The 71,794-nt window shown below is 50.7% G+C and overlaps 2 protein-coding genes and 2 long non-coding RNA genes across 5 annotated transcripts; 1 reads left to right on the top strand and 3 right to left on the bottom strand.

Annotated features, from left to right (window-relative positions):
- The first annotated feature begins 24,050 nt into the window (after positions 1–24,050).
- Positions 24,051–26,790, top strand: LOC103638364 (uncharacterized). 2 transcript variants are annotated; one of them, XR_002264841.3, is made up of 3 exons: positions 24,053–24,426; positions 25,591–25,712; positions 25,877–26,790. It is a non-coding gene; the product is annotated as an uncharacterized lncRNA (long non-coding RNA). The 2 variants fall into 2 exon arrangements; XR_558726.4 differs by lacking the exon at positions 25,877–26,790 and having other exon boundaries at positions 24,051–24,426; positions 25,591–25,857.
- A 759-nt stretch (positions 26,791–27,549) lies between these two features.
- On the bottom strand, positions 27,550–29,713 carry LOC118473314 (uncharacterized). The gene is made up of 2 exons (XR_004852642.1): positions 28,133–29,713; positions 27,550–28,049 (listed from the first exon to the last, which is right to left on the bottom strand). It is a non-coding gene; the product is annotated as an uncharacterized lncRNA (long non-coding RNA).
- Positions 29,714–30,556: 843 nt separating this feature from the next.
- Positions 30,557–31,994, bottom strand: LOC103639942 (uncharacterized; the record flags this gene model as incomplete). Its single annotated transcript, XM_023301085.1, has 1 exon — positions 30,557–31,994. A coding segment is annotated over one exon (1,119 nt), but the record flags the coding sequence as incomplete, so codon positions are not given.
- A 543-nt stretch (positions 31,995–32,537) lies between these two features.
- Positions 32,538–54,753, bottom strand: LOC100382400 (uncharacterized). Its single transcript, NM_001175145.1, has 7 exons — positions 54,507–54,753; positions 34,001–34,545; positions 33,757–33,900; positions 33,398–33,636; positions 33,159–33,277; positions 32,986–33,072; positions 32,538–32,893 (listed from the first exon to the last, which is right to left on the bottom strand). Exons 1-7 carry the CDS (start codon positions 54,744–54,746, stop codon positions 32,837–32,839), a joined length of 1,431 nt encoding a protein of 476 aa, NP_001168616.1. The 5' UTR covers positions 54,747–54,753; the 3' UTR covers positions 32,538–32,836.
- Positions 54,754–71,794: the final 17,041 nt, after the last annotated feature.

The raw sequence follows: 71,794 nt of genomic DNA, 5'->3' as shown, positions 1-71,794 counted from the left end.
CCGCATGGAAGCAGAGAATAAATCAAGCAATTTGTTATCTATCCAATCTCCTCTCTCCAATTCTAGCAAGCCTACGGCAGGGAGCTCACCTTGCCGGAGAAGACGGACCGAGACTACAATCTCCATAGTCGTGGGCCAGCTACCCTAGGGGCCGATGCCCTTGACAATAGCACACATGTGTCAATCATCGTGCTCAAAGAAACAACCAAGGGAACAGATATCAAGCATTCATATACAACAGATATCAAGCAGTCTGTAAATGTGTCAAAGTTGGATAGTAAAAAATTCTAAGTTGAACAGCTAAATGCAGAATTTATCCGTTGTCAGTATGCCTCTTAATTGTAGAGGATTTCCACTAAGATGTATGCCCTATCACTCTGCATTTGTTTGCATCAGATATATGCATTTGACCATTAAGTAGTTCCAAATATGTGGAACATATATGGATAATACAAAATTACTTATGTCTAGCTGATTAATACCATGAAAGTATCAAATTTCGTATACAAAGAACTAACATTGAAGCCAAAAGGTTGGACTCAACTAAATCTGTTAGTTATATTTTATACATAAACAAAATCAAGCAATTCTCTAAACATTAGGTCGTCACTCGTCAGCTATAGGTCCACAAAGAAGTGCCAAACAGTCAACAAAAGTTCCATCAAAACACAGAAGTAGTATCGTACTGGAGTAATCAGACAAAAGACCTTGATAGCATTGATTAACTGCTAATAAGAATCTAGTAATCTCTATAGTTTTAAATTGGAATTGCAAACCATATTATGAAATACAAGATAATATAGCAATAATAAAATTACCAACACAATTACTGCCATGAACTTTGCCAAATTCTATTTCACTACCATCTCTAAGTTGGCTATCCACAACCTATCCTGCACTTGTCTGGAATAAATGTTCCCTTGTAGTTACAACTCGTAGAGCACAACATATGGATATCCACCTCCTCCACACCTCATAGATAATATATATGGGCAATGCATGACCATTGATAAGCAACCGAGATACCTCTGGGTATTGGGATGGTAGCAGCAGTAAGGTCCTCCAAAAGAATGCCACACTTTTTCCCCATAGTGTAACACCCCAAGTGTTTATCGTCTGCTCGACCATGAGTGCAGACTTTAACACGTGATAGCTGTGAATGTAAAGGTCACTAAATTTTAATCATCCACGTTTATCACGATTTTGAATTGTGTTTGTCTCCATCTGTCTAAATTGTCCTAATTTATTTTGCAAAATTCAGACTTTGGCAATCTTCCGAAACATTGAATCCAATATCGTTCGGGTTGAACTATCGACGTCTTGCCCAAATTCTCGTCCTTGAAATCGAATTGGTTCCTTAAACTTCGTTTGAAATTCTTCCACGTTTGCGTTGCACGTGTCTCTCTGTGGCCTGGCATGGTGCGTGGCAGGTGCTAACCGGTGTCTGGATAGCGCGCAGCCTCTTGCCCACGTGAACGATGCGTGACGTCGCTTCCGAAAGGATCGCAATTTCGATGCCACATCGATCTCACGTATTTATTTGGCGAAATGTCGAGTCTACGTCGTTCGGATAGCATGTGATCTTCGTCCGAACTCGACAGAATCAAATACAGATTTCGAACATAGAAGCTGATGTCGTAATTCGATCTGAGTGCCCTTCCTTCTGATTCAAACATGAGTGTTGTCGGGGACCATAATTAGGGGTACCCTCAAGACTCCTAATTCTCAGCTGGTAACCCCCATCAGCATAAAGCTGCTAAGGCCTGATGGGTGCGATTAAGTCAGGGATCGGTCCATTCGAGCGACTCGATCACGCCTCGCCCGAGCCTAGCCTCGGACAAGGGCAGCCGACCCCGGAGGATTTCCGTCTCGCCCGAGGCCCCCCTCCAACGGCGAACATATTTCCGGCTCGCCCGAGGCCCTGCCTTCGCTAAGAAGCAACCCTGACTAAATCGCCGCACCGACCGACCAAATCGCAGGAGCATTTAACGCAAAGGTGACCTGACACCTTTATCCTGACGCGCGCCCCCCGGCAGAGCCGAAGTGACCGCCGTCACTTTGTCGCTCCACTGACCGGCCTGACAGAAGGACAGCGCCGCCTGCGCCACTCCGACTGCAGTGCCACTTGACAGAGTGAGACTGACAGGCAGTCAGGCCCTGCCAAAGGCACCATAGGAAGCTCCGCTTCGCCCGACCCAGGGCTCGGACTCGGGCTAAGTCCCGGAAGACGGCGAACTCCGCTCCGCCCGACCCAGGGCTCGGACTCGGGCTAAGTCCCGGAAGACGGCGAACTCCGCTCCGCCCGACCCAGGGCTCGGACTCGGGCTAAGTCCCGGAAGACGGCGAACTCCGCTCCGCCCGACCCAGGGCTCGGACTCGGGCTCAGCCCCAGAAGACGACGAACTCCGCTTCGCCCGACCCCAGGGCTCGGACTCCGCCCCGGCCTCTGCCGACGACCTCCGCCTCGCCCGACCCAGGGGCTCGGACTCGGCCTCGGCCATGGAAGACAGACTCGACCTTGGCTTCGGAGGAGCCTCCACATCGCCCAACCTAGGGCGCAGGCCAGCCACGTCAATAGGAGGCGCCATCATCACCCTACCCCGAGCTGACTCGGGCCGCAGGGAACAAGACCGGTGTCCCATCTGGCTAGCTCCGCCAGATAGGCAATGATGGCGCCCCGCATACTCTGTGACGACGGCGGCTCTCAGCCCCCTTACGGAAGCAATAGGATGTCAGCAAGGACTCAACCGCTCCGACAGCTGTCCCTCCGCCAGGCTCCATCGCTCCTCCGACGGCCACGACATCACACCAGCTGGGTGCCAAAATCTCTCCGGCTGCCACATCGGCATGTACTTAGGGCGCTAGCTCTCCTCCGCTAGACACGTAGCACTCTGCTACACCCCCCATTGTACACGTGGATCCTCTCCTTACGCCTATAAAAGGAAGGACCAGGGCCCTCTTAGAGAGGGTTGGCCGCGCGGGGACGAGGACGAGACAGGCGCTCGCTTGGAAGCCGCTCGCTCCCTCACCTGCGTGGACGCTTGTAACCCCCTACTGCAAGCGCACCCGACCTAGGCGCGGGATGAACACGAAGGCCGCGGGATTCCCACCTCTCTCACGCCGGTCTCCGGCCGCCTCGCTCTCCCCCCTTCGCGCTCGCCCTCGCGCTCGACCCATCTGGGCTGGGGCACGCGGCGACACTCACTCGTCGGCCCAAGGGACCCCCCGGTCTCGAAACACCGACAGTTGGCGCGCCAGGTAGGGGCCTGCTGCGTGTTGACGAACAGCTTCCCGTCAAGCTCCAGATGGGCAGTCTCCAGCAACCTCTCCAACCCGGGACGGTGCTCCGTTTCGGGAGTCTTGAGTTCATGTCCTTCGACGGCAGCTACGACATGATACTCCTTCCACCGCCGCGCGACAACGACAATGGCGGCCGACAGCCCGCCCGCCGGCGGTGGAATCGACGACGTCTTCCCCGCGTGGTGGAAGAACAACCTCCGAGCTCGTCCCGCTTTCTTCCCCGCCGATGGAGGGGAAGGCAGGGCAGCCAAGGCCAAGCAGGAGACAGCGCCTCGTCGGCTGTCGAGCAAGTCGACGGCACCGGCACCCCAACGAGGGGCGCACCGGGTATCGACTTCGCGCCTGAGACGAAGACGAGCGCCGTCTCCCCACGACACGCCGATCCCGAGCAAGCGGACGACGCCAGCGCGCTCGCGGAGAGCTTGCTGGACGTCACCCTCGTACCTAAGACGACGGTGCAGTCAGTCCCCGACGTGACTTTGTCGCCGCTCGTCGACCAAGAGGTACCGACCGATTCCCATCCCACGTCATTCGGATTCAGCCTCAACCCGCCTAGCGACCTTGCTTTGGCGGGCGCTCTCGTAGAGGCGAGTCCAAACCCCCTGGGGTTTCGCATGCGGCCGCCTTGGGACCGGTTGACGGACGTCTCGACCTACGGGCCCTCTGGGTCCAAGGAAGACAACGAGCCCAGCATCTGTTGGGATTTCTCTGGACTTGGCAACCCCAGTGCCATGCGGGACTTCATGACCGCATGTGACTACTGCCTCTCCGACTGTTCCGACGGTAGCCACAGCCTCGACGACGAGGACTGCGGCCCAAGCCGCGAATGTTTCCACGTCGATCTAGGGGGGTCCCTCCGAAGGCAATATCTCGGCATGCCGGAGGACGGTGATCTCCCTAGGCCGGTGCCCCGTGTTGACATCCCGCGGGAGCTAGCTATGGTCCACGTTCAGGCGGGGGGCCATGACCCACAGCTCGAGCAAATCCGCGGGGTGCAGGGCAGGCTCGATGAGGGAACAGGGGCGCTTGAGCCGATCCACCGGGACGTCGGGCAGGCATGGGCGGGCCAACCCCCGGCCGGAGAAATACGTCACCTGCCCCAGGGCTTCCAGCACCGCGTCGCAGACGACGTCCGGTTCAGGCCGCCACCCGCACCTAGTGGGGTCGGCCAGAACCTGGCTGCAGCAGCGATGCTTCTCCGCGCGATGCCGGAGCCATCAACCACCGAGGGCCGGCGAATTCAGGGGGAGCTCAAGAATCTCCTGGAAGGCGCCGCGGTCCAACGGGCCGAGAGCTCTGCCTCCCGAAGGCAGGGATACCCCTTGGAACCTCATGCCGCGACTTCCCGATTCATGCGGGAAGCCTCGGTCTACACCGGGCGCACGCGCAACACCGCGCCTGTGGCCCCGGGCCGCCTCGGCAACGAGCACCATCATCGCGACCGTCAGGCCCACCTCGACGAGAGGGCGCGCCGAGGCTATCACCCCAGGCGTGGGGGATGCTACGACAGCGGGGAGGATCGGAGTCCCTCGCCCGAGCCACCCGGTCCGCAGGCCTTCAGCCGGGCCATCCGACGGGCACCGTTCCCGACCCGGTTCCGACCCCCGACTACTATCGCAAAGTACTCGGGGGAGACGAGACCGGAACTGTGGCTCGTGGACTACCGTCTGGCCTGCCAACTGGGTGGAACGGACGACGACAACCTCATCATCCGCAACCTCCCCCTGTTCCTCTCCGACACCGCTCGCGCCTGGTTGGAGCACCTGCCTCCGGGGCAGATCTCCAACTGGAACGACCTGGTCCAAGCTTTCGCCGGCAATTTCCAGGGCACGTACGTGCGCCCCGGGAATTCCTGGGACCTCCGAAGCTGCCGGCAGCAGCCGGGAGAGTCTCTCCGGGACTACATCCGGCGATTTTCGAAGCAGCGCACCGAGCTGCCCAACATCACCGACTCGGATGTCATCAGCGCGTTCCTCACCGGCACCACCTGCCGCGACCTGGTGAGCAAGTTGGGTCGCAAGACCCCCACCAGGGTGAGCGAGCTGATGGACATCGCCACCAAGTTCGCCTCCGGCCAGGAGACGGTCGAGGCCATCTTTCGAAAGGACAAGCAGCCCCAGGGCCGCCCATCGGAAGATGCTCCCGAGGCGTCAACTCAGCGCGGCGCCAAGAAGAAAGACAAGAAGAAGTCGCAAGCGAAACGCGACGCCGCCGACGCGGACCTTGTCGCCGCCGCCGAGTACAAGAACCCTCGGAAGCCCCCCGGAGGTGCCAACCTCTTCGACAAGATGCTCAAGGAGCCGTGCCCCTATCATCAGGGGCCCGTCAAGCACACCCTTGAGGAGTGCGTCATGCTTCGGCGCCACTTCCACAGGGTCGGGCCACCCGCGGAGGGTGGCAGGGCCCGCGACGACGACAAGAAGGAAGATCACCAAGCAGGAGAGTTCCCCGAGGTCCGCGACTGCTTCATGATCTACGGTGGGCAAGCGGCGAATGCCTCGGCTCGGCACCGCAAACAAGAGCGCCGGGAGGTCTGCTCGGTGAAGGTGGCGGCGCCAGTCTACCTAGACTGGTCCGACAAGCCCATCACCTTCGACCAAGCTGACCACCCCGACCGCGTGCCGAGCCCGGGGAAATACCCACTCGTCGTCGACCCCATCATCGGCGACGTCAGGCTCACCAAGGTCCTTATGGATGGAGGCAGCAGCCTCAACATCATCTACGCCGAGACCCTCAGGCTCCTGCGTGTTGACCTGTCCTCCGTCCGAGCAGGCGCTGCGCCCTTCCATGGGATCATTCCCGGGAAGTGCGTCCAGCCCCTCGGACGACTCGACCTTCCCGTCTGCTTTGGAACGCCCTCCAACTTCCGAAGGGAGACCCTGACGTTCGAGGTGGTCGGGTTCCAAGGAACCTACCACGCGGTACTGGGAAGGCCATGCTACGCGAAGTTCATGGCCGTCCCCAACTACACCTACCTGAAGCTCAAGATGCCGGGCCCCAACGGGGTCATCACCGTCGGCCCCACGTACAAACACGCGTTCGAATGCGACGTGGAGTGCGTGGAGTACGCCGAGGCCCTCGCCGAGTCCGAGGCCCTCATCGCCGACCTGGAAAGCCTCTCTAAGGAGGTGCCAGACGTGAAACGTCATGCCGGCAACTTCGAGCCAGTGGGGACGGTTAAGGCCGTCCCCCTCGACCCCAGCGGCGACGCCTCCCAGCAGATCCGGATCGGCTCCGGGCTCAATCTCAAATAGGAAGCAGTGCTCGTCAACTTTCTCCGCGCAAACGCCGACGTCCTCGCGTGGAGTCCCTCGGACATGCCCGGCATACCGGGGGATGTCGCCAAGCACTCGCTGAATATTCGGGCCGGAGCCCGATCCGTCAAGCAGCCTCTGCGCCGATTCGACGAGGAGAAGCGCAGAGCCATAGGCGAGGAGATCCACAAGCTGATGGCGGCGGAGTCCATCAAAGAGGCGAAAAGCGCCAAGCTCAATCCTGGTCTTGGGGTTTATCATCTCCAGGCGGGGCATCGAAGCCCACCCGGAGAGGGTCGCGACCAACGCACAGCACCCCGAGCCCTTGTTGGGGGCACCCGGGGGCTACACGCACCCCCGGGAAGGACCGCTTGTCATCACCAAAGTTCTGAAGCTCGGAACGTACAAGCTGGCCAACAGTCAAGGCGAGGTCTACGGCAACGCTTGGAACATCCAACAGTTACATCGCTTCTACCCTTAAGGTGTTTTCAAGTTGTTCGTATACCTCGCTCCCACGCAAGTCTTAGTCGTCAAGGAAGGGTCAGCCTCGCCTCGGCAGAGCCTGACCCTCCCTCGGGGGCTAAAAAGGGGGGAACCCCTCTGCGTCCCTCTGCGTCAAGATTGGGGAACCCCTCTGCGTCCAAAATTTTCAATCAAAAAGGCTTTTACGTTCCCCCGGCTATGTCAGAAGCAGGACCCCAAGGAGCGAACGTGGGTGCACGTAAGTGGCAAGGCCGACCGAGCCAAGATACTCCCATGCCTCCGGGTTAGGGACATCTCACTCGTCACCCGCCACGAAAAGTGACCCCTACTTGGGGAAGCCACCCTGCTACTGACAGGCGAAGCCGGACACGCAAAATAAAAGGAAGAGGAGTACGACTTCATGCAACGGAAATAAAGTGTTCAGGCCTCAGCGGTCGCAGAAAGACACATGCGCATCCAACAGAAACTGTTCCAACAGAGTTAGGCGTCGCCTTGGGAAGGAGCCGCGCCTTCAGCTCCGTCCTCGCCTTCGGCAAAGTCCATCTCGGCTTCCGGCGACGGCGCAGGTGGGAGGATCTCCGCCTCAAAGGTGGTCGCCAGCACTGCGCTCGGACCCGCGGCGACTGCATCGAGCTGCTGGACCTCTACCAGGGCAGCTTCATCTTCGTCGGGAAGACAATACCCCTCACTAACCCGCTCCAGGTCCACAACGTAGTGGGAAGCGAGCACGACGAAGGCCCGCCTGACGCCGTGGTGTAGCGCCTCGTGGAGTCTACCGCGCATATGATCACCCAAGTCTTGAAGGCGACTTTGAGGGGAGCTTCCTGAGGGGACGTCGCCAGAGCCAAGGATCCGATAAACGTCCGAGACGGCTTCGGACATGGCCGCGTGGTCGACCTCCCTCTGCTCGGCCGCCCCGGCAAGCGCCCCGGCAAGCGCCTCGGCAAGCGCCTTGGCGGACTCATCAAGGGCGGACTCGAGCTCTGCGAACAGCCAGAAGAAAGATCTCAAACACAAGCTGAGGAAACAAACAGGAACGAGAACCAAGGATGGCCAAGGCGTACCTCCGGCTCGGGCACGCTGCTCCGAGGCCGCGACCTGGGCTACAGCTAAGTCGGCTGCAAGGGTTTCGGCCCGGCTTTCGGCCTCGGTAGCCCGGCCCCGAGATTGGTCCCGCTCCTCGACGACCCGGTCGAACTCCGACCGCTGCCGTTGCGCTTCTGCGCGCGCCGCGGCCGCCTCCGCGCGCGCCGCTGCCGCCTCGGCTCTCAGGTCAGTGCAGAGCAACTGGAGGTCCGCTACCTCGGCACCCTGCTGAGAAAGGCACGCAGTAGCCCCGGCGAGCGAGGTCCTCAGGGATCGCAGCGAGCCCCAGACGTCGACCTCGCGGCAGATGAACGACGACTTGGCGGCGCTTCGATCCGTCAGATCCTGAGGGAAGGAAGCGGGGCGTCACGAAGAACGCCTCGGTCACAGAAGAGAAAAGGTATGCCTGAAACTGTTACCTGGAGGATTTTGGGGACGTCCCTGCAGAAAACCTCCAGCGACGACCGGAGCGACCCCACCGTTGCTTCAGCACACTCGCGGAGCTCATCCCAGGACTGGTCCTCCCGTTCATCGTCGAGAACGAAGACGGGGTCCGAGGCCTCACGGGTCCGGAACCGGAGCAACTGGCGCCGGCCCTCGGAGCTCTGCCGCACAGCGACGAGGCTGCCGCCCGGCGGGACGGATCGCGCCTCCACGCCCCCCTCTTCCGAGGCACCAAGCGCCGACGCATCAGCCGTCTCAACGTCGGCAGCAACCGGTCGCTCTCCGACTGGGACAGCGGCGACTTCGGTAGCGGCAGGCGCCGGCATGGCCGGCACGTCCGGTGGGCTCGGGACCACGTCAGCGTCAGCCGCCTCCCCTATCACAATGGCCGCCTCGGCAGAAGAGCCAGCCTCGGGAACCAGCTCCACGGCGACCGGTGCCGCCCGAGCCCCTTGCGGTGGAACGCCTTGCGAGAAGGTCGGCTGAACGGCAAGGCCCGGAGTGGCGCTGGCCGCACAGGCCGGCGTCGTCTTAAGGGCCTTCCGGGTGCCAGGTCGGTCAGGCCATGGCTTCGCTTGCTGAGGGAAAAAGAAAAATCACGGCCGGGACATATGAATGAAAAGCCAGGACAAAGACATTCCGAGATACTTACCCGCTCCGGGCCATGATCCACCGTGCCTGGGGGGAAGTCTCTTGGGTCTCGACCCCCGGAACCGCCGCCGAGGTCCGCTTCGCCGGCAACTTCGGCACCACCCTTGCTTTGAGTGCCCTGGACGCCCGGGGGGCGGATTGCCCAGGCACTGTCACGGTGACCGGAGGGTCGCCTCCCTGCGCTGCCGGCGCGAGCGGCGGCTCTCGGGGAGCAGACGCCCTGGCCTGGCCCCCCGGGGTCGCCTCAGCTCTTCCAGCTGGGGGGTCAGGTACCCTCTCGGGTTGCCCCCGCCCCTCAGGCTGGGACCCCGACGTCCCGACTCCGGGGACTGACGGCGTCAGCCCGCCCGGGGGCTGGCTTGACGGCTCCTGGCCAAACCCTAAGCAGGGGCTGAGGCCAAGGCGGGCGGCCATGTCGTCCTCCTCGTCATCATCTTCATCATCGTCGTCGTCGTCGGGCGTCTCCGGCGACGGCTCCCTCGGGAGCCCCTCCCTCTCCTGCCGGCGATGGAGCTTTTCCAAGGCGTCTCGAGCCCGCCTCCGCTCGCGGGCCCGGGCCTTCTCCGCGTCCTTCTTCTTCTTCTTCTCCTCCGCGGCGACCCGCCGCGCTGCTCGGTCCACCGCATCCTGCGAGACCCGTGGCAGGGAAGGCTTGTGCCACCCCACCTCCTGAAGAAGGGGGAAAACTCCAACCGTAAGAACCAGGAGCAACCCGATGCAAGAGGAAGGAAGAAGCGGACACTCACCAGAGTCACGCACCCTTGGTCTGGGCGCATCGAAAGCTTGGAGTAAGCGGTGGGGTCCGGCTTCCCCAACGCGACGGACACCCGCCCGTGGAGGGCGTCGAAGGGAAGAGGATCAGAGGACATCCGCGAGCCCTCCAAGTCAGCCTTCGGTGTCATCTCCCAAAGCGACAGTCGTCGCTCCACCAAGGGAAGCACCCTCCGACGGTGGATGGCGGCAATCACTTCCGCAGCGGTGAGTCCCCCCTTCCGCAACGCCTCCAAGGCCTAGAGAAGGGGTTCGAGGTTCTTCTGTCTTTCGTGCGGGGTCCCGTGGCGCCAAGCGTCGGTGGCAGTGGTGACTACTCGCTGGGAGAACGGCGGGAGCAACTCGCCGTCATTCCGGAGGTAGAACCACCGGCGCTGCCACCCCTTGTTCGAGGACGCGAGGATGGCAGGAATATACAGCGACGCCCGCGACTGCCTCAGCAGGAGGGTGCAGCCGCCGGCCCGCACCGCTGCGCGGACTTTCCTCTCCCCCGTCGGCGAGGCAAAAAGCTCCGCAAAAAAGAGATGGGTCCACAAATCCCAATGGGGGGCGATCCCCAAGTACCCCTCGCACACCGCTACGAAGATGGCGGCCTGCGAGATGGAGTTGGGGGTGAGGTTGTGCAACTCCACCCCATAGTGGTACAGGATCGTCCGCATAAAGCGGCCCGTCGGCACACCGAATCCCCGCTCGTGGAAGGAGACGAAGCTCACGACGTACCCCGGCGGTGGGGACGGAGCGGCTCCGCCCACGGGAGGAATCCATTCCGGTCGCTGCTCATCGGTGAGAGGGCGAAGCAAACCCTCGCCGACCAGATCCTCCAGATCACTCGCCGTCACCGTGGAAAAAGGCCATGGATCGCGCGGCGAGATGATGGTCACCCGGTCAGCCATCACCGAGCGGAAGGGATGGCGGCGCAAGGGGCAGGAAGGGCGGTTTTCTCTTCTCTGGCTAAGTCTCTCGGGTTGCAAAAACCTAAGAGGGAGGCAGGAAGCGGAGCAAAGAACCGTCACCAGACCCTCTCCCGGGTATATAAAGACCAAGGCGAGACCGGTTCCAACGTTCCACCCGGACCGGACGCGGGATTCAAAAACGCGAAGCGAAACAGCCGTTCCTCGAACGGCTCGCGCACGCGCAACGGCCGCCCCGCCAACCACTCGCCCCGTCGCATTAACTCCGCGGCGGGACAGGCGGCGCTTCTGGCAGGAGAAGCGGGCGACGCTTCGCCTTCGCCGTAATAACCGCGCCAAAAAAGGTACGCCGCGTCGTTCGATTTTGTATCCTTTTCCTTTTTTTCCTCTTTCTCTCTCTCTTGCAACAGGGACCGGGAAAGGGGGATACCCCGAAAAGGATCCTTCCCCGTGAAGGAACCAGGCTCCGAGCCTCCCTACTGATCAGAGGTTCGAAGGCTGGCCCCCCCGAAGGGTTCGACAGCCGCCTCAGATCGCGTGGGCCCTACACCCACTACTGGTCAGAGGTTCGAAGGCCGGCCCCCCGAAGGGTTCCACGGCCGCCTCAGGCTACTCGGGCTCCGCGCCCATTACTGATCAGGGGTTCGAAGGCTGGCCCCCGAAGGGTTCACAGTCGCCTCAGACGCCGAGCGAGGGATGACCATGGGTACGTTCGATACATAACCAAGGCTCGGGCTGCGCTCCCGAGGTACCCTAGGACATTTCCGAGACCAGTGGGAGCGATCTTGTAACGGAATCCCATCAAAGGGAGGCATCGAGCCCTCGGACCCCGTCGCCAGGGGACCGGGTCCGGCAGATCACCCGCAGGTACTTTTGGGCGTGCCTCTGGGCCCCTAGCCGACCCCTAACGAACGGGGCACAGACGTCCACTCGGATTACCCGCTTGCAGCTCACCGGAGACACCATGTTCGGCGCCCATCGAGGGCAACATGGCGCTTTCCCCCCTCCTCCTTGCGGAAAGGCGACGCAGGGGCGTATGTAAAAAAGCCGAGTCTGTCCCTGATCGCCCTCTCGCCCTGTGCAGAGGCTCGGGGGCTGCTCTCGCAAACCCGGCTCCAGCCGAACCGTTGACAGCGTCAACATACCAGCCCGAGAACTTGGGACCCGACCGTACACCCGGGCTACGGCCAGCTCGCATGAGGGAACAACCAGACCAGCCGAAGCATTGCGCGAGGCATTAAGACCTCGAAGGAGTGAAACCACTCCTCCGAGGCCTCGGGGGCTACACCCGGCGGGTGCGCTCGTGCGCACCCACCGGAACAAAATGCAACCGAGAAAGGCTGGTCCCCTTGCAAAAAAGTGCGACGAAAGCCTCCAAGCGAGTGCTAACACTCCCTTCGAGGCTCGGGGGCTACTGTCGGGGACCATAATTAGGGGTACCCTCAAGACTCCTAATTCTCAGCTGGTAACCCCCATCAGCATAAAGCTGCTAAGGCCTGATGGGTGCGATTAAGTCAGGGATCGGTCCATTCGAGCGACTCGATCACGCCTCGCCCGAGCCTAGCCTCGGACAAGGGCAGCCGACCCCGGAGGATTTCCGTCTCGCCCGAGGCCCCCCTCCGATGGTGAACATATTTCCGGCTCGCCCGAGGCCCTGCCTTCGCTAAGAAGCAACCCTGACTAAATTGCCGCACCGACCGACTGTAGGAAATGGGTGACGCCTAAGAGGGGGGTGAATTAGGACTTCTAAAACTTGTACTAAACTAGGCCACAATTAAATCCCTAGAGCAAAGCCTATGCAAATAATCAAGACTAGAATGTGCACACTAGGTTTTGTCTAAGTGTTGCTATCTCTACCGCAAAGGCTAAGTTTCAATCTACACTAAATAAGTATGACTACGAGATTGAAACTTAAATGCTTAATATAAATGCGGAATGTAAAGCGCTAAGTAGAGAAGCAAACTCTCGTGGATGACGCCGGTATTTTTACCGAGGTATCCGGAACCACGCAAGGTCCCGACTAATCCTCGTTGGTGCCCCTACGCAAAGGGAAGCCCACGCGAGGGCCAAGCACCACGGTCGAGTAACTCCGTAGAGAGCCGCGGGCCTTCTCCACGCGCAAGTGGTGCTCCGCTTCCGGCTCCTCTCGGACGCTTCCCGCCGTCTCCACTATCGAGCTTCCGGCCGAAAACGCCGCGGGCCTCGTTCCCTCCGGTACACGGTGGCGGCCGTGACACAATCGCGGTTGTCACGGTCTCGCAAGACTCTCGCCCCACTCGGTACAATTACAACGACTCACGCAAGAGCCGAGGGGTTGCGAGGTTTATCTAAACTCACTCAACTAACTAGGATTCACCTAGAGCAAGCGCTAAAGCGGTCTAACTAACCAAAGCACTTCGCAAAGCACCTACGCTAATCACCGAGTGATTCTATTAAGCACTTGGGTGTTTGAGCTCTTGGAAATGTGCAATATATGCCTTGGTATGTTGCTTGGGCTCTCACACATGAGAATGGCCGGTTGGGGTGGTATTTATAGCCTCCACACCCCCAACTAGCCGTTGGACAGAAAGCAGCAGCTTTCTGTCGTCGGGTGCACCGGACAGTCCGGTGCACCACCGGACACTGAACAGTAGATGTCCGGTGCACGCCACGTCAGCCGACCGTTGGCGCCTGTAGCAGTCGACCGTTGGATCCGACCGTTGCCTTTCTGCCCGTTGGCACACCGGACAGTCCGGTGCACACCGGACAGTCCGGTGCTACAGCCAGAGAGCGCCTTTCTGCGGCCTCTCTGCGCAGACTGTCCGGTGCTTCACCGGACAGTCCGGTGCACACCGGACACCGATGTCCGGTGCGCCACCTGGCGCTGGCTGACAGCCCTTTCTTGGATTTCTTTGCTGATTTCTTCGGGCTTCTTTGTTCTTGAGTCTTGGACTTCTATGCATCTTTTTATGTCTTCTTTTGAGGTGTTGCATCCTCATTGCCTTGGTCCAATTCTCTTCGCATCCTGTGAACTACAAACACAAACACTAGAAAACTTATTAGTTCACGGATTGTGTTGTTCATTAAACACCAAAACTCAATTAGCCAAAAGGCCCGGGGTCCATTTTCCTTACAATCTCCCCCTTTTTGGTGATTGATGACAACACAACCAAAGCAAGCAAATAATACAAGTATTTGAATGAAAATATGCAGTCTACTTGCTAGGATGCATGATTGTCCCCACAATGTGACATTATGGACTTAAACCTCCCCTTAACTCCATAATTCACTTACTTCCTATTTTTGGACCAAATAACCAAAACCACTTAAAAAGCCATTTGTAGATATAAAATTTTAAATTGGTGGTGTTTGGTGTTTGATATAGTTTTCATTGCTTTGGCCCCTAAACTTCTCCCCCTTTGGCATCAACCACCGAAAAGGAAGACATTAAAAGCATGTAGGAAGTAAATAAAAGCTTGCCCTCAACAAATGATATCGCTTAGAAGGATATTAAATTAAGCCATGAAAGATACCACTTGTAGACCATGAAAGATACCACGAGTAGGAATTCCTCAAAAGATTATTTCCCCTAAATGAGTATTCTCCTTTAGAAAGAGTTTTTCTCCCCCTTTAGAGATGAAGAAATACTCCCCCTCACAGAGATCCTCAACTTAGGAAAAAGCATGTGAAAATTAGAGGTGCAAGACATGATTTGAAAAGACTAACTTCCCTTATGCATAGGTAACAGAATATGAGTTAACCACTTATGCATTTTTAGCAACAAGGAAGTATATGATATGAAATATAGTCTAATCAAATATTGGAGAAGACATGTAAATGATACTGAATGTAGTCTCAAAAGATACCAATTGAAGATCAATGGCGAGCTTGAGAGACATGAGAGTTCTTGGAGATTTCGCAGTGGAAGATTGTTGTCTTTCTCCGGGGACCTTATTTTCCTTACAATGAGACTATCACATAAAATAGACTTGAAAAGGTGTTAGTCTCAAAGTGTTAGATTATAGAGTAACCTCCCCCTAAAGGTGTGCATACAAGTTTTGAATACTTGTAGGAGACATGCACTTTGATTTGATATCAAGAGGGGCAAATTATCCATAATCCTAACTTTGGCACATATAAGTTAAATGATACACTTTGTAGAAATCAAAATTCTCAATTGATGCATCATTTACTATGGAGTGATATAAAAGCTATGTGCCATGCTTAAATAAACATTTTAAGCCATGTAGGTTTGCTTAAATATATGAATTAAAAACAAGCAATCCTACCATATGATTTACCTAGTATGCATGATTTTGAACAAAAGCACATAACAAATGTAATACTAGGCAAGAAAGGTAAACTAGATAAAAGATAAATAGATACCAAAAAACAAAGAATACAATAAAACTAGTTACCTTAGTCATGGGTGGGAAATTTGGGTCCAAAGTTTTCACTAACCCACTTGGCAATAAACTTGATCCAATATGATGTATCCCATGATATACATCCCAATTTTGCCAAGTCTCCAAATTTCCCGCAGACCTTCGGTCCACTCACTTCCCTTTCGGGATCCAAACCTTCTTGGTGCTTTTCATAGTTGAAATTATCTCCTTTGGCACCCAGATGCGTTTGGCCCCCTTTCCTTTGTTGGCTTGCTTGTTAGCCTTGATTGCTATCACCTTTCCGTTCTTTTTCTTCTTGATCAAATATGGTGTAGCATCCTTTTTGTTCACCTTTTTGATGTAGGTGTTGGAGATTTTGCTTGATTGCTTTTGCTTGAGCTTTTGCCTTTGTTTATCCCCGGTCATCGCCTTGCATTGGAAAGACTTGTGGCCTTCCTTGTGGCACAACCTACAAATCACAGTTTCTCCCTTCATAGGCTTGTTCACTCCCGCAGTGGTGTTATCCTGTGGAGGTCGGATTTGTTTGGCTTTGCCTTTCTTATCATACAAGGCCTTGCCAAGGCGAGCCACTTCTTGCCTTAATTGTTCATTTTCCTTTGCAACCTCATCCAGACATGTTTCTACAACAATATTCTCAACAAGAACTTGGTTGCAGGGGTTAGAATCATCAATTAAATCAAAGCAGGAAGTAGAAGCATCCTTTTTAATAATTTCAGGAATTTCAACAAAAGATGCTCCTGGGGTGCTACCAATGTTTTCTAGCTTAGTAGTTAGCTCATTATTGTGTATGCTAAGAATTTCCATTTTCTCTAGCAAATTTTCAATAGTGTCTTGTGAGCTAGCTAACTTAGCCTTAAGTTTTTCATTCTTTTTAATAAGGCCATCATCAGTAACAATGGATGGAGCACTAGATTCCAATAGCTCAATTTTAGTTGATAGCTCACTATTTAAGTTTGCAAAAGTTTCAAATTTTTCTAGCAAACCTTTGTAATCATTTTGAGAGCTAATCAACTTATTTTTCAAAGTTTTAAGTTGAGCTTTTTGCTTAGTGCAAACATCCTGAAAAAAATTTACGGCTTCCGCAAGTTCTTCTAGAGAGGCTTTTCCCTCACCTTCATCATCACTACTACTTTCATTACTAGAGGATGGAATGCTTTTGTTACCTCTTGCCATAAGGCATTTGTGTGATGACCGTGATGATCGTGACGAGGACCGGTGGCTGCGCGTCCTTGGAGGTTCATCTTCACTTGAAGAATCATCCCAAGTTCTAACACTTGTGAGTGCCTTGCCTTTGCTCCTCTCCTTTTTGGGTTTGGCCATATTCGGACAGTTGTCCCTGAAGTGGCCCTTCTCCCCACATGCGAAGCATCCTCTCTTCCTTTGCTTTTTCCTGTCAATGTTAAAGAGAAGATCCTCGACCTGCAGGGGCACACCCATTAGATTAATTTTGCGGATCATCCTCATTACCTTTCCGACGCGTCGGATTGTTTCCTCGTCCTCGGAGGATGATGTGCATGGTTGATTATCTTCATCATCATCACTTTCTTCATCTTCTTCTTCTTCACTTGAGGAACTTGGAGTGGGAGCCTTCTTTTTGCCCTTCCTTTCATCACATGCAAAAGCATATGGCTTTGAGGAAGTTGGCTCCTCTCCCCGACTCATTTTTCGCGACATCTCAAAGGCCGCGATTTTCCCAATCACGATGGTCGGGGTCATGTTGCTCAAGTCCTCCATGTTATGAAGGATGGTGATGATGCTCCCATATCTTTGTTGTGGTAGGAGGGAGATAATCTTCCTCACAATGTCCGCATCACCTAGCTTATTTATGCCAATAGAGTTGAGCTCATTGATTATTAGATTCAAACGAGAATACATGTCTCTAACAAGCTCATCATCTTTCATAGCAAAAGAATTATACTCATTTAAGACTAGGCAATGTTTTTGCTCACGGACATTGGATGTGCCGTCATGGAGCTCATGCAATTTTAGCCAAATCTCATTAGCAGTTTTCAAGGTAAATACTTGGTTAAAAATATCCATGCTAAGAGATTCATACAAGCAATTTTTGGCTCTAGCATTTAAATGAATTTCTTTTTCCTCACTCGTGGTGGGTTTCTCGGGATTCTTGAGAGGTTTCATCCCGTCACGAGTGACTCTCCAAACACCTAGATCAACGGCCTCTAGGTAACAAGCCATTCTAGCACTATAATATGGGAAGTTAGTGCCGTCGAAGTGTGGTGGCCTATGGGTATCCATCCCTTCCTCTAAAAAGCGTCGGCTCTTTTTAGCGGTGAAGCTAAAGCGTTTCAAATGAGCCAAACCTGCCTTTGATACCACTTGTAGGAAATGGGTGACGCCTAAGAGGGGGGGTGAATTAGGACTTCTAAAACTTTTACTAAACTAGGCCACAATTAAATCCCTAGAGCAAAGCCTATGCAAATAATCAAGACTAGAATGTGCACACTAGGTTTTGTCTAAGTGTTGCTATCTCTACCGCAAAGGCTAAGTTTCAATCTACACTAAATAAGTATGACTACGAGATTGAAACTTAAATGCTTAATATAAATGCGGAATGTAAAGCGCTAAGTAGAGAAGCAAACTCTCGTGGATGACGCCGGTATTTTTACCGAGGTATCCGGAACCACGCAAGGTCCCGACTAATCCTCGTTGGTGCCCCTACGCAAAGGGAAGCCCACGCGAGGGCCAAGCACCACGGTCGAGTAACTCCGTAGAGAGCCGCGGGCCTTCTCCACGCGCAAGTGGTGCTCCGCTTCCGGCTCCTCTCGGACGCTTCCCGCCGTCTCCACTATCGAGCTTCCGGCCGAAAACGCCGCGGGCCTCGTTCCCTCCGGTACACGGTGGCGGCCGTGACACAATCGCGGTTGTCACGGTCTCGCAAGACTCTCGCCCCACTCGGTACAATTACAACGACTCACGCAAGAGCCGAGGGGTTGCGAGGTTTATCTAAACTCACTCAACTAACTAGGATTCACCTAGAGCAAGCGCTAAAGCGGTCTAACTAACCTAAGCACTTCGCAAAGCACCTACGCTAATCACCGAGTGATTCTATTAAGCACTTGGGTGTTTGAGCTCTTGGAAATGTGCAATATATGCCTTGGTATGTTGCTTGGGCTCTCACACATGAGAATGGCCGGTTGGGGTGGTATTTATAGCCTCCACACCCCCAACTAGCCGTTGGACAGAAAGCAGCAGCTTTCTGTCGTCGGGTGCACCGGACAGTCCGGTGCACCACCGGACACTGAACAGTAGATGTCCGGTGCACGCCACGTCAGCCGACCGTTGGCGCCTGTAGCAGTCGACCGTTGGATCCGACCGTTGCCTTTCTGCCCGTTGGCACACCGGACAGTCCGGTGCACACCGGACAGTCCGGTGCTACAGCCAGAGAGCGCCTTTCTGCGGCCTCTCTGCGCAGACTGTCCGGTGCTTCACCGGACAGTCCGGTGCACACCGGACACCGATGTCCGGTGCACACCGGACACCGATGTCCGGTGCGCCACCTGGCGCTGGCTGACAGCCCTTTCTTGGATTTCTTTGCTGATTTCTTCGGGCTTCTTTGTTCTTGAGTCTTGGACTTCTATGCATCTTTTTATGTCTTCTTTTGAGGTGTTGCATCCTCATTGCCTTGGTCCAATTCTCTTCGCATCCTGTGAACTACAAACACAAACACTAGAAAACTTATTAGTTCACGGATTGTGTTGTTCATTAAACACCAAAACTCAATTAGCCAAAAGGCCCGGGGTCCATTTTCCTTACACCGACCAAATCGTAGGAGCATTTAACGCAAAGGTGGCCTGACACCTTTATCCTGATGCGCGCCCCCCGGCAGAGCCGAAGTGACCGCCGTCACTTCGCCGCTCCACTGACCGGCCTGACAGAAGGACAGCGTCGCCTGCGCCACTCCGACTGCAGTGCCACTTGACAGAGTGAGACTGACAGGCAGTCAGGCCCTGCCAAAGGCACCATAGGAAGCTCCGCTTCGCCCGACCCAGGGCTCGGACTCGGGCTAAGTCCCGGAAGACGGCGAACTCCGCTCCGCCCGACCCAGGGCTCGGACTCGGGCTAAGTCCCGGAAGACAGCGAACTCCGCTCCGCCCGACCCAGGGCTCGGACTCGGGCTCAGCCCCAGAAGACGACGAACTCCGCTTCGCCCGACCCCAGGGCTCGGACTCGGCCCCGGCCTCTACCGACGACCTCCGCCTCGCCTGACCCAGGGGCTCGGACTCGGCCTCGGCCATGGAAGACAGACTCGACCTCGGCTTCGGAGGAGCCTCCACATCGCCCAACCTAGGGCGCAGGCCAGCCACGTCAACAGGAGGCGCCATCATCACCCTACCTCGAGCTGACTCGGGCCGCAGGGAACAAGACTGGTGTCCCATCTGGCTAGCTCCGCCAGATAGGCAATGATGGCGCCCCGCATACTCTGTGACGACGGCGGCTCTCAGCCCCCTTACGGAAGCAAGAGGACGTCAGCAAGGACTCAACCGCTCCGACAGTTGTCCCTCCGCCAGGCTCCATCGCTCCTCCGACGGCCACGACATCACACCAGCTGGGTGCCAAAATCTCTCCGGCTGCCACATCGGCATGTACTTAGGGCGCTAGCTCTCCTCCGCTAGACACGTAGCACTCTGCTACACCCCCATTGTACACCTGGATCCTCTCCTTACGCCTATAAAAGGAAGGACCAGGGCCCTCTTAGAGAGGGTTGGCCGCGCGGGGACAAGGACGAGACAGGCGCTCGCTTGGAAGCCGCTCGCTCCCTCACCCGCGTGGACGCTTGTAACCCCCTACTGCAAGCGCACCCGACCTGGGCGCGGGACGAACACGAAGGCCGCGGGATTTCCACCTCTCTCACGCCGGTCTCCGGCCGCCTCGCTCTCCCCCCTTCGCGCTCGCCCTCGCGCTCGACTCATCTGGGCTGGGGCACGCGGCGACACTCACTCGTCGGCCCAAGGGACCCCCGGTCTCGAAACGCCGACAAGTGTAGACAGTTGGTAAAATTTATTTGTTTCTAGGAGCGTCTAACAAATCGAGCACGGTTCCAGTATTGTCGTCAGTTTCAACTTGGTCTGAACTATTTTTTTATCTTCAAAATCCTAGTTTCTGAAACTGTATTTATATGTGTATTTGCATTTGTATTTTCGAGAATGAAATGAAATTAAGTGAGAAAATCTCATTTTTCTTTATTCTCCACCGCCCTAGCTCCTTTTTCCTTATCCCTTCGTACGTGCTCCCAGGAAAATCCTTCACGTCTCCTTTTCCAAACCAGCCGTCGACCTTGATTTCCTCTGCCCGCGGCATCCTCCTGCTCCCTGCTCCATTCCTTGCCCCCTCCTATGGCGCACTACTCCCCTGCAGCTCGCTAGCCGCGCCCTCCCTGCTCGCCGTTCCTATCCCCTAGCCGAGCCCAACTGTAAGCGCCGCTCTCTCTTCCTGCAGCGGGCCGATGCCCAGCTCCCAGCCACCGTATTGCCATCTACCTACGCGCTCCCTCTCTTGGTACACACACTCATCCATCTCTGTCACCTGAACTACTCCACTTAGCGGCTCCTAGAACCTAGAGGTCAGAGAAGAATGACACATATCATTAGTTGAGATGAGTAGCATGGTCCATAGCATTAACGCCTTCTGCATGCATCCTTAACAGAATGGAAAATACTATGTTAACAAATAACTCTAGAAATGTGAGTGAGGTACTGAGGTCCTAAAAACAAAACAAATTTAGTAGAACTAAATAAAAAAAGAGTTACTGCATCGGTGACCAGCTTCTCCTGGTTTCCACTCAACCTTCAGCAAACTGATGTCCTAAAAACAAAACAAATTTAGTAGAACTAAATAAAAAAAAGAGTTACTGCATCATCGGTGACCAGCTTCTCCTGGTTTTCACTCAACCTTCAGCAAACTATAGGACTCGACAAAGATCTGAACCCAAATGGTTCAGGTAAGGATGCACTGGATAAGACTGGCCTCTAAAATCAAGGTTATGTGGATAGTAAAAACGTAAAATCCCTTTTCATCCTTCATTTTTCTAGCAACATGTAATGAATGTGTATGAATTAGATGAATGAGACGTTAAAGATTGAATAAAGTATGGCGCTACCCCTTAGTATCTTACAACAAGTTTGAGTTCAACATCACATGTCTGCAACTTCAGGTTAAGATGAAGGTCACTAAAAAAGGGCCACAAAACAAAAAGGTGAGGAAAAAAGTGGAGATAAGTGACATCAAATGTACCTTGCTGTAAATTAGCGAGTGATCCAATGACATACAAGCTGATCTCGTCATAGACTGCTTTGCCTTCGTACAGGAAAGGACAGATGCAAGGCAGCGCGAGCAAGGGGCAGGTGGAGGCACGCGCGGAGAGAGAGAGAGAGAGAGAGAGAGAGAGAGAGAGAGAGAGAGAGAGAGAGAGAGAGAGGTGGAGGTGGAGCGAGAGTGGCCTTACCGCGGAGGAGGCACGAAGGTGTGGTCTTCGGCAGGGGCGTATGCGGCGGCCGGTGGCGGGGAGGAGGATCATGGTGGCCCCGGCCTGGCTGCGGCGTGGCGAGCACGTTCGCGGAGCTGCGCGGCCGCAGAGGAGGCAGAGGGGCGGCACACGTTTGTGAAGGCTGCGCGCATTCGAGGAGGGGCGCGTGGGAGCCGACGGAGGGGACGATGCGGCTGCCAGCAGAGCTGCGTCGGGGATGCAGGAGCTGCGCGATGTGGTGGCGGGAGGGAGGAGGCGAGGCTTATCATGCCACTGGCGGAGGTGGCGGCGGGATTGGAGATGGATTTTGCGGGATTGGAGAGGGATTTTGGGTCCGTGTCAGGCGCTCATAGCCACGCGTCGCGTATGCGATGGGCAGAAGCCCGGCGAAAGCGGAGAGCGCTTCAAACCAGGTCAGGTTTTAATATCTCTGATTTGGTTCTCTATGCGGCATATGTTTTGATAAAATAAATAGTTTAAACAAATGAATGTGAACAGTAATAATAAAAACAACAAACAATAAAAAATCTAGAAAAATATTTATGCATGGTGACTCTCCTAGGAAAGAACACAACAAAAGGCTGATGTTTAATCAAGTTTGAGGTTCAGATTATAATGAAAATAGCAGAACAGGCATGTGATGCACAAAGCTCATTCCACTAAATACACATGTAAAAGAAAAATCTTCATCTGAAGGACGATTTTTTTTCTACAGAAATTTTGGGTCAATTTTAGAATTTTATTCCTGCATTGCAACAAAAAATTGGATATAACCTTGTAAATATAATTTCACTACATTTCTAATAGGATTACAAATGTTGAGTATTATTTTTTCAAAAATAATTACATTCATCACTTGGAGTAAGATACTTATAAATATTGTGCTGCCACAAATGACTTTGGACAAGATATTAGCAATAAGTAGATGGCAATTTTTTTGTCTTGCAATAACGTACCAGTATCCGCTTAGCCAAAACGTTATGCTTCCCCTTTGATTGCAATGCATTTTTGCAACCTCAGAAAATGTTGCGTTTAGAATTGATCCCCAATCTACATCACTTGTTTCAGTTTGACTTTTGTTGTCATTGTATCCATTTTTTTATGCTTCCTCCCATAACTCTTTCCAATTAGATGTTACGACTGGTTGTCATAGTGAAGCTAAGATCATTCTCAAGTTATTCTCAAGTTATCTACATCACTTGTTTCAAACATAGGCTGACTAATAAACAAACATAGGCTGACTAATAAACAATTGAACCGGGTAAATGAACAACCTATCATCACACCAGTTATATTAGTTGAGTTAGCCCACCTTTGACGTATTCCACATTGCTAAAGGAACAACATGACGCCTCGAGAGGAGCCCAAGAACACAAGTGAACTGTTTTCCTAAAGAACAACACTGACGCCTTAAGAAAATAAGCGAACAAATACTGATTTCAAATTATTTCAGATATTGCTTTGCAGACTACATTCAGATACTGATTTGTAGACTACAAATATTGCCTTGCAGACTACAAATTATTTCTTAAAATACCACGAACGAATACTGCTTGATGAGGAGAGTTCGGTGTGGATCAGGTGGCTTCCAACATGAGCAGCGGGAAGGGGGCACGGTAAGATGCAGCAAGGCACCGCACAACAAGGCGGGGATCTAGAGCGGGATCTTACCTTGTCGAGGGGAAGGGGACTGACAGTGTGATCAAATTCTATCGCGGACTATCGGCTCCTTTGGGCGGACTGTCCGTAGGCCAGACCGTCTGACCCTCAGTGCCCGATCATCCAGCCATGCCCAGTGCAACAATTAGTGCTCAACAGTCCTAAAAGTGGTCCCCAACCCTATTTCTCTCTTCTTTCTCTCCCCCACCAAATTCTCTCCTCTCTCTGTCCCCTACAACCAACCAATTGCTCCTTGTGTACTGCTCAGGCATTAATTAGTGTAATATGCATAAATTTATCACTTGTATCCCCTTAAGTGCTAGCACGATAGAAACAAGAGTCAGTTCGAAACATACAACTTAAATTTTCTTTAAAAAATTAGAAACTAGTTCATTTCCATGGCATTAAAATGAACTAGCCGTCTAATTTTATATAAGATGATTGACATGTAATCCTAGAAAACAAACATGCCCTTACTATTATTCTAATCCTCATGGATATTTCCTATATACAAACGCCGACGCAAAGCTCGTCTCACAGGCCATCCACGTCGTCCCTATTCTTAATAGTCGTTAGATCGTCATCCAACGAACACAGTCGGATCAACTTTTCACTGTCTCCCAGCATCGCGACATTTCCAGGCTCTGCCACCACCTCTCCCAATGGGCGGCCACAGTTTCTTCCTCCGACAATTCGTCACGCCCATGCCGCCCTCCCCTCCGACCACCTAACTTCGCTCCGCCCATGGCCGTCGTCGCCCATGCCGGCCTCCCACGGCCTCGCCTCTTTCTCCCTTTCTCCTTCCACGGAAGCCCCATCTATTCATCATGCCTGTCATTGGCTCTGCCTTCGGTTGCTGTAGATTATGACCATGGGAACCCATGGTGTCGCCCTGACACTCCTCACAACGGTGCTTCTCGAGGCCACCATCCCAGTGTCAGCAGTGGATGGCCTTGCGTGGGTCGTGCAAGAAGCCACGAGTTCCTCATCAAGATCAGGTCAGGCCACCCTCCCATCTCCACCACTACCCGCACCTGTTGGCACAACGATTCCGTGTGCTTCTCCTTGCTTGCTATTTCTTGCTCGCTAATTTGTCCATCAGATATTCAGTTGTTTCATGTGCCAAAATAGATTGAGTACTATTGTGCTCACCAAATGCTCGATAAAATGTCTAGAGAAGTAGTATTTGCCACGCTTGCCTTCTTTACAACATATGTAACTTGCTAAAATAATATCATTTCAGAGGCCCTATAGATTCAAAATTATTGACTCAAAATTGGTCAAGTTTAATTAAAACATAATTAAATTATCATTATATGGTAGAGCAAGGGCGTGCTTGAAAGTCCAGTGCCAGGTCAGAAAAGAATATAAGTAGCATGCTTTGATTACATATATTGTCAGAGCGTTACAGTATATGTAACAAGTAGAAATAAAGATGTACACTGGTTATGTATATAGCTGACTTTCCTAAATGATATCATGGAGAATATTTGGAAAATAAGCATTTTTCTATATTCTATATAATACAATTTTCTACGCATATATACATGCATAGATGGTTGGGAGTTATCAGAAGTGCCGAACAAGCACTCCTTTCATTTTCATTTTTTTCTTTCTAAAAATCCTTAGTCTCAAACCATTTTTTGCATCTTAACAGTTTTCTTATTCTGAGAATCAATTGGAGCAGTTAATAAGTGATGTGACTTTGAATACAAGAAGGATGGAAAATCAATTGGAGCAGTTAATAATTCACAATTTTTGGGCAAAGGCCTTCCTTGCGACTATAGAATTCCCTGAATCAAAATTTGGAATTAATAGACTAACCTTCGTATGCCTAAAAATATTTGGAATTGGTCATGATGAGCCTCATGTACAGATATATCAAGAACCTCATTGCCAATCAGAAGCTGCATACTTCCATCTTTCCATTTTACAGAGCGTGCATTACTTTCACACTACAATAAATAAGTACCCAAATCTTATTAACCAAAGTAAAAAGAAATGAAATCTCAGAAAGCATCAATGAAGTCACTGATGTTTGTTGCTTTTATTAGGACTGAGAACTATACTCTGCCATCTTCCAGATTACAAAAAACTGGAAAATATATCTCCTCCCTCTTTAGTTTTATAGTGCATAATTTGGCGCTCCATTTGATTTTTAGATGCAATTATTGGTCTTGGTGAAGCAGAGGACCGGGTAGGATTGTTGGGTACACTTGCCACCTTGCCTACACACTGAGAAAGTGTCCATATTAATGAAGGCACTCCTCTTGAGGATCAGAAGGTATTTCGCACTGCCAATTATTTTCTATATAGTTTAGATGGTTGCGGCTGCTGCACGATCTTACATCACATGCATGGAAAGAGTATCTATGTCTTTGTAATACAGTTCTCCATGCTAGAACAAGTGCTTTGTTTCGTTCCTGAGACCAACTCCATCTTTGCTAGCGAGAAACTTCTCACACTTGCAAACAACAACTTTGACACGGACCAGACGATGTTCAAGATCCTTGGCCTAATCCCCAATGCTCTAAGCTTTTGCTAGCAAGAAGTGGTGGTGATGCTGCTTGCACCAATAGGTCTGAGCTACACATATTTTATAGTCTGGGATGTTTAATATTGTAGCTTTTCAGCTAATCCTTATATATATACTAGATGAGTGCCCGTGCGTTGCAACGGAAACGTATAATAATACGATAACTTATGTACAAATGTGTGTTATATTATTATGAGAAAATGTTTCGGAATCCATTGTGATCCTACCCATATATAAATTTGGTTATTTAATCTAGCTATTTCACCATTACATTGCAACCATTAGTAACATATTGATTTCTATATATGATTTTAATAATGTCATTGAGTTATAATGACAGCACAATTGAGAAAGTGTTATTTATAACTCAAATATCAGAAAAAGGGTACTAAGAAAGCACAGAAATAAGGTAATTAACTCTATCACAAGAACCAAGTGAACAATGAAATATCTCCATTCCAGCAAACAACATGATAGCCGAAAACTCGGAAAAAGATCAATACAATGTTGACCATATATCATGGCCATCACCATTGTCATCATTTATCAAGCATGGATAATATTGATCACATCGTGCACCTCCAACATGCATTGAAAGCTCTGTTTCTACCCCTAATGATGAAGAGGTCAAAGCAGAGGCCCTTGACGGAGCAGACGTAGTGTGCGGCGACGGCGCGGGCATAACGGATTAGCTTGCCGCACCAGACGAGGCGGAACTGCAGGAGCACGTGCACGAGGTGCGTGACATCGGTGCAGGTCCAGAGCGTGGTGACAGCGGAAGCGAGGCCGAAGTCCATGTAGAGGCAGGGCTTAAAAGACCACATGAGCTGATGAGAACATTATTTGTAAACACATGCTCAATATAAACGAGTCACAAGATATTTTGAATTGGAAAAACAAATTTACCAGTAAACAGATAGAAGATTATTTGCAAAAGTAGGAATGAAAAGTATAGATATTTAGAATAGTACCTGTAAAAGATGTAGAATAGTGTCAAAGGGTGAAACTTCTGAAAATGAAATGGCTGCAGAGGATGAAAAAAATGTGAATATGTAATGCCAGAAGAACGCTAACAAAAACTAAATATTTAGAAGCTTGCTTGCAGTGCTGGTGGTGGCTCTGCAGAGAAACAAGCTGGGATCTGATAATCAGGTTCTCCTATAGCTGGCTCACTTGACCACGGAGAGCCAAATGTCTTGTAAAGATTATCTTGGGAGTTTAAATTCAACCCCAACGAGGTCTAATCAATCCCTAAAGCAAGAGTTGTTGGTCCAGGCTCTTTCATTCTTATTAAACTCAACAATCCAAGTAAGTTATGATGTCTTGTTGTGGTTAGAACAAGTTATGAAGTATCTAGGTCCATCACGGACATGATGACTCGAAGCAGACAGTGACATAATTTGAGCATATACTGAAGTTGGTGTCTCACTGTCACTGCTGCTCCATGAAGCCATTGGCTCATCATCCATTAAACAAATGAACCCAACAAAGGAAAAGAACAATAAAAAGAATACATGTTACTTTATCGTTCACCACACTATTTAAATATTAAAAGCAGTGCCATTAACAGAGCATCCCCACCACATTATAGAGCGACAGAGTTCTCTGATAACATAAACAACACATACGACAAAAACTACCACAAACACAGGCATGAACTACCACAAATATTGGTGTTTTTATACTAACTTGGTCAATGTAACACATGTGAGAACTATAGGGATTTCTGGTTTGGTGTACATAGGAGCTAAACTTTGGCAGTTTTGAACAAGTTAGACCATCATAATTCTGCTAATGATTCATTTTCTCTACTTATTCTTCGCCTTCTCATCTAAGAACTGCTTCAAGATCAGAATTTGAGTGTCCCTTGCTGCATGAAACAAAAAATGGAAATAAGCAAATATTGTGACACCTAAACCAACTTAGTTGGTATTAAATAAATATAGAAGACAAGGGGGAAACTGTTGGAATAAAGGACCACTGAATCTCATAAATCATGATGCATGCTGACAGTGTGTGAGTGTGATATGCAATGGCTAGGGAGGGAAGATGCTCAAGTTGTTGCTCAGTTCAGCTCGTGTGTACCTGAGAAGTGAGAAAGGGGCAAATCTCCTGTGAACACCTGACCCATGGTGAAGAATGTCTGAAACAAGCATGAAAGAACTTACCCGTAGTGGCTTGCTTCATGATGTTTAGTGGCCATGATACCACATAAGGATTGGTGTAACAACTGTACATTTCAAACAGATGATATTTTCATCATTCCTTAATCCTTATACATGAAAATACGGACCATCTTGTATTCTAGAGGTCCTCTTGCCATCTGACAAAATTATCAAGATGCCTAACAAAGATAACTTATGTTAGAGGAAAATTCCTTAAATCTGCTTGAAACCTTAATCAATGGACTGAGCTCCTTTTCACGGTTCCAGAAAATTATCCTTGATTATAAACCTCCTAGAGCATATGCATGCAAGCACATTTTGGCCAAAATTTCTTCATTCTGCTCATGCAGATGGAAGGCATCAAGGCCTTGAGCACAGATGAACATTCAATGTAGAAAAAGGGACATAATGTGGCTTATTCTATGTCAATGAAAGAATCAATGATAATAATATGTACGTACTCCTCAAATTGACGCAGAAATGAGAGGATATACTCTAGTTTTATTAGCACAAAAAGGGAATTCCTTCACGGTGCCCGGCATGGGACCAAAAGCTACGTATCTGAAGTTTGTTTAGTAAATGACAAATTAATCATTAAAACACTCCTAACCCATTGCAAGAAAAAAAGGAACGATAGACTAAGATCCCCTGACCCAAGGGTTATTCTATGAACAAATCTGGGGAAAACAGAGAAATCAAACAGAACAGAAAAAGGAGGATGCTTCATTCACCATCGCCGACTTGGATTTGGGACCGTCGACCGAATCGAGGATGAAGACGACAGTAGGGGTGGAAATGAGACGAGCTGAGCTCGGTTCGCCCATCCGGCGAGTTTGGAAAGCGGCTCGGCTCGCTTCTGGCTCGCGAGCCAACGATCCTAGCCATAAACGTAGATCCGCTCTCTAAATTATAATACAAAATCTTTAAAATATTTTTAAAAACATATTTTAAATTAGTAAAATAGATATATTACTAATATAATATAGAAAATAGATTAATTTTGTATAGTAATCTCAAATAACATAAATTAATTGTCTACTCGGTAGTAATATTATATGCTAATTAGGATTTTATGTAACAAATTGTTGTTGAGTCGAGCCACGAGCCAGCTCGCAAGCCGAGCCGAGCTGGCTCGCTCTTTTCACGAGCCACAAAAACAGGCTCGGTTCGGGCTCGTTCTGAGCGTCGAGCCGGTCCGAGTCGAGCTGCTGCAAGCCCAAGCCAGCTCATCGAGCTCGAGCTTTATTTCTAGCCCTAGACGACAGCAGCGCCGGGCTTTGCTTCCTTTTCTCGGCACCGAGCTTGGAGGACATAACAGACAGGCGGATGCGTTTGGCGATGGCGACCTTGGGACAAATGGTTGATGGAGTTGGTCGTTGTTGCTGGCTTGAGCTCGCGAGGACCTCCACCATTGGCTCTGGTTTTGCAGGGATTCCACCCGAGATGAGCGGTCCGCCGTCGGAACCGCCCGACTCCGGCCATATAGAGCCCAGCTTCGCGTCTAGGGCTGGACAAAATACTCGTGGCTCGTGAGCTCGCTCGACTCGTGGCCAGCTCGGCTCGGCTCGACTCGGCTCGTTTCAATTTTATCACGAGCTGAGCTAACATATCAGCTCGGTTCGTTAACGAGCCAGCTCGACACGAGCTCGAGCCAGCTCGTTAGCTCGAATGAGCTAGCATTTATCTGTACAACAAATCCTATACTTGTATTGGATGAATTAATAAGTGATGAACTATGTTAGTTTAGGGTTTAAATGATGTGATATATAAAATTATGAGTATTGTTAGTCTTTTCTAGTGTTAAATTAGTATGAAATTAATTAGCAATTGATTATATTGTTGTATATATATATGTATACTATTTTTTATTCTGGCTCGCGAGCTAAACGAGCCAGCTCGAGCTCGCAAACGAGTCGAGCCGAGCTGGTTCTCTGGCTCGGTTGCTTAACGAGTCGAGCCGAGCCAGCTCGTCCCCTTAACGAGCCAGCTCGAGCTCGGTCGAGCCGAGCCGAGCTGGCTCGATATCCACCCCTATTCGCGTCCAAGTCCGACAAAGCACACTGGGAACAAACAGGCGGCGCAGGGAGACAGTTGCAACAAGGGAGAACGAGAGGGAAGGTTTTGCCCTGCCGTGGAAGAGAGAAGCAGCCAGCGACAAGGGAGAAACCGTTTCAACTTGTACATGTTTGTGCCGAATCCAACATCGATCGTCGCTCTGAGCCCTAAATTAACATAGGAATTACGAAAGGATACTCAAAACAATTCAGAGTTATTGGGGTTATTCCAGACCTATTTTCCGAGTTCACACTTCAGTTGTCTATATCTTAATAATCAGCCAAGCCGCTTCTTAAGATATAGGCAACTTGGGAGCGTCACCAATGCTCAACACTTGATTCAAAGAAATAATTGCACATACCTAAATTGCACTGAGATTAATACCACATCCTTCGAAGGGGGCTGTTGAAAAAGCTAATCCATCATTCATTTTAGATCAAAATATGAAAATTTATACAGAACAGGATATCCTAAGACAAGCAATGAAAATAGAATTGAGGCAAAATTACTACCACACCTATGGCGAATGGCAACCTCACTTGCCTCCAGGCTCCAGCGAGGGGCTAAACTGCCCTTAGCAATCTTCTCCAGCGAGGAAGTATTATTATTAACCACAAAACCTGACACAATAGTCAGCAGCTATGTCATATTGTAGGGCTTGCAATAACAGCAAGCCCTAGCTAGGTGCTTCTTACTTCCGTCGGCCCTCAAGCACCTTCTTCAACTCCTCACTTGCTTCATTTGAGGCCGGTTTCGTCCCACTGTCTACCAATTCCTTCGCATTTATGTGGAAATGACGATCTGGTTTCGACACTAAAGTATGTTGTTGAGGTGGCACTGCTGTTGGCAGCTTACGATCATTGCCTTTGCCGGCTCCAATCTCTGCACTCAAGTCCTCGACTGCACGACGCAGCATTGTGCTCTCCGCATTCAGCTTATCCAGTTGCCTCTTCATGAGTGAGAACTCTTCATCCTCAGCTGCCGGTGGTGTGTCTTTCTTCCTCTTCTTGTCCGCTTCAGACTGTGAAGGCACCTTGGGCGTGTGCTCGATAATGATCTTGTTCATCACCAGCAGCGGCAGCTTGCTGATGGCGAGGCTCCCAGCCTTGCGCCCGTACCCGTTGTCTGCAAGCGTGGCCTTGATCTCCGGCGGCACGCGCAGCCCCCACTGGAACCACATGCTCGCTTTACTCCACAGTGGCAGCACGCTCCTGGTCGTGAGCCGCATCCCGGACAGCAGCGCGCCTACGCCGCCGCCGTTCGTCCCGGTGGCGGCCGCCACGTTCGCCCCGAATACATTCTCGGCGAAGGAGAGGTCGTTACCGTGTGCTTCGCAGTCGTGGTCGTCGCTGTTGGTGGTGAGGTCGACCATCTTGATCGCTAGCGGGGGCGGAGTGGATGTGGGCGGCGGTGTCGGCGGGGAGTGGACGGAGCTTGCGACGGCGAAGTCCCCGATCCGGGGCTTGAAGAGGAGCGAGAAGGCGGGCGGGTTGGAGGAGGTGAGGTTGAATTCGGCGGCGAGGGCGAATGGGGCGCGGATAGGGGACCCCGTGCGGACGGAGAGGGCAAAAGGCTGGAGGGGTTCGTTGGGGCGGTATGAGAGGCGGAGCGCCGGGACAGAGGGGAAGGCGGTGGAGAGGTCAAAACGGAGGTCCTTGGCGTCTCCCCCCGCCGCGAGGCCCGAGAGGAAGGGCAGCCCTAGCACGCCAATCGGCACCTTGGCGCGCAGCAGCGGTCGGTCGTCGTCCCGGAACTTGATCGACGCCTTCACGGCGGGCGGATGGGCGGCTAGGGTTAGCCTATATTGGATTTAGGATTTGCCGGGTTGGGGAGGTTCGATGGTGGTGGGGATTTGAAGTCTGGAGGCGGCCAGGAGCCTGGGCACGAGCGGCGCGACGGCGTCCCGCGGGTGCTCCCCGGCGACGAGCGCCAGCAGCCGGACCGAGTGCCGCCGCAGCGGCGTCCTGTCGGTTGCGGAGGTGGTAGGAAGAGCGGGCGAACGGCGGGGTTTGCGGAAGGGCGTGCGGGTGGAGGCGGGGGCGGTCTACACTGCTAACTTAATAGTTAGTAGAGATATATATATATATATATATATATATATATATATATATATATATATATATATATATATATATATATCCACACGTATTGCTTCGTCTACGTGTCTACGATAACACACTGTTGATTTTGTAAACGTATCGAGATTGGTTGACAGCATTGGCCCAGACCCCTAACCGCACGCCTCCTTTGCCACGCACCGGGTGGCCTTGAGGCCAGCCAGCAACTAGACCACAGCTTGTGCTGGCGGCTGGCCCATTTGGCCCGATGTGAGGATTCGGACCACAGTTTTATTGTACCGAAAAAGTGGTCTTGGAATTACCCACGTTTTGTTGTGTGATGAGGTCACTTTGGAGGACAATGTTGCATGCGATCTAACACTATTGTATAAGTTTTCCATTGGTCCCTTCCTACTCTGTTCAAGGAACGCATTTATGTTTCAAAATCCAGACTGCAAGTGTCAATGCTAACCATTAGAGTTAATGTGGGAGCCAGAAAATCGGAGAGGATCAGAGGTGCTGAAGTTTCCAAAACTACAGGCATAACTCCTATAGTTTCCGTGTTTGCTCGCCGTTTACTTCACCGCCAATCCGTTCACGTTCCGGATGCTGGAGAGGAAGAATTGAACACTCTGTTCTTTGCCTTCGTTGCCTATATATGGATTCAAAGATTCAGAGTGAGAGATTTTGTGTACGAAGTTGTCAACCACAATCAAAAACCAACTAATATAATGGGCGTACTACCTCGCTATCCCAGTTGGTGCAGAGAGTGATGATCGCGAGCAGAAGGAGCTGTACGATGAGCCCACATATGATGCCCAACCAGAGTCCCTGTTCATTTGTCAGCGAAGTACTGAGAAACAATGGCCATGCCAAAGAACTGGGGGATGGTAAATAGTTTCAGGGAGAAGCCGCACCGTCCCACCGACACGCAGGACGAACGCTATGAGGTAAGCAGAGGGGATGCCGACGATGTAGTAGGCGCCAAGGTTGATGCAGGCACCGATCTTCTGCCATCCACAGCCTCTAGCCACACCTACGTACAATCCATCCCATGGACATCACAAGGAAGGAAGGAAGAGGAGTCGTCAACTCCGGTGTCCGCTAGCTGTTGTGTAGTAGGAAGCACAGCATAGCTCCTCTGTACTGCACGTACCTGAAAGCACGCACTGGATACCATCGAAGAAGTTGGACACTGCAATGACCAGCATCATGTTGGCCACGTACGTCACCACCTCCTCGACGTTGCTGTAGGCATGGCCCCAGACGTAGCGCACGCACACCAGGATGAGGCCCACGCCTAGCCCTTCGGCGACAGACAGCAACACAACGACACGCACCGCAAGGCGGGCGGCTCGAGGACGCCCGGCACCCAGCTCATTCGACACGCGAGTGCTGCACCATGCCAGGCCACCATGATCAGAGCAAGCCAGCACCACCAAAGCAAGCAGACCTTCTATCAGGTGATGTTCATGTCAGAGCTTGGTTCCGGGTTCTCAAGTCGTCGTCCATTACCTGATAGCTGAGCTAAGCCCAAAGGGGATCATCCACACGAACGCAGCAGTGTTAAGGCTGATCGACAGCACGGAGGTCTCCAGTTTTGGGTTGGGAAGAAGGCCCGAGAGGAGCACAATGAGTTCAAACGACCACATCTCCAAGCTGCGCGCAACCGGCCATTATTATGTATTGCTTAACAACAATAATATTACTTGCTGCTCGATCGATCTACAGAAACTGCATTAATAGACACGACGCGTACCAGACCATGAGAGCGGACGGGACCGCAAGCCTGAAGAAGCCGAGCGCGTCGCGGAAGGCCTCCGTGGAGAAGCCCGTCCACGTCTCCTTGCAGGCGCTGGACACCCTCACGTACACGGCCAGCACGGCCACGTTGACCCAGTAGGAGATGGAGTTGCTGAGCGCCGCGCCCTTGCTGCCCATCCCGAGCGCGTACACCAGCGCCCAGCAGACGACGACGTGGCAGGCCGCGGCGGCGCCGGCGCTCGCCATCACGGGCACCACGATGTTCTGCGTCTGGAGGAACCGGACGTGGCACTGCAGCAGGCCGTACGCGAACAGCAGCGGGATCATCCACCGGGCGTAGGTGCCGGCCTCTGCGGCGATGTCCGGGTCCTGGCCGAACAGGAGGAGGATCTCGCCGGTGTAGAACCACACCACTGACAGAGGGACGCTCACCAGGGTCAGGAGGAACATGGCGCGCTGCTTGTAGATGCCCAGGAGATAGTACTGCCTCGCGCCGAACGCTTGGCCGCACAGTGTGTCTAGAGCGCTTGCCATGCCTAGCTGCATGCATGCTCAAACACAAAGAGAGGCACAATCACTGAATCATACCCCACAATCACTGAATCATACCCCACAATCGTGCGCAAGCATGATTGTAAGGATCTGAGAAAAATAAGAGAGATAACTCTTACTACAGCAGAAAGGGATTTCCGTCCAAAAACATCAGCACCGGTTGTGTTGGCATCTTTTTGGACCAAATACTAACGATGCATAGGACGACATACAGGACCGAAGTCTACGGGCTAGCGTACTTTCTGAGATAGGTCACTGAATTTTTCGCGGTAGGTATTTGGACCATCCGTTGTGGCGCATATAATTACGCTCTTCTTTGCATTCGATATCAGTTCAATCTATTTTGTTCGACGTATTTATAATAATATCATATATTTATATTGTCAATATAATATTACAAAATTTTCATATAAAATAGTGATGTTTGTTATTCTGTATCTATGTTTTATACTAACTTTTTACTTTTGTGACAACGTACGAGCACAAACCTAGATCATGTAGAACCTAGATCTCACCATCCGGGAGAGACCCTGTCTGGAAGGAGAGATCGTAGGGTTTTTTTCCGGGGGCGGTGTAGAGCCAAAGAGAGATGAAGATTGAGATTGAGAAAATACAACTAAAGCTATGCTATATCTAGACCTAAGTCATGAATATAATGTGTGTTCTCAATCGGCCATACCCCTTCATATTTATAGGGGAGGAGGTACATACCCTATTATAAGCGAAGTCTAACAAGATAACGCAATAAATGGGGAAGATCTCGCAACACATCAGGACTCTCACTCGAACTGATTTGATCCCTAACGGTTTGGGTTAACAAGCCGGACTGTCCGGGGGCTGGACCGTCCGAGCTTGCCCGCGGAATGTCCCACAATGTTAGTGCTGCCAAATTTAGTGTTCAACATATGCCCCTACCTTTCGGTGAAGGTCATGAACCAAAAACACTTATACTACCAACGTCTTTCAAGAAAAAATAGATTTCACAAGTCATCTTGTTCCTGAAATAAGAACTCTAGGTCGATGCAAGCAACAACCTCTTTCAACCAAACACAATAGCCATCTAATAGAAATCTAATGCATAAAGACCCTTTATGATTGCATCTTCTTCGCTGTGACTATACACGTAATTGATGGCCGAATAAACAAACAGACTATACACGTAATACATATTCATCGCCGCACTATCCTACATGTGAGTAGGACAAAACATCGGCGATAAGTAGACAGGTGGAAAGTACCACGATATCCCTGGGGACATATGAGTAGATGACAATTCTTTGCCCCCACACGGATCACTTCTTTCCTACAGACGACTTTGATTGTTTTGCTGGCCGATTGTGCGGAATGACCTTATTGTTTTGACATTTAGAGAGAAGCTGATAAAAAGTAGTGTCGGCATTGTCGACGTTTCAGAAAGGGAATTAGGCTTACACCTATTTCCTAAATGATTTTGGTGGTTGAATTGCCCAACACAAATAATTGGACTAACTAGTTTGCTCTAGTCTATAAGTTCTATAGGTGCCAAAGGTTCACAATAAGCCAATAAAAAGACCCAGAAAAGGGTTCAACAAAAGAGAGCAAGGGATAACCGAAGTGTGCCCTGGTCTGGCGCACCGGACTGTCCGGTGTACCAGGGGACTTCAAGCTGAACTTCACACCTTCGGGAATTCTCAGAGGCGCTTCGCTATAATTCACCGGACTGTCCGGTGCATCACCGGACAGTGTCCGGTGCCCCAGGGGAGAGCGACTCTGAACTCGCCAGCTTCGGGAATCTGCTCCGCTATAATTCACCGGACATGTCCGGTGCACACCAGACTGTCCGGTGAACCAGCGGAGCAACGGCTACTTCGCGCGCAACGGTCGACTGCAACACATTAAATGCGCACCTGCGCGCAGAGGTCAGAGCACGCGCGGGTGGCACACCGGACAGTCTACAGGACTTGTCCGGTGCGCCACCAGACAGCCAGGCGGGCCCACAAGACAGAGCTCCAACGGTCGAACCCTAACGGCCGGGTGACGTGGCTGGCGCACCGGACTGTCCGGTGCGCCCGTCGACAGCAGCCTTCACCAAACAGCTAGTTTGGTGGTTGGGGTTATAAATACCCCCACCCCACATTCAAGTTATCCAAGCTTCTACTCTCCAACTACTTACAAGAGCTCTAGCATTCAATACAAGACACACCAAAGAGATCAAATCCTCTCCCAACTCCACACAAAGCGTTAGTGATTAGAGAGAGTGATTTGTCGTGTTCATTTGAGCTCTTGCGCTTGGATCGCTTCTTTTCTTTCTCATTCTTTCTTGAGATCAAACTCACTTGTAATTGAGGCAAGAGACACCAATCGTGTGGTGGTCCTTGCGGGAACTTCGTGTTCCATTTGTTTGAGAAGAAGAAGCTCACTCGGTCCGAGGGACCGTTTGAGAGAGGGAAAGGGTTGAAAGAGACCCGGTCTTTGTGACCACCTCAACGGGGAGTAGGTTTGCAAGAACCGAACCTCGGTAAAACAAATCCGTGTGTCACACTCTTTATTTGCTTGCGATTTGTTTTACACCCTCTTTCTTGGACTCGGGTATATTTCTAACGCTAACCCGGCTTGTAGTTGCGATTAACTTTGTAAATTTCAGTTTCACCCTATTCACCCCCCTCTAGGCGACTTTCAGTTTCAAACTAGCACCGGTGAGTAAATTTTTGTTGCGTGTTTTAGGGCCAGATGGTGTGCTCAATGGTGCAAGAATTATACGACGTTATGGAGAGGTTGGTGGGAATGCCGCGGGGATTCTGTCGTCGAAATCGTCTAGGGGAGATTGACTCTTCCTCAGCGAGCTATGACACTAGGCTGGCGAGGGAGGTGAAGAAGGCTTGCAGGTTGCTACAAGACAGATTGGGCTCCTAGGTGTGTCACAAGTTGCTGCCTTATCTCCCAATGGCGGGGGATGAGGGTGGGCCTCGCCTCAGGTCGTGCCCCTGCGAGGCGAGTTAGAGGACACCGAAGGACTCCATGATAGTGTTGAGATCTCCTATCAGGGCTATCCAGGCAATCGGAACCTAGACCAGATCCCCTTCAACGGTGACGATGAAGTCAAGGCTCCCGAAGCGTATGGTTGTTCTGAGGGCCTATTCTATGTCGTGGCTGGCCATTTGGAGCCTGAAAAGGATGGTGAAAACACACAAAGGCCCTACCTGGTGCGCCTACTGTCGTTGTTTCCTTAACACCCCAAATCTTGATTTTGGGATTCAAGAAAAATTTCCAAAGAACTTAAGATTAAAATGTCCTTTAATGCATGTTTTCTTACTTTGAAGTTATGTGCTTAAAATAAATAAATAATTAGAAGTAATATTAAATTTTGATGTCACGAATTTAGATTTGAGTTTTTAAATTTAAAATATAATGGTGAAACTCAGATAAAAAATAATAGAAATATTTTCTATTTATTTGAGTGAATATTCCTTTCATCAATTTTACATTTAGAGGCATTGAGTTAAGTAAGTAAAAAATAAATAAGTAAAAGAAACTTTGCATTCATGCCGAGATTTTGGTTTGTGCATTTAAATAGGCTTGAAATTTGAACACCATTTAAATGTAATTCAAAAATTTTAATTCAAACTTGATTTGAAGTTAGGAAAGTGAAAACAGAAAAGAAAAAGGAAAAGAAAAAGGCAAAACCGACCCCGTGGGTCGAGTTCCCCTTCTAGCGGCTCATCTCCACAACTCGCGGGCCCAACCTTCCTCGACCCAATACCCTTTCCCGTGCGGCCCGATTACTTCACTTCTCCTTTTTCTTTTCTTTTATCGCCGCATTGGTCGAGTGGCCAGACTAGGCCCAACACCGCACGCACTCCACCGACTCGATGTTGCCTTCGTCGTTCACAGCCGCTGACCGGTTGGACCCAGCACCTAGACGCTTCTTCCTCGCATAAAAGTCCATGGCGGTTGCTACAGACGCTGTGTTACCCACCTGACACTAGAGATGGCAATGGGTAAATACCCACCGGATTTTACTACCCCATACTCATACCCACGACAAAAAAATAAACCCATCGAGTCACCCATATACACTGGCGGGTATGGATTTACCCCATACCCATACCCAAGTGGGTATGGGTCACCCATCGGGTCACCCGTACCCACAAAAATTAAACATCTATCAAAATATTATATTATACAAATATCAAGTATATCCATCTAAATACCATTACAAAATTTCTAGCATCATTTAACCATCCATTGAACACACATTGGGTGAATTACACATTCCATTACATGGTCATTAAATTGTCGTTAAGCCTTCTATGACATAATGGCCTAAAAGGTTATTAAATAGTAAAAAAATGGATGACTAAAGTCTAAGTTCATGCTTGGGCTAAGTTTATATTGTGTATTTTATACCCACGGGTTAACGGGTATGGCTGAAGGTGGAACGTTCTAATACCCGTTTACCCATTGGGTGAAGATTTTTGCCCAATAACAGACCCACGGGTATAATATTTAGCCCACATACATACCCTAATGGAGTAAATACCCATCGGGTATTGGGTCGCGGGTACCCATTGCCATCTCTACCTGGCACTCGTGTGTCGAGCCCAGCCAAGCGCTAACGGAGCGGACTCCGCACTAGCGTTATAAGATTGTGCAGCCGCAACCCCCTCCTCATCCCATCACGCTGGAGAAAGCGGAAATCATAGGGGAGGAAGGAGAAGTTGCCACCACCCTTGAAACGCGCAAGTGTCGTCGTCGTACTTCCGTGCACGAGCCTAGGAGACTCGACCGTGCGCTTGGAACACGATGGCGACAGTCGCGGGGCGGGGAGGCGACTGAAGCTCTGACAATTTCTCAATGGAGTCAAGAGACTGTCAGCATAGCTGACGAGGCCCATACACAAGAGCAGGGAACCAAGACTGAAGCCGGAGAAGGCAAGAGCCGCCGTGCATGAAGGCTGAATTCCAGAGTTGTGGGCCACGACTGGATCAACTGATCGGCCGAAGGCCGTGTAATAGAATACTTAAACGGCATGTCCGCTGAGAACCTGTGTCGAAAATTGTGAACCCTAATACTACTGTTATTCTTCCCTTCCTCCACTCCCCTTCTGTGGTTCCTGGAACCTGCTACGGCGGCTCGGCGATCTGGGTTGCTAATAGAGACTTCGCCCGAGCCGCCATTCATCAAGGACACCTCACGTTGTCGTCTTCCCTTCACGGTTTGTGCCACACTAAAGTTCTCCACTGGGGCGCCGATTCATTGATCGCCGACGATAGCGTCGTCGTAGCGCAAGTGTGCCGCCGCCCTGGCCGCCGGTGGCGGGGGAGGACAGATTCTGGCCATCGATCGGTGTTTGGACGGTTGGGATTAGGTTTAGCCATACTGTTTTGGTGCATAAAATCTGAGCCGTTGATCGGCTATCAGATGGTTTAGATCGGATCATGCCATCATCGGATTTTGTATCGTGGATCTCTGATCCAGTGGCTCTAGTACCGTACCTCTATTTCATCTAATCTGGGTCCTTGATCTCTAATCAAATGGCCAGAGCGCATCATGTAATGCAGGCATGACATTTTTCTAAAGAGACCCTGGAAATTCATAGAATCAACCCAACGTCCCTCCTAGTATTTACATTTATGGCCCTGATAGGTATTTTGGCATCAAAATTAATAATAAAAACAACTCAAACTTGTTTAAATCATAAATTTCTCTTTTTAACCTCGATTTGATATGTTTAAGTTGTGTTAGCTTCATATAAATATTACTATGTAGTAACAACATTAATTGTACAATATCACATACATTTATAATTGGATAATTATTTAACCTATGTTTTAGTAGATTGACCTTTCTAATCAAAAGTTAATTTGTTAATAATTGTAATCTGACTAAAATGTGATCTCTACTTAAGTTATAACTTAGCTTAAAGTTAAATTAATCATTTCTTGGACTATCTTTTCTCACATGATTTATATTAATTAACATAGAATATATCTTTACTATTTGAAAGGGAAATGTGCCCTTGGGCCATTTCTATATTATTTTAGTGATTAACTGCACAACACATTATGTTTAGACTAACATGAGAAATGAGCAAAGGTACATGAAGCAAATTGAGTTTGGAAGAGGACATAATACACATCTATATGGGACCAAGTGAAAAAGGTAAGCTCTGGACACTTAGTCAATTGTTTTGTATACTAATCATATTTGTCTAAGTGATAGGGACTTTATGATGTCAAGTCTAAAAGAGCAAAAGAGAATCAGATTGAAAAAGGAGACTTTGGGCTGGACTGTGTAGCATCAGATGGTCCAGTGCCACTCTCTGGACAGTCCGGTGCATGGTCCGCTAAAGTGGTTGCTCTCGGGAATTTCAGTCTACGTCGGTTATAATTCACCGGACCGTCAGCGCGGAGCGCCGGACAATCCGGTGTGCCAGCTAGCCAACAGCAAGCTGCCATGTCGGTCGAGGGCCAACTGTCACCTGGTGCACCAGACGGTCCGGTGCCCCTAGAACAGGAAACCAACCAATCACGCGATTCCATGTCGGTGCACTGTTCAGTGTCTGATATGCACCGAACAATCCGGTGCACCTACGGACAGAAGGCAACCAGGGCCTTCCAATTGAAGCTCCAACGGCTCCTATGTCCCTTGGGACTATAAAAGAGACCCCTAAGCGTATGGAGCACAACACCAAGCATCCTTTGAACATCCTAAGACACTGAGACACTGCGACCACGCTATTGCTTTGATAGATTGAGATCCGAGCACTTGTTTTGAGTGCTAACTCCACTGCGTTGTCTCTTGTGCTCTTCTCTCGACTTGCGTGCGCGCGTTGTTGTAACTTTGTCTCTTGTGTGTGTTTCTACTCCCCCTTACTCTTGAGTTTATTTGAGATCAAATTATGTAAGGCGTGAGAGACTCCAAATTGTGGAGATTCCTCACAACGGGAAAAAGTTGAGATAAGAAAGAGAACCATGGTACTCAAGTTGATCAGTGGATCGCTTGAGAGGGGTTGAGTGCAACCCTCGTCCATTGGGACACCACAACATTGATTAGGCAAGCATTTTTTATGCTTGATCGAACCATGAGATAAAATCGTCATGTCAACTGTGTCTTTAACTTATAGCGATTCTACTCTTTCTAGTAGTTCACTTCACTTCATAATTGCTCTAAGTTTAATACTCACTTTGTAAGAGCAATTAAGTGAAGAAGTTCTCTCCTCTTCATTCGGACTTGGCTTTCGCTTTCACTAATCCAATATTACTCCAAGTTTGTTTTGTTGAGTTAATTTTTTAGGATCACCTATTCACCCCCCTCTCTAGGTGCTCTCACTATTTAATCACCTAAGAACATCAGAAAACCATAAGTTTTCAACCATAACTCTGATTTTAGTGGTTCTTGAACCCACGTTTTCGTAGCAACGTGTAAAATATTCTTACGCAATTTATTCTTATGTTTAGGTGTAATGTTAACATATCCATTATTTGCTTGATTGTATGTATTGCTACAGGTAGAAGCAAGGCCATGAGGAACCTGAAGCCCAACTTGGAGAAGTACATGTAGTTGCACCCAAAAGGCAATTATGCCCTTAATCACTTTCTTTACCTAATAATGTTCCTGATAATAATCGTGACATGCTTAGGTTAAATTGATGGGACCTAATAGGTTACCTAGTTTGTTTACCCTACACCTTGTAAATAAATGAACTATTTGGTAGTCTTGCTACTACTCTACTTGGTTTTGGGATTAATATTATATCTGAACTATGATCATGTTAATTGGAACATGGAGCGACCACTTGATAAAACAGTGCTACCATAAGGGTGGGATGGGACACCCTTGGTTGATTAATTAGGAAAGCTAGTGTGAGTTAATCCTTTCCCGAAAGGGGCAAGCAAGGTGAGGAAGCTGCCGACATAGGGAGGTTCTCGGGTCAATCATGCTATGATGACTTTTCGGATGAGGGTTTCCTGTATCACCTCCTTCTGCCTAAAACTGTAGCGGGATCTCTCATGATAGTGGAACTTTGGAAAGGCCTCACAATGTACCCTTGCCTACTCACCTTGGAAGTGTTTAAGAGTCCGACCAACCCGAGGTGACAAAAGGAACACATCTTTTGGTTAAAGATGCACAACCTCTGCAGAGTGTAAAACTTGTATATCAACCATGTTCACGATCAAGAGTGGCTCGGACCCTCGCATGAGTAACTTATGGAATTAAACTTAACCTGTCATTTGCATTACATTGTGGGATTTATTATTAATTATGATCAATTATTTAATTGGATTGGTGTACACTTATAATTAGTAATTGCTAATAAAATTTTGACTAACTTATTAAAAGCGATGCTCAGCCTTAACCATTCTTCTTAGTAAGCCTTAGACTTTACATGAGCCCCCACCGTAAGTTATCTCATGCACATTATTCCCCACACTTGTTGAGGATGAACGTATGTGAGCTCACCCTTTCTATACTCACACCAGGTCAAGAACATGTACCACTGAAGGAACATGAAGGATGCTATGATGAGTTCAGAGAGGTCTAGGCCATCATCTCCCAGTCAACTAAGGTTGTCGACGATCGTTGTCGTCAATGATGTAATTATTTAGCTATTTTGTATAGAACCCCTATGATATAATAAAGATGTGACATTGATTTCTATACCATGCATGAGTCATCGTATGTGTGAGACTTGATCCTAGCACACATTTGAGACGCACCTGGATTTGTCCTTAAATCTGGGTGTGATAGTTTTGAACTAGCACTGGGATGTAAACTTGTGTATGCACGTTTTAGGCCAGATGGTGTGCTCAGTGGGTGTAAGAATTATATTGGATCAGGAAAAATGTCCCTACTCTTGTTTTCGGTTGCTCGCGCTACCGATACCTAGTTGCTCGTAGTAGGGGTTACAAGCAGATGAGAGAGAGGGAGAGATCCCTAGTCTCCATATGTGGTGTCTTACTTCTCTAAGGAGCTATCTTCGATGCCCTGTCAGATGTTTCGTGGTTCTCGTTTTTTCCGATATCGGATCTCTCATTTTTTTTCTCCTCTCTCCCTCCGTTAAGGTTGACCCCTCCTTTTATAGACCAAGGAGGGGGTTTACATATGGCTTCTCCTAGAAGGGAGCGCAACGTAAACAAGCTTTTCACCCATGATGAAAACTGGTTGTGTGTTGATTCCCTTGCATGTGTGGGTCCTCTGCTGTATTTCTAAGATTGCGGGGGTGGATTTGATTCGTGCAGGCAAGGGAAGTTCGTGCGTCATCATTACTGATTTTTGTCCACTTTATTCCCTATGTCGACCTTTCGCCTTTGTAGCCTGTCCGCTAGCCTTCCCTCTTGTCATCGTGCAGGGATGTAGGGTGTCGTGGACTTAGACCTAGGACCCGTAGTTCATGAGTGAGACTTGGACCTAGGACCAGTAGGGCATGAGTGGAAGGAGGACTAACACTGTTCATGCTGTGTATGCAGACTGATGTAATTAATGCGGTGTACGTAGGGCTGACTGTACGACCAGTCTGACGAGCATGCAAGTCTCACTCGAGTGGGTTTTGTTTGGTTCATCTGACCCCCTCTGCCTTCCACCACCTCGCCTGACCCCTTGGCTCGATGCCGAGGGGCGTCCTATGGGCGTGGTTGATTCACTTGTGATAGATCAGACCCATGGCAGACTAACCCTGGTCCTTATCTATCTACTAACCAGTGGCCTCGGGGGCCCTGGATTTGAACCCTGACAAGCACTAACGAACCGACCAAATGTTTGGATGTAGTTTGCTTCCACGTACCTCTTTTCGGACGTTGTGGTCTGAAAGTCTAGGGTCCTGTCGGAGGGGAAATTCTCCGGCCGGGTGGCGGAACGCACCCGCCCTAAATCCTAAGATGAGGAGGGGCCTAAGCGTTTTGCCTGCTAGATGGAATCGGGATGAACACAAGAACACAAGAACACACAAGGGTTTAGAGTGGTTTAGGCCGCCGGAGCGTAATACCCTACTCCACTATGTGTTGTATTGAGCTTGAGAGCTTGTACGATCTTGTGAGTTTGAGAGTCTAAGTGAGCTTGCCTTGTAACGTCGTGTGCCCTCCCTTTTATAGCTCAAGGGGGCACGTACAAGGATACTGAGCCTCGACATGTGGGCCCAGGGGCAAAATGGAAGGAAGTAACTACTGCCTGTAATGCCAGGGTGATCTCCGAGCGCCATAATGTCCGTAGTGCATATAGTATTGACATGTCGTGGTTGCCTCCTCGGTAACGCGCGAGTCATGATGAGCGCGGCAGCATGGCGTACTGCGTGCCAACAAAATGGATAGGCACGCCGCCTGCAGGATGGCTTGGTTGCCGCCTGTCAGCGGAGTGGACAAGGCTCATTAAATGCTGAGGCGGCACATCGCCTGCCAGTGGAGTGGACAGGGCTCATTAAATGCCGAGGCGACACATCACCTGCTAGTGGAAAGGACAGGCGGTGCGCTTTATCTGCAATAAATGCAGAGGCCGCGCGGTCCAGAGGCCTTACGTCAGGCTCCGCCCGCTGGCTTACGTCACGGGCAGTAGGCCACGTGCCAGCATCGGGTCTCCACCTGAGCGGGGAGCAGAAGTGCACACGGTATGGTCCGGACACGTGTCGGCTCCGGACCCCCACCTGGCCTTGATTAAGGCCTGGGTATTCTTTGTCCCAGAATCCTGGGGCCCTGCTGTGAGTGGCCCGGACCCCACAGATATGGGTCCGGGACCCGTCCCAGGGGTCCGGCTCACGCCCGTGGAGGTCCTGGACCTTACCCGGGGGTTCGGTCTGTATATGCAGGGGTCCGGTACTTTCCCATGGGGGTCCAGACCCACTGTTGACACCTTAGAGGATATTGTCTTCTCTGGCCACGTGGCGGCCCTGGAGCCGTCCATGTGGTGGGGTCGGTCGCTGTTCACCACGCGACTAGAGATAGCCGTGTGGGTATCGTGTCTTCATACTGTAGTAAGGGGTACCCCTATTTCAGGGTACCAACAGTGGCCCCCGGGCCCACCTCAGGGGAGGATACGAGCCTGCAGGTAGGGCCAAAGCTTGATTGGCGATTGACGCGCCGCTTCCGTGCGCTTGCTGACGTAATCACCGCCAGTCCGCCTTCGGTCACGCCAACTGCCACATCTGTCCCTGCGGCTGACTGACCCGTGGCCCCCACGCCTAATGGTTTCGCCAGGCCACGCGCGAGGCGCCTCGATATTTCTGCATCGGTTTAAAAATTCACCTTTTTTGTCTTCCGTGGCGGCCCCGAGGAGGCACAGTAATGGCACGAGCGGCGGTTCGCTCTTTCTGCACTCAGAAACCGACGCCCAAGGAGTATGACTCGTGGGCCCGAGCCCCGTGTCAGAGACCGGGCCGTTGTTTTCGGCGGAGATGAAGAGGCGCACTACCACTGGCGGTGGTTCGCTCCTCACGTGATGGTTCGCCTTCTCAGCGCTCGAAGACCCGCACACCAGCCGTATGACTTGTGGGCCCGGGCCCCCGTGTCATAGGCTGGGTTGCTTTGGTGCGCGTCGGGCGAGATTTTCTGCGGCGTCTCGGGGCGCGAGCAAGGGAGTCTTCCTAGAAAAGGGATTCACCCCGCGTGCAGCGGTTACGCTTTCGCATTTTCTGCCAACTGCTGCGCCCTTTCGCCTTCAAGCTCTCCGCGCCCCTTTGCATTTGTGCTCCTCTGCTTTCCGCCGCCGTAGTCACCATGGCCTCGCTAGTCCATCCCGAGCGCTTCTAGTCCGAGGTGGCACTCAACCTGGTGCGCAACCAGCTCAGATGGGGCGCGCCGGCATTCGCCGGAAGGATCCGCGCCAGCGCCTCTCCCCTCGGCGATCTCGCCGCCGGGGAGTTTGTGCTCTTCGTCTCCTACCTCTTCTGTGGGTTGGCGCTGCCGATCTCGCCTTTCTTCCTGCTGCTACTGGAGGATCTCGGCCTCCAACTTCAGCACCTCACACCCCACTCCATCCTTCAGGCAGCCATCTTTGCCCACCCGTGCGAGATGTTCGTGGGGGTGGCACTTCTTCCGCCAGCGCTCGGACGAAACGGTGTTGCGCAGCGACCTTCCGGAGATGGGAAGCGAGTTGAGCTGCGGCTCCATCTTTCGCATGAACTTCATTGCCTCCTGTAGCGGCCTCGTCAGCTCCTCCCTAAACTTCACCAGCACCTCGTGGTATGCCTCCATGAACTGGTCCAGCTCTGGCTCCGTCTCAGCGGCCAGGCCGCCGAGCGTCGTGCGCTGCCGCGCCTCCACCTCTTTGGCTTTAATGGCCTCAACGTCGCCTCCAACGATGAGGGCTCCTTCGCCTTGACGCACACAACGAGAAGGTCGCCGCCATTGGCAAGCTGTAGCACCGAGTTGCCGCTAGCGCTGCTGTTCCTAGTGGCCGCTACCGTGTTTAGGGTGAGCGGCAGGCCTGCGCCCGGCGGTTGCAGCGGCAGCTGCACTACGACGGCGCTGAGGGAGGAAGCCCACGAGCGGTGATAGTGATCGCTGGTCCGGTTGTCGACACTGAAGACGCCGCCCGGGAGGTCGTACAAGACGCCGTGGATACGGTGGCCGCGCACTTCCAGTGCAACCCTGCTGATGTCGAGTAGCTCATACCTGTAGAAATGAGGCTAGGGCTCCGCTTGAAGGCGAATGTAATAACTTTTGTTTTTGTAAGATACTTTTGGGAACTATCAATTAAACAACTCTTATCTGTATGGTATTTGTTCTTGCTGTGTGTGGCGTTACCAACTCCTCTCCTGGTACTTGGCCCCCCTGGGATGTAGGCTCGATGTGTCAAGGCTGGATACCAGCATACCTAAGAAATAGTTGGTGATCCGGCCCCCAGGAGGTAGCCTCGACTGGGACGTGGACCTGTACACAGCTTCAGCTAGGAAGTGTTAGTGGCACACCCATAGGACCCATCGTCTGGTATCAGCCATCCTTTGATTCATGCAATAGGACCTGCAGGATTGAGCCTGGGAAGCCAAGCCGTATGTCCGGACCCCCTGAATCACAGCTCCAGATACTAGGACACCCATCGCAGAGTGGTGGAGTGTGCATGCTTAGGGTACGGAACCAGGCTAAGCGGCTACACAGTTCCGGACCTCCCCAGGAGACGTGCGTCCATTCTCTAGAACCGAACCCTAGGTTGCCGGACCCACAGGGCTATAGTTCCAAATACTAGGATACCTGTCATAGAGTGGCGGAGCGTGCAGGCTTAGGGTACGGAACCAAGCTAAGCGGCTACACAGCTCCGGACCACCCCAGGGAACGAGTACCCATTCTCTAGAACTGGCCCCCAGGCTGCCGGACCCCCTGCCTTCGTAGAGGGGTCCTAGCCTGCAAGCCTGGCTACTCAATTTGGATGTCGTCATACCAACAAGGGTGGGAACTGTATGGGTGGGTTAGATAAAAAATAATATCCAGAAACTGTAGCAGAATAAAACCATCATAGAAGCACATCTGACGGGGTAACTCCTTTCTTTTATAACTCGATATGCATGGGTGCAGACCAACAGGCCGGGCTTATGAGGGCGGACCTCACCGGGCTGGCATACACGTATGCACGACCTAGTTACAAAAAGAAGAAACCCCAACCCCTCAGACTTGCTTCTATGGATAGAACTTACGGAGATGCTCTTTGTTCCAGGGGTTGGGAAGAGGCACTCCTTCAGTTGTGGCAAGGCAGACACACCCGGGTCGGCATACTTCCATCACCTTGAAGGGTCCTTCCCAACTAGGGGAGCGTTTGTGGATCCCTTCTCGGTTCAGTACTCGCCTTAGGACTAGGTCCCCGACCCGGAGCTCCCTACTATGCACAAACCGTTGATGGTAGCGCCTGAGCGCCTGGTTGCATCGTGCATCTCGGATCGTTACTTGCCATCTATGCTCGTCGATGAAGTCCACGTCCTCACGCCGTAGCTGTTCCTGAATAGACTCATCAAACGACTGGACCCATGGGGAGCCCATAAGGATTTCCGGGGGAAGGCAGGCTTTGGCCCCGTAGACCAGGAAGAACGGGGTCCCCCCGGCTGCTCGACTAGCTATCGTCACTGGAGTTGGAGTCTCCAGTGAAAACATCCTTCAGGACCCCCTCGGGCGACTGATACTCGAGGTCCCGTTCTCCTGCGGCCACCTCGCCGTCGTCGACCCTTTCCTTGCCAGGCCAGCGACAAGGTGGGGAGCCATCTTTGAAAGTCTGCTCGCGATGCTCGCTGACGCGCTTTGTGAGCTCGATGATCTCGCAACACTCTGCGGCGCTGTGGCGACTGTTGGGGTGTATAGGGCATGAGCCGCTATTACCCCTCTGCGGCTGTGGGCGCTTATTGCGCTCGCTCCGACCCCCAGTCGCGGCTGCGACGACTGGAGCAGCGGATGGCGGCCTCTCGAGGCTGCGATTCATCTTCTTCTTTTTGCCGTCCCAAGCGACGGCACCCGAGCCACCCATCTGGGCAACTCCGGTCTGTGGTGCCGAGTGCCATGCACGGCCCTCGGCGGCCCTGGCACACTTGTCGGCCAGAGCGAAGAGCGTGGCGACAGTTTCCACGTCATGCGTGGCCAACTTCTCCAGCATCTTTTCATCACGTACCCCCTGGTGGAATGCGGTGATGATGGAAGCATCGGAGATACGGGGTATAGTCCCTCGTACCTTGGTGAAGCAGGAGATGAAGGCCTAGAGAGTTTCCCCGGGCTCCTGCCTCACTGCATGGAGGTGAGCCTCCACGCCATGCCGTTGATAAGCGCTGACAAAGTTCGCTGTGAACCGCGCGCAAAGCTCTTCCCAGGAGTAGATCGATCCTGGGGTGAGGTTCATGAGCCAAGTCCGGGCTGGCCCAGACAAGGCTACATGAAAGTATGTTGCCATTACGGTGGTGTCTCCACCTGCTGCCATAATGGCGGTGACGTATACCTGCAAGAATTTCGACGAATTTGACGTACTGTCGTACTTCTCCGGCAGGTGTGGCCGGAACTTGGATGGCCAAGTCGCCGCGCGGAAATGATCTGCCAGCGCGGCGCAGCCCACGCCGGCCAAGGGGACACCCGCCTAGAACCGGGCGCCCGTTGGAGTCTACGGTGCAACTGCAACGAAGTCGTAGTCGAGGTTGCGACCCTCAACGTTCTGTCGGCGCTCACTTTTCCTCTCCAGAGAGACGTGGGCATCCTCGTCCGCACGCCTAAGGTTGAGTTCTGCCCACAGGTCATTAGACCTCTCCAGAGAGACTGGAGCGTCCTCTCCCGCACGCCGACAGTTGAGCTCCACCAGCAGGTCCTCAGTCGGTGCGGCCCTCACCGAGGGGGAGCGCACTGACGCTGACGCGCCTCATGTTGATGCCGGGACGACCGAGGCCTGGGCCTGACTGAGCCAGAATACGCCATGCCGAGCAGACGGTCTACATCATCACGCCACTGCTTCATGGCCCCCGGCATTGCCGTGGAGCTAGGAGGGTGGCACAGCAATTCCCTGGCCACAGACAGCGCCCCAGGCGCAGCCCTAGACTCCCTGGATGTTTGCACGGGAGTGTGCTACCACGCAGAGTGCACAGCAGCAGCACCAGGCGTAGGGCGGTTGGTGGCCCACGGTGTGGAAGAGGCAACCCCTTCCTCCACCATGAAGTCCTCAGGCATGAAATCATGGTGCTCGACGATGTGAACCATGGTGTCGAGCAGGAAAACAAGAAAAAACCTAAAGCCTAAGCCCCCTACCTGGCGCGCCAAATGTCGGAGGGGAAATTCTCCGGCCGGGTGGTGGAACGCACCCGCCCTAAATCCTAAGATGAGGAGAGGCCTTAGCGTTTTGCCTGCTAGATGAAATCGGGATGAACACAAGAACACAAGAACACACAAGGGTTTAGAGTGGTTCGGGCCGCCGGAGCGTAATACCCTACTCCACTGTGTGTTGTATTGAGCTTGAGAGCTTGTACGATCTTGTGAGTTTGAGAGTTTAAGTGAGCTTGCCTTGTAACGTCGTGTGCCCTCCCTTTTATAGCTCAAGGGGGCACGTACAAGGATGCTGAGCCCCGACATGTGGGCCCAGGGGCAAAATGGAAGGAAGTAACTACTGCTTGTAACGCCAGGGTGATCTCCGAGCGCCATAATGTCCATAGTGCATATAGTATTGATATGTCATGGTTGCCTCCTCGGTAACGCGCGAGTCATGATGAGCGCAGCAGCATGGTGTACTGCCTGCCAACGTAATGGACAGGCACGCGCCTGCAGGATGGCCTGGTCGCCGCCTGTCAGCGGAGTGGACAGGGCTCATTAAATGCTGAGGCGGCACATCGCCTTCCAGTGGAGTGGACAGAGCTCATTAAATGCCGAGGCGGCACATCACCTGCCAGTGGAATGGACAGGCGACACGCTTTATCCGCAATAAATGCAGAGGCCTTACGTTAAGCTTCGCCCGTTGGCTTACGTCACAGGCAGTAGGCCACGTGGCAGGATCGGGTCTCTGCCTGAGCGGGGAGCAGAAGCGCACACGGTATGGTCCGGACATGTGTCGGCTCCGGACCCCCGCCTGGCCTTGATTAAGGCCTAGGTATTCTTTGTCCCAGAATCTAGGGACCCTGCTGTGAGTGGCCCGGACCCCACACAGAGGGGTCTGGGACCCGTCCCAAGGGTCCAGTTCGCGCCCGTGGAGGTCCTGGACCTTACCCGGGGGTCCGGTCTGTATATGCAGGGGCCGATACTTTCCCATGGGGGTCCGGACCCACTGTTGACACCTTGGAGGATATTGTCTTCTCTGGCCACATGGCGGCCCCGAAGCCATCCACGTGGTGGGGTCGGTCGCTGTTCACCACGCGACTAGAGATAGACGCGTGGGTATCGCGTCTTCATACTGTAGTAAGGGGTACCCCTGTTTCAGGGTACCGACAGGTCCCTACACCTTTGGTTGTCTTAGGACCGTCCATGGTAGGTAGCCGGACCGTCCGGTCTTAGGGCCCGGACCATCCAATGGGTGCTAGGCATAAGATTTTGGCCTAATGGGCAATCATGCTTGCCCCCCGACGCCCTTAGTTCTAATGGTGATCTCCAGCAACTCCTTTCCACTAGGAGTCTTTTAGGCAATTACTTCCATGTGAGTTGTTTTATTGATTATGTTAGGCTTTCTTGTCTGTCGGCTCTAGTGTGTTGATAGGGAATGGTTGCTAGTCAATCTGCATTTCTTGAAATCTTAATCAACCTTCATTTATAGCCGATTGTATTTGCCGACATAAGATATTACAATCATTAGTGGCATGAGAAAAATAATAATTCCTCTTACAATAAACACACCTTTTCAACTCATTCATCGGTGGAATAATGTGAGTTATCTCAATGTTGCCACTTTTATGTAACTCATCAAATATCTTGTCACACATGGTAACATTAAATATAAATTTAACTTCTTGTCAATTCTTTTAAACCGGTTGTAAAACAAGAGCAACCTAGAAGTTTGGCCTTAGCAGGCCAAACAAGTTCAGCGGCATATACATCCTTGGAGTCATCATCTAAACTATCATGATGTACATTATGATGTTACATTTCTACAATATCTTTGCTTCGGCTTTCACAAGCCAAAGCCCATTGATGTAGTCGAGCTAATGAAAAGAATTGGGTGCCATCCAAATTTTCTTTTAAGTAGGAATGTAACCCATTAAAAGCTAAACCAGCTAACTGTTTATCTAGGATATGGATCTAGAAGCATCGATTTCTAGTGTCCCAGAATCTCTGGATGTAATCATTAATCGACTCTTCATGTACCTGTCAGAGTGATGCTAGATCAACCAACTCTAATTCATATTTCCTAGAGAAGATGTTTTCATGATATTTGTGTTCTTGACCCCCAAGAATTAATAGAGTTAGAAGCCAACTCAAAATACCATGCAAAAGCAGTACCAGTAAGGGACAAAGAAAATAAACGAACATGAAAAGCTTCTTTATCAGCCAATTCTCCTAATTGTGCTAAAAGTGGCCTATACGTGCTCATGTGCGATTTTACCGCACTCACCAAAAAGTGGCCTACGTGCTCTATGGGTATGGTATGACGTCAAATCTGTGATAATATGGTTTTCGATATGACGGCCCTAAACTGGACATACCAATTCCTAGCCTGTCTTAGAATAATTCAACTATTTCTTCCCCAACTTTATCCATGGTAGCTGGTGGTCTATGACCAGATCCTAAGACATGTCTCAGATGGCTGGCCATTGTTATGGCTATTATCCATAAGGATAATTTGTGTTTGGTGGTGTGAACCCCTCTATCTTCTTATGTGGTGGGCGATAGTTGGCTCTAGGTGTGAAAAGATTTGGCTTTGGTGGGCTGAAGGTGGAGGAGGGTAGTGATGGTGTGGTGCAGAGTGTGGATGCACATTGTGCATATTGTACCAATTTGAGCGATGTACCATGGACAGTCCGTAGTAGGTCACTGGACGGTCCGACGGGACACCGGACGATCCGGGATAGGTTATAGACAATCCGACTTATGGCCAGATGGTCCGAGATTATATTCGAACGGTCTGGCCGTGGTTAGTGGAGTTGACATATTGCACAAGGGTTGTAACTTGTAAGGGGTGGCTGTCCTGTATATGAGTTCATCGACATATCATATAATGATTGAGCTTGTAAGGGTCCATTTTGTAACCGATGAATTAAGCATGGATATCTTGGTGCTAACCTCATGTGATAGAAAGCTAGGCATAGTTTGATTTGTTGCTCTTTTGAATCACGAAAAACTAGGAAATGCTAGATACAGACAGTTTTGAATTTGGAAAAGGTTGACACAAAAAGATGCGAAAAGATGGCAAAACTGACTTGTTCAAATCCCAAAGTCTCTAGAAGCTAGATTCTTGAAAATTGCAATCCAAACATGCCCTAGCATCCATTCGACTGCCTCCCCTAGCTGTGACACATTTATTGCGTATCCCCATTGAATCTAGTTAGGGCATGTACAATCCTGAGACGATGGAATGATTTTCTATGTATAAGAGACAACAAAAAAACTACATTGTACAATCCTGAGCCCCTGAATCATAAATGTAGTTAAGAGACAATGTATATGAAAAATTGTGTAGAGACGGACTCTTCACGAAGAGCAGATTCCTTGTATTTTTTCAATTAAATCCCTAGGGCCCATATTAAATAGGGTTGTACACGCCCTTATATGCAAGCACCAATTAAGGCCTTGTTTAGTTACATGAGAATTAATGGGGGATTGATAGAGATTAAGTCCCTTTCTATTCAATTTTAACTAGCAATGTATTTAATCCTCTACAATCCCATCAATCCTCTTATATCGAATAAGCCCTAATGTGTATACATCAATTAACTGCATATCCATGATTGTGTCAATTATATATGGTGCTAGCACCTACTGTGGCCATAGGCGAAAAGAAAGAAAAATGCAGCTTACAAATTCACGTAAAGCATATTTAACAAATCATCTGCTGCAATATAGTAATTGGGGAAAGGCCAGAAAACATGTCTACCATCGAGAAAGATCTCACAACGGCCACACATGAGGTTCCGAAAAAATATATAAATTGGAGACACACATCAGATACTAGCTAATACTTTACTGTAAAGAAGGTAGTACTATATTATACAGAAAGATCAATGCAAGTTCCTCACTAGTAGACGGCGTCGAAGAGTCAAAAAGGCAAATGGTTTTTATAGCAACTAGCGTTTATTAATATTTTGGGACTCGGCATTCGTTGATCTTCCTCCCGAAAGAGAGGATGAAACGTAGTGCAGCAACTGTGGCCTAGACACCGACACTTGAGAAAACAAGAACTCGCGACGCGAGCAGTGACCGCAAAACCAACTGTTCATGAGTGGCCAAGTAATTAATAAGGACACCAACTAACTGTGATTCGATCGTCTTATGCATTGGAAATCACATGAGACGAGCAACTAGTACCAGTATACATAGGCAGAACAGGGTCATTCAGCGCATGGAATGGAAGTGAAGTGAGTAGAGGAGCTGTGGTGTGTGGTTACTTACCAGCAGGCTGAGGCCGGTGACGGTGGCGAAGGAGTTGGCCATGGATGCGCCAGCGAGGGGCAGCTCTCCAAGGTGTCCCACGTACATGACGGAGATCATCTGGATCACGTTCTGCAGGAGCGCGCCGGCGATCATGGGCCCAGCCAGCCATAGCTGCTTCTTCAGCTCCTCGCGCACGCTCAGGCTCTCCTGCTCGTCTGCCGCTGCGAGGAGCGCTTCCTCCACTGGCTTCTTCGCCATGGCTATCTATCTATGCGCCGCCAGACACTGAACGGAACCGTCTTGGCTCTGCCTCTGCCTCTGCCTCTGCTTCTGCCTCTATTATTGTGTTTCAGCAGTCAGCAGTGGAATGGTACTACTGGACGAACAATTTCCACACGGCTCTTGTATTCCTGACACTGACAACAGCTCCAGTACAATAAAATGATACCGCGAGCAAGCGATTCCAAACAGGCAGCTCGCAGCTGCAGCTCCAGCAGCGCTGTCAGAAGGCGGCAGTCAACGCAACGCAACAAGTAGCAGCAGATGCTGTGAGACGACTAGAGGAATGAATGAAAGCCAATCCTATTTTTCTGCCAAACACTAAAAATAAATAATTCACTTTAATTAAGATGAAGTCAATGCTTAAACTAAAAGCACATTAGTAAATCAGTGATGTTACAAAATATTTCTATGACTCACATGAGACCAGCAAAACAAACGGATCGAAAATCGGACAATGAAAAGTCGGAATCGGTCTAAAACCGTGTCGTGTACAACAGAATAATTGCTGAATTCAGCAGCACAAAATTCTGTTCTCAAATGTCAAACTGAACCAAATAAACGCCGATTGAATTGAAATTTTACACACAGCTAGACAAATATGTTTCCAAGGTCTCCACAAATTTTGAGCTTCAATCGAACTTGTGAATCAACCACAGATCTGAAAATACGAACATGATTGGTCTTTTGTTGGGGTTTTCTAGAACGAACGAGATCAGCTAAGATCATAACCACAAACTACACTAACAGGGCGTAAAAAGTGATAGTATGAGTATATCTCACCCACCAATCAAATCCCAATAGCACCTAGAACACAAGAACTCGATAGTACTTCTCAAATCAACAAGAGAATGGAAGTGAAGAACTCAAGAACACAAGACTTCAAAAATTCAGCAAGGAAACAAACTTAGATTGAAGTCAACCAAAACCTGTGGGTCGAACTGGCGACCCTTTCTCGGATTAATCATTACAGATTACAAGGCACAGTCGACAAACAAAATCACTGCAGATCTCCTGGCTAAACTGGTGAAAACCTAGAGGAAAACTAGGAGTTCTAAAACAAGAGCCAAATTAAACTAAGCCAAAGAGATGCTGAACTAATCAGACCTCCTCTCTATTTATAACGAGTTATTTCTATTTTCTAGTCTACCCTATTTACATAGAGCTTATCCACACCCCCGGGGTGAAATGGACCAACTCTTGGAGTTTTCATCTGACGGCCACACACTTCACATGGAGTTGCTTCGCCTTAATGCACCATCCGTGACCACGCCACTGTCGCCTCCAGTTTTCACCGAAATTGCCACCATCGGGTTTTAAGGCCAAACCCAGTTGAAAACCTGTCATCCGTAGCGCTGGGTGGTTTTAAGGCTCAACCACCGAAATTGTCGTGAGTATAGCACTGTGTGGGCGCCCCCACGTCCTTGACACGTGTTCCACCAGTCCTCGACCGTGCCGACGAGATGGCTCGCTTCGTCACATCCTCACGTGAGTGTGTGTCCTAGGTGTCAGCCACCACGACTAGTCACCCGACGACCCTGGTCCCTCGGTCAAGTCCCGGCGCTCGTCCTTCACCGCTCCTGGTCCATCGACACGAACCCGCACGATCTTCACCTCCGCCGTTGACCACCATCCCTGTGCTCCACATCTGCACACCATAAGCTGGCCAACATGGTTGCACATGCATAATCTCACACTCTGGTCAGTCTACTGACTACCCCAGAGTAGGGATGGCAGCGGGTCGGGTTTTGTTCGGGTATAATAATACCCGACCCGAAATTGTACCCAAGACTTCTATAAATATCCATACCCACCAAACCAATCGGGCAAGAAACTGTACCCGTATCCATGCCCATCGGGTATCCACCGGGTATCAGGTATCCAGTGGATATGTTATTGTAGACTAAATAACATTCGGTCAGTGTTATAATAAATGCATAAAATATTTTAGTTTACATCTAAGCACCAATGCAACACGAGAATGACTATATTTGGCTACACGTCGATACAATATCTCAACTCATAATTATCACATCCAATAAATTTAAATTTGAGTACAGAGAATAAAAGCTTAATGAGTTCATGACAGTTGACAGTTATAACATTGTCAATGTCTCATTGGTCTCGATTACATTACAATTGACTGTTAACACAACACAAATTAATATTCATTAATCAACAACACATGCGAGTGAGTTTTTCTAGTGAATGTAGCACATTTTTAGTGGATGTAGCACATTTAAAGAGGTATATTGATATTTCGGGTATCCACTGGATACCCGTGGGTAAAGTATTTTATCCATACCCGACCCGATGTATTTCGGGTATCCGACCCGAAAGGACCCACGGGTGAGTTTTTGTACCCGTATTCATATCTGGTGGGTACGAAACTGTCACACCCGGTTTTAGAAGGCAAACCGAATGCGAACCATGTACGTGCCAGGATCAGTTATTCACGTACACAGCAGTTACATAACATGGACATCATCACACAGTGCTCAAAATAGTATTAATAAGGGAAATAGTCGATTGCATCATACGTCTGAGACGTCCATATAGTCCTTACAATAAATCAAAGTGCGGAAAAGAAACGTAGATAAACGCGGCCTTCACAGGCAGCCGACTGGGGGTTGCCGCTAACCCACACCTAGAACTCGTCGTAGTCTTGGAACTCCTGGAAGTCTCCTTCCACAGCTTCATCTTCGCCTGAGCAGTGGTTGCAATGCTGACAACCTGGGGATGGGGGGGTTTGGTGTGTAGAGCAAGGGTGAGTACACATCAACATACTCAGCAAGTATCCTGTTTGGCTGTAGTGGACTAGCTGTATGTGGGGATAAGTCAAGCAGTTGCTTTTAGTTCGTCAGATTATTACTTACTAGTAGAAAGCCAAGTTTTAGCATTAACCCAAGTTATTAACCCGATGTACCCTTTCCAAACGGAAAGAATACCACTTACCAGCACCATAGTCATAACCAAAACCATCAATCTCATAACCACCTGTACCAAAGTATCTCTGATCAAGTACCACTAATCACTGGAGCTCCCTTGGCCGCTCATAACCGCGAGCACGGCTGATATATCAGTTTTCAAACACTCTGCAGAGGTTGTGCACTTTACCCACAAGCCGTGATTCCCATTCTGCCCGGAGATAGCTACTCCCCATTGACCACTTCCTAGGTGGCCTAGCAGGGCATCACTACGTAGCCTTTACAAAGATTCCCCGGGGCTGTAGCCACCCGTTAGGTTTCCTAAATGCACCGCACTCCTCCCCAAGGGGCGAACCCAAACTTGGCAGAGCGAGCCGCATACACCGAGCCCCATTGACGGCACGACGGCTAAGTGAACTACACCCCGGATCCTCTAATTATTCAGCTAAGGGCATCCCATTCCACCCTCATGGTTGCACTGTTTTCCCGGGCGGTCATCCATAGAACAGGTCCTTACGGAGAGGCACTCGAGAAACCGCTCGAGCCCCCTTGATGACCACAAGTATAACATCATCATAAGAAAGGGGAAAACAGCGTATCATAGATAATCTCATCATGTTCATTGATTATAGTTGAGCAATAGCATAAAGCTAAACAGTAATAATCCAACCCAAATAGGTGAACAAGGACATGGATAACAAAAGCTAGTCAATCCTTAGGCATAAATGTGTAATGCGGGAGGTGAATTAAATAATGAATAGGACATAGATAGGTCAAGGGACACTTGCCTCCACCAACCGACTGCTGCTCAGGGGCTTCTCCTGCGGGTTCCTCGGGCTCTTCAACCGGATCGTTCTCTATACGAGCGCAAACATACATACATCCACGTATTTAATACCAAAGAACAGTACACCATACAATAGAATGCAATAAGTAAACAGACGTTCCACGCGGGCTCGCGAGTACGGTTAAGAGAGAAAGAGGAAAAGACAGTCGAGAAACGATCATGTTACATGATTATAAATTAACCACTCGCTTAATAGAAGGAAATTTAATGTAGACACTATGTTTAGCGTAAAGTAAAGTCATGTTTCATGTCTAATTATTATAAGCAGGTGGAGATAAATAAAAAGGATGGTCGCGCGGCGAGACGCGCGACAAAGCTCTCTAAAACAAATTAAGAAGTTAACGACTCGTCGCGCGACCGAGCACGCAACGAGACACTTCGCCTTAGTTACGAGGAGACGTTAAGCGTCGCGCGACGGAGCGCACGACGGCATACGTCGACTAAACTAAGTCCAAAGTGGAACGTCGCGTGAATACACACGCGGCGTTACACCTTAAACAACCTGAAACAAAATGGGTCGTCGCGCGACGAAGTGCACGACGCAACACAAGATAGAATCTGAATTTAGACAAATCCGTCGCGCGGCGAAGCGCGCGACGCAACACGCTAATTAATCAATAATCACCGCGAGCGCGGGCGAGCGAAGATACGGTCGGGCGAGGCCGGGACGGGGGAGCGGCGACCGGGCCGAGGCCGGGGCCGCGCCGGGGGCCGGAGGTCGCGCCGGGGGCCGCGCCGGGCGAGCAGGGGCCACCGGGGCCGCGCCGGGCCACGCCGGGGGCGCGCCGGGGCCGCGCTGCGCGCGAGCAGGGGAGGGGCGGGGACGGGCGGGCGCCGCCGGGCGGGCAGGGGCGGGCGGGCGCCGCCGCGGGCGAGAAGGGGCGGGCGAGCGCCGCCGCGGGCCAGGGGAGGGCGGGCGCCGCCGCGCGGGCGGGCAGGGGGCGGGTAGCGCCGCCGCGAGGCCAGGGGAGGGGCGGGCGCCGCCGCCGCGGGCGAGCAGGGACGGGGAGCGGGCACCGCGGGGCCGGGGAAGGGGCGGGGACGGGGTCGCGCGCGGGCAGGGGAGAGGGAGGGCGCGCGCGGGGGAAGAAGAGGAGGGAGAGGGAGAGAGAGAGGAGAAGGGGAGGAGAGGGGAGCTCACCTCGGGGTCCAAAATCCGGTGATCGCCGTCTCCAAACCCTAGGGCACCACGGGGAGAGAGAGGTGGAAGAGGGAGAGGAGAGGTTGTTGCGCGGGAGATCCAAATGAGAGAGAGAGAGAGGAGAGGGGGGCGCACGGGGGGGTTTGGGCGCCAGGGGCGCGCAGGCCGGGGCGGGCCGGGCCGACTGGGCTGGGCTGGACTAGGTTGGGCTGGGCCGGGCCACTTCGCGGATCGAAAACCCACGACGAGCGCGACCACTAAACGGAATTAAATCGCGAACCGAAATCCGGAACGGAACGAGACGAACATTCAACATCAGACAAAGAAATGTGCTTCGGCATGATGCAACACCCATGACACTTAGGTTTTGGTTTATACATGACACGGACACCTGCCGCTATACTGGTTTGAAATTGGGAAGAAGGAGCAAACGGGGAAAGAGAAAAGAGAGTAACGCCCGAATTTGGTGAGAGAAAAGAAGAAAAAATTCTACCCCCAAATTCAGGGCGTTACAAACCTATCCCCCTTAAAAGAATCTCGCCCTCGAGATTCAGGGTTGGCTAGCAAAGAGCTCAGGGTATTTAGCCATCAGATCATCTTCACGCTCCCAGGTTGCTTCTTCCTCAGAGTGATGATTCCATTTGACTTTGCACATTCTGATGGTCTTCCTTCGGGTGACTCTGTCTGCAACCTCAAGGATTTGCACTGGCTTCTCAACGTAGGTCAAGTCCTCCTGGACTTCAAGACCTTCCACTGGCAACTGCTCTTCTGGCACACGCAAGCACTTCTTCAACTGAGACACATGAAAGACATCATGCACAGCAGACAAATTCTCGGGCAAATTGAGCTGATAGGCCACTTCTCCACGTCTTGCAAGAATCTGATACGGACCAATGTAGCGGGGTGCTAGCTTGCCTTTCACTCCGAATCTTCTGACTCCTCTGATCGGTGACACTTTCAGATAGACGAAGTCTCCGACTTCGAAACTCAGCTCTCTTCTTCTTATGTCTGCATAGCTTCGCTGCCTCGATTGCGCTATCCTCAGATTCTCTCGGACCATCTTGATGTTCTCTTCGGCTTCAAGTAGAATGTCTGGCCCAAACACTTGCTTCTCTCCAGGCTGATCCCATTGCAACGGAGTTCTGCAACTCCTTCCATAGAGCGCCTGAAATGGTGACATCTTCAAACTGGCCTGGTAACTGTTGTTATAGGAAAACTCTGCATAAGGCAATCGCTTGTCCCATCTGGACTGATCTTGCAACGCACAGGCTCTCAACATGTCTTCAAGAATTTGATTGGTCCTTTCGGTCTGGCCATCTGTCTGCGGATGATAAGCTGAACTGAAATTCAGATGCGTGCCCAAGGCTTCATGCAACTGCTGCCAGAAATGAGAGGTGAACTGCGTTCCTCTATCTGACACTATCTTCTTTGGCACACCATGAAGACAAACGATCCGAGACATATACAATTCTGCCAATACTGCACTGCTGTAGTTGGTCTTGACAGGTATGAAGTGGGCTGACTTGGTCAAGCGGTCCACCACTACCCAAATGGAATCGTAGCCGGCTCGAGTGCGAGGCAATCCGACTATGAAATCCATACCAATTTCATCCCATTTCCACTGAGGGATCTGCAACGGTTGCAACAATCCAGCAGGTCTCTGGTGCTCTGCCTTAATTCTTCGGCAACTATCGCACATAGCCACATGCTCTGCGATTTCCCTCTTCATTCCGTACCACCAGAATTTCTTCTTCAGGTCCTGATACATCTTCTCACTGCCAGGGTGAATCGAATAGGCTGTCTCATGAGCTTCCTTAAGAATCAACTCCCGAATGGACTGGACATTGGGAACACACAAGCGGTCTTTGAACCATATCACGCCTTCTGCATCTTCTCGAAAATCTTTGCCTTTGCCATCTAGAATCAGTCGCCGGATCTCACTGATTTTCTCATCATTCTTCTGCGCTTCTTTGATTTCGCGCTCCAAGGTAGGTTCCAACTCGACTATGACTCCTCGCGAATTGTTCAGAAATCTGAGACTCAACCTGTCAAACTCCTTGGCCAACTCATAAGGCATCGGACGAGCGACCATCAGATTGACCTGACTCTTTCTGCTCAAAGCATCTGCCACTACGTTTGCTTTGCCTGGATGGTAATGAATCTCCAACTCATAGTCTTTGATCAACTCTAACCATCTTCGTTGCCTCATGTTCAACTCTGACTGAGTGAATATGTACTTCAGACTCTTGTGATCTGTGTAAACATCGCATTTCTGTCCATACAGATAGTGCCTCCATGTCTTCAGTGCGTGAACCACTGCTGCCAACTCTAGATCATGGATTGGGTAATTCTTCTCATGAACCTTCAACTGTCGGGACGAGTAAGCCACAACTCTTCCCTCTTGCATCGACACACATCCCAAACCTGTGTAACAAGCATCACAATACACCGAGAAGGGCTTGTGCACATCAGGCAAGACTAGGACAGGCGCTGTAGTCAACTTCTCTTTCAGCGCTTCAAAGGCCTCTTGACATTTCTGGGTCCACTTGAACTCAACTTTGTTGCCTAGCAACGCTGTCATTGGTTTCGCAATCTTTGAAAACCCTTCAATGAATCGCCGATAATACCCGGCCATTCCAATGAAGCTCTTGATTCCTCGAGCATCTGTTGGCGCTTTCCAGTTCAAAATGTCTGCCACTTTCTTCGGATCCACAACCAATCCTTCTTTGTTGATTATGTGACCCAAGAACAGGACTTCATGGATCCAGAATTCACACTTGCTCAACTTTGCATACAACTGGTGCTCTCGCAATCTCTGCAATACCATTCTCAAATGATCTGCGTGCTCTTCTTCGCTTTGGGAGTAAATCAAAATGTCATCAATGAATACCACCACAAACTTGTCAAGGTAATCCATGAATACACTATTCATCAAGTTCATGAAGAACGCTAGCGCATTGGTCAAACCAAAAGACATCACTGTGAACTCATACAAACCATACTTGGAAATGAATGCCGTCTTCGGAATGTCCGAAGGTCGGATCCTGAGCTGATGGTAACCTGACCTCAGATCAATCTTGGAGAACACACTGGCTCCTCTCAACTGGTCGAACAGATCTTCTATTCTGGGCAAAGGATACTTGTTCTTGATCGTGACTTCATTCAAAGCTCGGTAATCGATGCACATCCTTTTGGTGCCATCTTTCTTCTCCACAAACAAGACAGGAGCGGCCCAAGGCGAGGTGCTTGGCCGAATGTAACCTTTCTCTGACAGCTCATCAATCTGCTCCTTAAGTTCAACCAACTCTGGTCCGGATATTCTGTAAGCTCTCTTAAAGATAGGGGCGGTTCCGGGAAGAAGCTCTATAGCAAACTCAACTTTCCGCTCTGGTGGCATACCCGGTAGGTCCTTTGGAAACACATCTGGGAACTCGGACACAACCTTGATACTCTCGATTGGGTCTGCTTCACTGCTATCAACAGCTAGCTGATAGCAACTTCCTTTCTTTGGCTCAGGCGGGACTAACTCGGTCACCACTTCCTCTCCTAGTGGGGACACCAACTTGATGGTCCTTTTATCACAACTGATAACTGCCTGATACTTATCTAGCCAATTCATCCCTAGGATGACATCTATTCCCTGAGTACCCATTACTATAAGGTTGGCGGGAAACGCTATCCCCCTTATTTCCACACTTATATTCAAACAAATGCTATCGGCTCGAATTCTACCACCGGCTGAGTCAATTTGAATGGGGGTTGACATGGTAGTAATTGGAAGATTATGTGCTTCTACCCATGATGCAGTAATGAAAGAATGTGTTGCTCCAGTATCAAATAACACTTCTGCAATGTGGGAGTCGACTGGGAACATACCTACTATCATGCCGGGGGTCTCCTGCACTGCTTCAGCCTCCAAGTGGTTCAGTCTTCCATGATTATAGCGCGGCTGAGAGCGATTGCCTGCTCCAGGCTGAGGCACATTCTGCTTTGCTGGGGCATTGGGGCCTGACTGCTGCTGGGCTGCCTTCTTCGGACATTGCATCACCCAGTGGCCTTGCTCTCCACAGTGGAAACATGCTCTGTTTCCAACCTGAGCTGGTGCTGCCTGACTGTTCTGCTGGTTTGCTGGGGCAGGAAGGCGAGGTGCCTGCTGATTCTGCCTCTGAAACTGACCTCCTGACTGATTGCTCTGACGGTTCTGGTACTGATGCTGAGGATACTGCCTTTGGAACTGCTGATGCTGAGGTGGACGCTGGTTCTGCCTGAACTGCTGAGGTTGATTGCCTGAGAAACGAGGACGATTGCTGCTTCCAGGCTGGGGTCCACTGATCTTGCGCTTACGGTCTTCCATCTCCTTTCGCTTCCTCTCTGTCATGATTGCTCTGTCAATCAGGTGCTGGAATGTCGGGAAGGTGTGATTCATCAGTTGGTACTGCAGAGGGTCAACCAAGCCTCTCAGGAAACGGTACTGCCGCTTGGCGTCAGTGTTGACATCTTCAGGAGCATAGCGAGACAATTGCAGAAACTTGTCCCGATACTCACTGACAGACAATGGCCCTTGCTTGAGAGCCAGGAACTCCTCCTTATTCACTGTCATCAGACCTGCAGGGACATGGTACTGACGAAAACTACCTCTGAACTCTTCCCAGGTGATGGCGTCAGGGTGGGCATGGGTGGCGAGGTAAGACTCCCACCATGACTGGGCTGCTCCTCTCAACAGACGGGGACCATACAGAACCTTCTCCCTGTCATCGCACTGAGCGGTATGCAACTCCCGCTCCACAGTGCGCAGCTAGTCTTCAGCATCCATGGGGTCAGAAGAATGAGCGAACGTTGGTGGATGACCTCTCATGAATTCAGCACGCTTGTCTCTGGGCATCTGAGGCATCTGAGGCTGAGGTGGGGCCTGCTGCTGCTGCTGCTGCTGAATGGCGGCCAAAGTCTGACCGATGGCTTGAACTGCCTGAGTCTGCATCAGAAACATCTGCTCGATGGACATCGGGGGCGGGGGCGGCAAGTGCTACTGCTGGGGCACCTCATCCTGTTGAGCGGCTCGCTCCTGCTGAGCACACCTTCCTCCTCTGCGCCTGTTTTCTGACATCTGCAGAATGCAACCACACATCAGAACTGATCTGGCAAATCTTGCAGCATAAGGAAAGAGAATAGAATTCTTCAACAGCACTGAACAGATTAGCATCTTCACTGATCTCCAACACAGACCACACAACTTCTCAAATAAAGAGGAAAGTGGAATAAAAGGTTTCCCAACTATATAACTAACTCCATTAACATAATAGGTAAACCAAAATGCAGGGGATACCCGCACTCTGGTGACAGTCATTACAAAGATCCAAACCAAACATAGTTCATCATGACAAACATAAATGCACAGGATATAGCAAACTACCCTGTCTAGCTAAAACTAACTAAAAGCGAGACTAACGCTAAGACTGAAGCTTCTACGTATGTATTTCGTATTAATTACAAGATCTAACTCTAACGAGCTATGGTTCTAGAGTTATCTTGGTCTTGCAGGCGGGATTGCCATAAGACTGGTGTCCACGCTGAGGTGAGCGGTACGGGTGCTGAGTCCCGACGGGAGCGGGGGAACCACCATCCAGGTGACGACGTTCCGCGCGCTCAGCCCGCAGCAGGGCGATCTCAGCACGAGCCCTACTCAGCTCGTCTAATGCATGGTCCAGCTCCGTGTTTAGCACGGCGGCTAGGTTGACTGTGCTGCTCAACCTAGGATTGCCCTCACCGACAGGTGAGACAATCACGCCTCCTGTGCTGCCAGATGGACGACGGGGGTAATACTTCAGGTCAAGACCGTCAGCTGCCCCACCGAAAACCGAGCAGTAGTGCGAAAGCGCACGCCGTGCAGCATCTTGCATGGCTGCCTCAGCTGAGTCCCGCTCAGAGATAGAATAGTGCTCTGAGCAGGCCTCTGCACCCTGGAGACTGTTCTCCGGGCAGCGCACCAAGCAGGTTGCCTCCCAGCGGTCCGGGTAGACCCCGCGACTATGCTGGTAGACCACACAGCGATACTCGACGGACCAAGTATGCCGGTTAAATGCCCGACGTAGCAGGGTGTCGAGCGCATCGTGGAAGTGACACCCGCGAGCAGCGTCGCGAGTGATGGGTCGAGCAACCCATCCTTCCGGCTCAGGGTTAGCAGAGAAGTCGGTGTCGTGGCTCGAGCTGTCGTCGCCACCTCCGTCGTCTGGGTCTCCTCCAGCAGCTACTCCAGAAGCTGGGGCGCCCAATGGTGGTGCAGGGGGCGCCTCCAGGGGAAGCACAGGGGAGCAACTCCTCACAGACTCTATCTCCTGGTGGAGCAAGAAAGAAGAGCTCTGCTGCTCCTGTCGTCGACGTTCCTGCTCCTCACGCAGGCGGTGGTGTAGTCTCTCCAAGTGGCTGGACTGTCCGGCCACGGGACGGCGAAGCGGGCGCTCAGCAAGGCGGGAGGGTAAGAAGGGGATGACTGACTTTCGTGCAGTGTGTCTAAGTCGAGCCATCTACAAAAGACATCGCAAGCAAAAGGGTGAGAACAGAATTAATATGACCAGCAAATAATGAACTATAAGTAAATGAAGGATTAGAATAAAACATGATTTTCAGCAAGGTATAATATATAGTAGAACATAGGTTTGGTCGGTATGACCAACTTTTGAAGGGATATCAAAGTCAAGGCAGGGACAGAGGTCTATAGTCCTTAGAACGACCATTCTACTCTAGGTTAGCGGTCCTACAGTCAGCACGGCTTTGATACCACTTATGTCACACCCGGTTTTAGAAGGCAAACCGAATGCGAACCATGTACGTGCCAGGATCAGTTATTCACGTACACAACAGTTACATAACATGGACATCATCACACAGTGCTCAAAATAGTATTAATAAGGGAAATAGTCGATTACATCATACGTCTGAGACGTCCATATAGTCCTTACAATAAATCAAAGTGCGGAAAAGAAACGTAGATAAACGCGGCCTTCACAGGCAGCCGACTGGGGGTTGCCGCTAACCCACACCTAGAACTCGTCGTAGTCTTGGAACTCCTGGAAGTCTCCTTCCACAGCTTCATCTTCGCCTGAGCAGTGGTTGCAATGCTGACAACCTGGGGATGGGGGGGTTTGGTGTGTAGAGCAAGGGTGAGTACACATCAACATACTCAGCAAGTATCCTGTTTGGCTGTAGTGGACTAGCTGTATGTGGGGATAAGTCAAGCAGTTGCTTTTAGTTCGTCAGATTATTACTTACTAGTAGAAAGCCAAGTTTTAGCATTAACCCAAGTTATTAACCCGATGTACCCTTTCCAAACGGAAAGAATACCACTTACCAGCACCATAGTCATAACCAAAACCATCAATCTCATAACCACCTGTACCAAAGTATCTCTAATCAAGTACCACTAATCACTGGAGCTCCCTTGGCCGCTCATAACCGCGAGCACGACTGATATATCAGTTTTCAAACACTCTGCAGAGGTTGTGCACTTTACCCACAAGCCGTGATTCCCATTCTGCCCGGAGAGAGCTACTCCCCATTGACCACTACCTAGGTGGCCTAGCAGGGCATCACTACGTAGCCTTTACAAAGATTCCCCGGGGCTGTAGCCACCCGTTAGGTTTCCTAAATGCACCGCACTCCTCCCCAAGGGGCGAACCCAAACTTGGCAGAGCGAGCCGCATACACCGAGCCCCATTGACGGCACGACGGCTAAGTGAACTACACCCCGGATCCTCTAATTATTCAGCTAAGGGCATCCCATTCCACCCTCATGGTTGCACTGTTTTCCCGGGCGGTCATCCATAGAACAGGTCCTTACGGAGAGGCACTCGAGAAACCGCTCGAGCCCCCTTGATGACCACAAGTATAACATCATCATAAGAAAGGGGAAAACAGCGTATCATAGATAATCTCATCATGTTCATTGATTATAGTTGAGCAATAGCATAAAGCTAAACAGTAATAATCCAACCCAAATAGGTGAACAAGGACATGGATAACAAAAGCTAGTCAATCCTTAGGCATAAATGTGTAATGCGGGAGGTGAATTAAATAATGAATAGGACATAGATAGGTCAAGGGACACTTGCCTCCACCAACCGACTGCTGCTCAGGGGCTTCTCCTGCGGGTTCCTCGGGCTCTTCAACCGGATCGTTCTCTATACGAGCGCAAACATACATACATCCACGTATTTAATACCAAAGAACAGTACACCATACAATAGAATGCAATAAGTAAACAGACGTTCCACGCGGGCTCGCGAGTACGGTTAAGAGAGAAAGAGGAAAAGACAGTCGAGAAACGATCATGTTACATGATTATAAATTAACCACTCGCTTAATAGAAGGAAATTTAATGTAGACACTATGTTTAGCGTAAAGTAAAGTCATGTTTCATGTCTAATTATTATAAGCAGGTGGAGATAAATAAAAAGGATGGTCGCGCGGCGAGACGCGCGACAAAGCTCTCTAAAACAAATTAAGAAGTTAACGACTCGTCGCGCGACCGAGCACGCAACGAGACACTTCGCCTTAGTTACGAGGAGACGTTAAGCGTCGCACGACGGAGTGCACGACGACATACGTCGACTAAACTGAGTCCAAAGTGGAACGTCGCGTGAATACACACGCGGCGTTACACCTTAAACAACCTGAAACAAAATGGGTCGTCACGCGACGAAGCGCACGGCGCAACACAAGATAGAATCTGAATTTAGACAAATCCGTCGCGCGGCGAAGCGCGCGACGCAACACGCTAATTAATCAATAATCACCGCGAGCGCGGGCGAGCGAAGATACGGTCGGGCGAGGCCGGGACGGGGGAGCGGCGACCGGGCCGGGGCCGGGGCCGGGGCGGTTGAACCGGCCAGGGCCGCGCCGGGGCCGCGCTGCGCGCGAGCAGGGGAGGGGCGGGCGCCGCCGGGCGGGCAGGGGCGGGCGGGCGCCGCCGCGGGCGAGCAGGGGCGGGCGAACGCCGCCGCGGGCCAGGGGAGGGCGGGCGCCGCCGCGCGGGCGGGGGCCGCCGCCGCGAGGCCGGCGGAGGGGCGGGCGCCGCCGCCACGGGCGAGCAGGGGCGGGGAGCGGGCACCGCGGGGCCGGGGAAGGGGCGGGGACGGGGTCGCGCGCGGGCAGGGGAGAGGGAGGGCGCGCGCGGGGGGAAGAAGAGGAGGGAGAGGGAGAGAGAGAGGAGAAGGGGAGGGGAGGGGAGCTCACCTCGGGGTCCAAAATCCGGTGATCGCCGTCTCCAAACCCTAGGGCACCACGGGGAGAGAGAGGTGGAAGAGGGAGAGGAGAGGTTGTTGCGCGGGAGATCCAAATGAGAGAGAGAGAGGAGAGGGGGGCGCACGGGGGGGTTTGGGCGCCAGGGGCGCGCAGGCCGGGGCAGGCCGGGCCGACTGGGCTGGGCTGGACTAGGTTGGGCTAGGCCGGGCCACTTCGCGGATCGAAAACCCACGACGAGCGCGACCACTAAACGGAATTAAATCGCGAACCGAAATCCGGAACGGAACGAGACGAACATTCAACATCAGACAAAGAAATGTGCTTCGGCATGATGCAACACCCATGACACTTAGGTTTTGGTTTATACATGACACGGACACCTGCCGCTATACTGGTTTGAAATTGGGAAGAAGGAGCAAACGGGGAAAGAGAAAAGAGAGTAACGCCCGAATTTGGTGAGAGAAAAGAAGAAAAAATTCTACCCCCAAATTCAGGGCGTTACAGAAACCCACGGGTATCCATACCCACGGGTCCAACTGCCATCCCTACCGCAGAGTGCTACCCGTTGACAATCACTCATCATCAACTCGAACCACAAGGTACAAGTCAACCTTGTGTTCGCAATCTCCCCCTTGATGTGTGCATTGTCAACACCACCACATGAACATATATAGCAGAAAGAGGAAGAAGAATAGAAACTCACTCGAAAGACCAAAAGCCAGATAAAGTCAAACAAGTCATCAAATGTAATACCCAATTTAGGTTATAAGAGAGAGAAATAAAATTATGTGTAATGCATTCTCATTCATAGGAATTATTAGGGGACATGTTTAAAATAAATTATACCTCAATAAGACATGCATCATGCTGGAGTTTTGATTGGTTGTGCACTTAATAAAAAGAACAATAATATGAATAAAAATATAATAATAATGAGATGAAGATTTGAAATAAAACCAAATTTGAAATTGGATTTGAAAATGAGGAAAAGGGGGAAAAGAAAAGGAGAAAGGATATAAAATATAAAGAAAATTTATATATCTCCAAAATTGGTACTTTTAATTTCACAATATAATTTGAGGATAAATTTGGCACAAGATTTGAATTTAAATTTGAATTTAAAGTAGAATTTGGGAATAGAGAAAAGAAAATAGGAAATGAAAAAGAAAACCGGAAAAAGAGAAAAGATTTCTAAGCTAAATGGACCAATAGCCACCCTAATCGGCCCACCTCCCCTTTACCTCCGCGCGACCCATCTCCCTTCACGTACGCGCGCTGACACCTTTGGCCCTCCCGTCAGACTCTCAGTGTGTGCGCTTAGCCCAGCAACTCGGCGCCGACACCCTGGCCCCACGAGGCAGTCGCTCTTGCTCACTGACGTTCGCTTACGCGTGGGACCCACTGGCCATTGAATCCGTCCACGTTCGCACGATCAGCATGATCTGTTGCCTCCATGACGCGCGGGCCCTACCTTGTCAGGCGTCCACTTCCCCCTTTCTTCGCTCGCAAGCGCAACAACCGCCGCGACTTCCCCAGAGCCGGTCGACTTGTCAACCATCCCTCGGCCACCACCCATGCCTTTATTTAGTGCCCGGGGACCCGTCCGCCCGTCCCGAGTCCTAGACACCCTAGCCTCGTCGTAAAGCTGAGAGAGAGAGAGGGAGAAGAAGAGCAGTGTCGCCGGGATCGGACATGGAATTCGCTGCGGCCAGTCACCCCTCTACTTTTCCTTGCCGGTAAGCCTCTTTCGCTAGCTCCGGCATTTCCTTTAGATGGTAGCTGTCTACATTGCGCCCAAAATAGGTTCAATGGGTCTCCTGAATTGCTCACCGGAGCTCCACGGCAACCGCGCGCCGTGGCCGACATTACTTCGGGCACCACCGTCGTGTAGCTGTTACCCGTAGTAATCACCGTACCCCGTTGATCATACAGCGCCAGGAAGACTTGAGGTTTGCGTCGCATCGCCTGGTGCCATGACTCCGGCCATGGCACCACCGCGGAAGGTCACCGCCCCACCGGGTCCTGTTTGGGTATGGGGAAATCGATCGACAACCATTGGATCGGTTATAAGGGTCTAAGATTAGATCTCGGATGAAGGGTCGCCTCAACCGTAGATTCTGGGGTGTACGGCTGGGATGGCATGGCAGCATACCTCTTCGTGTACAAAATCTCGGCCGTAGGATCCGATCAGACGAGTCAAGGCGATTCTGGATTTATTGAATCCGCACCGTAGATCACAGATCGGACGGACCGCGCTGCATACCGCTTCGCGGGCAGCCAGATCTAATATGTGCCGTTGCATGAGATCGGACGACCGATATCACACCATACCCCTTCGCGAACGCATACTTTCATAGGAGCCCTCGGATTTTGTTAAATCAACCCACAATCCTCTCTGGTAGGAGTCTGAGTCTAGGGAATTTTTGTAGATCAGCCCCTGCACTATTCGGTATTTGATGCGATGTATAGAGAACAATGAAAATAGATAATTAATTATATAAATTGATTTTTAATACAAAAATAATTCCAGAAACTTGTGAAATTCATATTTAATTCATTTTAACTCCAAATTGATCCATTCCAGTGGTATTAATTTTGTTTTAATATTGTCTATCACTTAGTACCTCTGTTTAGCCATGAAACTTGAACTAAAATTATTCACGTGAATTATGCTATTCTAGGTACTAAATGACTTTAGAAATTCATAACATAATAACAGTAACTCCGAATTTAGTGATTCTTGTTCCTACGATCTCGTTACGCAGCGTAGAATATTATCATACATTTTGTTCTGTTGTTTGGTGTGATGTTAATTTTGATATACCATGTGTGTTTGTATTATTGCGAGTAGACGAGCAAGCTACAGAGGATCCAG

The sequence above is a fragment of the Zea mays genome, chromosome 9 (assembly GCF_902167145.1).
Source record: "Zea mays cultivar B73 chromosome 9, Zm-B73-REFERENCE-NAM-5.0, whole genome shotgun sequence".
In the NCBI taxonomy this organism is placed as follows: Eukaryota; Viridiplantae; Streptophyta; class Magnoliopsida; order Poales; family Poaceae; genus Zea; species Zea mays.
The sequence above is the reverse complement of the archived record's forward strand: the minus strand, read 5'-3'. Positions and strand labels throughout refer to the sequence as shown.

Excerpts from the sequence above, each read along its gene's own strand:
- LOC100382400 (NM_001175145.1), bottom strand. The coding sequence starts at position 54,746 with ATGGCGAAGAAGCCAGTGGAGGAAGCGCTCCTCGCAGCGGCAGACGAG. Across the intron at positions 33,278-33,397 it reads TATCCAGTGCGTGCTTTCAG|GTGTGGCTAGAGGCTGTGGA; the intron begins GTACGTGCAGTA and ends GATTGTACGTAG. Across the intron at positions 33,073-33,158 it reads TCCTGCGTGTCGGTGGGACG|GGACTCTGGTTGGGCATCAT; the intron begins GTGCGGCTTCTC and ends ACAAATGAACAG.